General features: G+C 44.6%; 1 protein-coding gene across 1 annotated transcript; it reads left to right on the top strand.

Annotated features, from left to right (window-relative positions):
• Nucleotides 1-25,492: 25,492 nt before the first annotated feature.
• Nucleotides 25,493-51,538, top strand: LGI2 (leucine rich repeat LGI family member 2). Its single transcript, XM_053402720.1, has 8 exons — nucleotides 25,493-25,912; nucleotides 26,946-27,017; nucleotides 31,740-31,811; nucleotides 35,346-35,417; nucleotides 37,271-37,342; nucleotides 41,203-41,372; nucleotides 43,618-43,782; nucleotides 49,375-51,538. The coding sequence occupies exons 1-8, from the start codon at nucleotides 25,737-25,739 to the stop codon at nucleotides 50,190-50,192; spliced, it is 1,617 nt and encodes a 538-aa protein (XP_053258695.1). The 5' UTR covers nucleotides 25,493-25,736; the 3' UTR covers nucleotides 50,193-51,538.
• The last annotated feature ends 20,551 nt before the right edge of the window (nucleotides 51,539-72,089 follow it).

Raw genomic sequence — 72,089 nt, 5'->3', positions numbered from 1 at the left:
CTAACACCTCTAAACCATAATTTGGGAGCAGGATAGGAGCATGATTTAAGACCACCTGCTTCCACATTATCCTTTTCTTCTAGGATAGGTGTAGAAAACCATTGGGCCGCTAAATGTTGCTAAACTACAACTCCCATCCACCCCAGCCAACTTGGATAAAGGCCAGTGATGTCATTCTGTAGCATCTGAAGGTCCAAGATTCCCTACAGCTGCCCATGTGAGATCTGCCAGGGAGGTTGTGCTCAGTATTCCAGAACCATCTAAACCAGGGGTCAGCAAACTTTTTCAGCAGGGGGCTGGTCCACTGTCCCTCAGACATTGGGGCGGGGGGTCGGACTATATTTTTTTTGGTGGGGGAAACGAATTCCTATGCCCCACAAATAACCCAGAGATGCATTTTAAATAAAAGGACACATTCTACGCATGTAAAAACACGCTGATTCCTGGACCATCCACGGGCCTGATTTAGAAGGTGATAGGGCTGGATCCGGCCCCTGGGCCTTAGTTTGCCTACCCATGATCTAAACTCTGGGTGGCAAGTAAGTGGGGCAGGGCTTTGCTGTTGTGACCCTTAGATTCTGGAAATAGATCCCTTGAGAGGCAGGTCTAACCTCTTTGCCACTAACCTTTTCAAGACTGGTGGGCCTCTAGTCTAAATCAGTGCTTTTTTCCTTAAAAAATATGTTTAGGGGTACTCTCATTTTCCTACTCATATTGAAATACCGCCCCTCAATGAGGCCAAACTTAGATTCACAAAATGTTTAGGGGTATGCATACCCCTGCATTCCCCCAGAAAAAAAGCACTGCTCTAAATTAATTTGTTTTCTCTGCATGGTTACGTGTCATGTGGCTTTTCTGCAGATTGCACTTCAATTGTGCTGATCCTTTTAATTATGTTGCGCTTGTTCCATTTTTTAAATATAATTGTATACTGCTTTATGGGGCCTGAAGGTTCCATAAAGTGGCATACATTTTAATATATAGTAAGTTTCTGGAGCAGTGCTGTTTGGCCTATGCTTGATTTGTGTGAATGGAAGTTCCCAAAGCCCTAGACATGTGAGGTTTTCTTTTTCTTTCATCTGCAATCATTCACTTGAGCTTAATAGTGGACATGGTTATACATCAAATTCTATGGAAATGAGCGAAACAACTACCTGGATGGAAAGCAGGTACAGTCGTCGTGATCAATCCTGAGCAAAATTTTCAGAAAAGCAATTACAGGACACATGGATTTATAGGACAGCAACAGAGAAGATCAGCCTTGTGAAGCAAATTTGATTTCATGTTTTTATTTTAGTCGATAAACAATAAATTGCAAAACGCCAGGACCTCAGCCTGCAGACTGCTTAACAAAGTAGAAGTCGATAAGGAGTTTAGTAGATTCAGAACTAGTTATGCTGGGGATGGCTAACTTCTTCTGCTTGGGGTGCCACAGACTCCCAGGGTCAGTAGGAGAAAAATGATGCCAGATGGAGACATAGCTGTCAAGCGTCCCTTATTTGGCGGGACAATCCCTTATCCCAGCACCATGTCCCGCTGCTGTCCCTTATTGATGATGTCCCTTAAATAAGCTACTGAAGGTTATGGGGCCCTTTCTATGTTCAGCTGTCCTTTGTCAACAACAAATTGTTGCTATTTTTTTGTGTTGAATATATGCTATATGGTAATTTATGGACCTAATAGATATCTAAAGCCATTTGCACGCAACAAAATAAGTATTTTATCAAAGTAATTGTTGAGCCCTTATTTTGGCTGCTGATCCCTTATTTTCGAGGCTGCTGGTCCCTTATTTTAAAATCTGTAAGTTGACAGCTATGGATGGAGATCAAATGCCTTTCCACAATCTGTTCTGACACACCCCTTTCTGTTCCCTACCAGTGATGGCGCACCAATGGGCCTTGGAGCCATCTTTCTCAGAGCTGATGGTTTGCCCCTTAAGCAGTGGAAGGCATTTTCAACCTGGGTGACAGCATTTCTGGCTAATGTCTCAGAGGCTGCCACACTGACACTTCCAGGACATGCTTTGGGAAGAATTCTGGAATTCCAAAAAGCGGTGCTCTTACATTAAAGATTTCAGCTAACAGCCCAAACCCAGAAAATTGTGGTTGGGGGGCTTAAGGGCAGTCAGTAAGGATGAGGAAGTTGGGGTGGGAATAAATGCATGTAGTCCAACCTGCTTGAAGCTTCTTAACTCTGCCTTAATAATAATAATAATAATAAATAATAATAATAATAATAATAATAATAATAATAAAAATTTATTTATATCCCGCCTCCCCAGCCAAAGCCGGTCTCAGGGTGCCTAACAACAATAAAATAATACAACATTCTAAAATCTTTTCATTATAAAATTAATTAAGGTATCTCAGTGTATTGAATTATTTAAGAAATGTGTGTATACATTTAAATCTCATCCTGGGATATTTGTGCTCGATAGTCCGAATGCTGGATGGAAATAACGGGTTTGTTTCTTGCAAAGCAGTTGGACAGAGCACGGAGTGTACAGTGGTACCTCGGGTTACATACGCTTCAGGTTACAGACTCCGCTAACTCAGAAATAGTACCTCGGGTTAAGAACTTTGCTTCAGGGTGAGAACAGAAATCACGTGGCAGCAGCGCGGCAGCAGCAGGAGGCCCCATTGGCTAAAGTGGTGCTTCGGGTTAAGAACAGTTTCAGGTTAAGAACAGACCTCCAGAACGAATTAAGTACTTAACCAGAGGTACCACTGTACATGGACCTTTATCTCTGCTAGGCAGCAGACTTGTGTTTTTAAAGCAAATACTGAGAATTCAGGGAAGGGGCCTGGAACATCCCCAAAGGCACCAAGACTCCAGAGAGGCAGCTAGTCCCGCAAAATGCTTCAAGAAAAGGAGAAAACACCCCAAATTAGGTCAAGGCATGTTGCACATGTGGAGCTCTATTCTCTCCAGAGTTCTTGTCATCCAATGTAAAGGTAAAGGGACCCCTGACCATTAGGTCCAGTCATGACCGACTCTGGGGTTGCGGTGCTCATCTCGCTTTATTGGCCGAGGGAGCCGGCGTACAGCTTTCCGGGTCATGTGGCCAGCATGACTAAGCCGCTTCTGGTGAACCAGAGCAGCACACGGAAACGCCGTTTACCTTCCTGCTGGAGCAGTACCTATTTATCTACTTGCACTTTGACGTGCTTTTGAACTGCTAGGTTGGCAGGAGCAGGGACTGAGCAACGGGAGCTCACCCCGTCGCAGGGATTCGAACCGCCGACCTTCTGATCGGCAAGTCCTAGGCTCTGTGGTTTAACCCACAGCGCCACCCACGTCCCTCTGTCATCCAAGGTATCACTGCACAATTAGGAATGATTATCCTCTTCTTCCAGCAGCTCTTGAACAACAGCCCACACTGTTTATGAGAGTCCCATCACGAGTGGGAGAGACTTTGTCCGGTTCACAGTGGATCCGGCACCATGGGAGTGATGTGTGCCTTACCATTTGGTGTAAGCCACCCTAGAAGTTCTACTGAAGGGAAGCGTGCAACTATTATAAATAAATAAACCACAACCAACCAAGAAATACCAAGAGTTAAGCTTGAAAGTGTTTGGTGATGGCGTGCACTCCAATGGGTGCTATATTTCTTTTGTTTTTGACATTTCTGGGTTGCAAGTTAATTTGAGTCACTGAACCCATAGGTGTTTTCTACTTAATATATTCATTTCGTAGGAAGAATGCGCCACTGGTCTTAATGCCTTCTGACAGAAGCTAGAATAGAAGCACACTTGTGGAGACAGCAAAATGTGGAGACAGCAGCTGTTGTGCACACCAACTTTGGAGCCAGTCTCGCCCAATTCATTCTGGTTTATTTCCAGTTTAACTGGCACAGGATAGGCCAAGAGATGCTCTAGAAAATGCCTCTTCTCAAGTCAGATACTTCTAAGCACTGCTGCTTTCCAACAACTCTAGTTGTGCCGATTGCATACTGACTTCAACAACTTCCTCCTTGGAGTTTGAGTGCCAGGAAAGCTATTACTGTTCCTGAGAAGCTAGGCAGATAAGCCATAAGTAAAGAACAAAATGTGCACTCAGATTATGAAGAGTTGCTTCCTAGAAGCTGTGCTTAAAAATCCAGACAATAGATGTAGCAGCCTGGTGGAGATGGTATTATTTTACTGTTATTCCTGTTATTTATATATAATAATCTGCATGCATGGTGTTTTGCAGTCGAAAAGGGCAGGCGCAAGTCACAATGAGCTTAATCTTCTGTTTCAACCATTTTTCATTGTCTATAATTTTGTCCAATTATAAGCCATTTGTGGCACTTTCTAGCTGACGTTTTCCGAAGACACTTTTCAATTCCATGCTTGTTTGACAGTAAGAAGTGCAGAACAGCATTGTGGTCTACAATATGCAGAGCGAAAAGATGAAATATTGCTCAAGACTCCTTCTACAGTGGTACCTCAGGTTACGTACGCTTCAGGTTACAGCCTCTGCTAACCCAGAAATAGTGCTTCAGGTTAAGAACTTTGCTTCAGGATGAGAACAGAAATCGTGCTGCAGCGGCAGAGCGGCAGCAGAAGGCCCCATTAGCTAAAGTGGTGCTTCAGGTTAAGAACAGCTTCAGGTTAAGAACAGACCTCCGGAACGAATTACGTACTTAACCTGAGGTACCACTGTATTGTTCTGCCTGGACACTGAGGTCCAGTGCCGAGGGCCTTCTGGCGGTTTCCTCGCTGCGAGAAGCAAAGGCACAGGGAACCAGGCAGAGGGCCTTCTCGGTAGTGGCGCCCGCCCTGTAGAATGCGCTCCTACCAGATGTCAAAGAGAAAAACAACTACCAGATTTTTAGAAGACATCTGAAGGCAGCCCTTTTAGGGAAGCTTTTAATGTTTAACAGACTATTGTATTTTAATATTTTGTTGGAAGCTGCCCAGTTCTTCTTCTTCTTCTTCTTCTTCTTCTTCTTCTTCTTCTTCTTCTTCTTCTTCTTCTTCTAGAGCAGGGCACACAGGAACTGTGACCCACCAAGCAGAGTCTACCCAGTGGCTCCTGTTTACTATGTTTTGTGGGTCACAAATTCTTCAAATCTTCCTTGGAATAACTAAGAGTGCAATCCTGTACATTTCTACTCCAAAGTCATTCCTCTTAACAGGAAGGGTGCAAGAATCATGAATCTTGGATAGGCACAGTTGCACCTGCAACATCATCCACGATTGAAGTCAAGGACAGGTGAGTCGGGTATGCACTATGCCATCCTGGAGCTGCTGTAACAGTAAAGGTAAAGGGACCCCTGACCATTAGGTCCAGTCGTGGCCGATTCTGGGGTTGCGGCGCTCATCTCGCTTTACTGGCCGAGGGAGCCAGCGTACAGCTTCCAGGTCATGTGGCCAGCATGACTAAGCCGCTTCTGGCGAACCAGAGCAGCGCACAGAAACGTCATTTACCTTCCCGCCAGAGCGGTATCTATTTATCTACTTGCACTTTGTTGTGCTTTCGAACTGCTAGGTTGGCAGGAGAAGGGACCGAGCTTACCCCGTCGTGGGGATTTGAACCGCTGACCTTCTGATCGGCAAGCCCTAGGCTCTGTGGTTTAACCCACAGTGCCACCCAATGTGTGAACCACTGATTAAAAACCCAGCCTTGGAAATGAAATGAGTGCACAGCAAACGGGAGTGTGAACATAGGTTCAGTTTGCATTCATCTGCTTTGAGGATTTCCATGAGCTGCATGTGTTCCTTGAATCTTTTGCCAAGTCTCGCTTTCCCCCAGTCTACGGCTTATGAAGTAATCAAATACCTAATTCCCTGCCGTCCTCTGCAAACTAGTTTTGCCCCACCTTAATAAACAGGCAGCCAACAGGGATGTTTTACTAAATGCAAGAGCCAATCAGAGGGCAAGCAGGCACTTCCGCGCATTCTACTGCCAAGTGACAGACAGGGAAGCCTACATCGGAGCCAGAGTTGTGAGAATGAGTCTATCAGCCAAGCCGCCTAGGAGACTTGGGTGAAGTATGTGTACGTGATGCCAAATGTTAAAAGAAATGCAAATGGAAAAGCATGCAACAGGCTGCTTTAAAATATCTTGATTCAAATTCACAGGTGTCATTGGGAATATGCAATCAGGAAATTATAGCTAGGGCAAGAATAAGCAAAACAAATAAGAATCTGCCAGGCAAAATACGTTGAGGATTTGGAGGCATATTATGGGATGCACACAGTTTATGTGACACTCTGACCTGGACTTGTTGGATCTCACTGTCACCTCCCTGTGAACAAAGAGTAGGTCTCCTGTGGCTGGGTTATGACAGGAAAGACTGGTAGCAATGGGCAATATATATATAGAGAGAGAGAGAGAGAGAGAGAGAGAGAGAGAGAGAGAGAGAGTGTAGTACCTCGGGTTACATACGCTTCGGGTTACATACGCTTCAGGTTACAGACTCTGCTAACCCAGAAATAGTGCTTCAGGTTAAGAACTTTTCTTCAGGATGAGAACAGAAATTGTGTTTCGGCGGCGCAGCAGCAGCAGGAGGCCCCATTAGCTAAAGTGGTGCTTCAGGTTAAGAACAGTTTCAGATTAAGTATGGACCTCCGGAACAAATTAAGTACTTAAACTGAGGTACTACTGTACACACACACACACACAGAGAGAGAGAGAGAGAGAGAGAGAGAGAGAGAGAGAGAGAGTCATACCTCGGGTTACAGACGCTTCAGGTTGCGTTTTTTTGGGTTACGGATGCGCCGAAACCCGGAAGTACCAGAACAAGTTACTTCCAGGTTTCAGCGGCCGCGTATGCACAGAAGCACTACGTTGTACTTTGCACATGCGCAGAAGCGCCGAGTCGCAACCGGCACATGCGCAGATGCACCGCTGCGAGTTACGAGCGTGCATCCCACAAGGATCAAGTTCGCAACCTGAATGTCCACTGTATATATATTTTGTGGGTGCTCTTATCAGTTACTTATGCTCTCTGTTACGTTTCTGAGAGACACGAGAGTCCTCTGGATCTCATTTTGGAAACCACTGGCTTATGTAATTGAAGCAGAGGCCCAAGGAAAGCCACAACTGATCTCTGCACCATCAGATGCAGATGCTTTCTGCTCTCTATGCTCTGCCTTTCAAAGTAAACCCATTTCCTAGCGAGTGCTTCATCATTTCACCCCTGTAACCCTGTTTATTGTCTGAAAGAGGGCATTTTTATTACAAAGGCATCTTAGGAGTGAAAATATGGCAGCCTCTTGTAATGTGCTGCCATTGATCTTTAATCTGCAGTGGCCATTCCTTGAGCGTTCTTCCACAATGGGGCCTCTCCGGCAGAAATGTGTGGCTACAGGGGGAAGCAAGGGAGCCGAGTGCCAGCACTGCTCTTTTCTCCTCACGAAAAGCCTGAAATTGCTTTGTGTAAGTGTGTGGAAAATGCTGATATTTTGTTTCTATAAATATCTTGCCTCCCGCGTGCCATATTTCATTTGTGCGGTTTCCTAGGAGTATTTGGCTTCTTATCATCGGGGCTCAGGGTGTGGAATACAAATGAGATTCCCCTGCTAAGAGTTTACCCGGCAACCAGCTCTTGGAACATTGAGGAAGGCTGTGTGTTCGCTGAGTGAAATGAACTATTGACTGAATCAAATTTCACTGAAACACAGGAGATTAGAAAACATACAGTTCTGGTATCAACAGCCAAGAATATATTCAAGCCCCTTTTCCTCAGCACGCCAAGAAACAGGTTTTTGCTCCTATCCAATTACTGCTCTTCTTACCCTTTTACTTTTGCCGTAAATTCCTCCTCATGTGAAGGTTCGTGAAGGAGCCCAATCTAGTACTTTTCAAACCAAATCCCTGCGAATTCCTCAGCAGCTTATCAGGGATTTCCCTGATGAGAAGATCAGTCGCAGCAAGCAAGCGCTGTACTGTTGTTAACACTTGATTGGGAGCCACCCAGAGTGGCTGGGGAAACTCAGCCAGATGGGCGGGGTATAAATAATAAATTATTTTTTATTATTATTATTATTATTATTATTATTATTATTATTATTATTATTAACTGTCCTGAAAGACAACTGGCCTGCTGCTACCAATCTTTCTGCTCCAGGCAAGAATGCTGAATCTTTGAAACCTGATCTGCAGAACTGTGTCCCAAATGCCCATACCATATTTCAGGCTCGTAACTCAAGGTTCAATTGAGATAGTATATAACAAGCAAACATACGCCCCAGTGCTGAATAATGAGAAATATTATCTGGTTGGAAATGGAGATATCAGAATGAAAGTTGATGTGTAGGCTTCAGTCACAATTATGCATTTGATGTTCAAACACCGGCTCAGTCGACACGCCTGTTTTCAAGAGGCCCGGGAAAGATGATATAAAACACAATGCAATGTGATATTTCCTTGCAGCACTGAGAGATCGGAATTAAAGCCGCCACATACTTGGGCAATGTGGGTCTTCGTTTTAAGCTTTAACACCAACTAGAAGCCCACCCCTCACCAGACATATTCATTTTCAAAAGGTGGCAGGAAAAAGATGCAAAATAAATATGAAGTAAAGCAGCTCAAAAGAACCTTTTATTGAGGGTGAAAGAGGAGAGCGCAAAATATGGTCTGAAGCTCAACATCAAAAAAACACACAAAGATCATGGCCACTGGTCCCATCACCTCCTGGCAAATAGAAGGGGAAGAAATGGAGGCAGTGAGAGATTTTACTTTCTTGGGCTCCATGATCACTGCAGATGGTGACAGCAGTCACGAAATTAAAAGACGCCTGCTCCTTGGGAGAAAGGTGATGGCAAACCTAGACAGCATCTTAAAAAGCAGAGACATCACCTTGCCAACAAAGGTCTGTGTAGTTAAAGCTATGGTTTTCCCAGTAGTGATGTATGGAAATGAAAGCTGGACCATAAAGAAGGCTGATCGCCGAAGAATTGATGCTTTTGAATTATGGTGCTGGAGGAGACTCTTGAGAGTCCCATGGACTGCAAGAATATCAAACCTCTCCATTCTGAAGGAAATCAGTCCTGAGTGCTCACTGGAAGGACAGATCGTGAAGCTGAGGCTCCAATACTTTGGCCACCTGATGAGAAGAAAAGACTCCCTGGAAAAGACCCTGATGTTGGGAAAGATGGAGGGCACAAGGAGAAGGGGACAACAGAGGATGAGATGGTGGGACAGTGTTCTCGAAGCCACCAGCATGAGTTTGACCAAACTGTGGGAGGCGGCGGAAGACAGGAGTGCCTGGCGTGCTCTGGTCCATGGCGTCACGAAGAGTCGGACACGACTAAACGACTAAGCAACAACAACAACAAAGCAGCTCAAAGATTCTGCATTACTAGCATTGAGCCATGCAGACTGACAACCACCATCACATCTTGTAGAGGAGAATTCCACCGGCTAATTATGAATTCTGCGAAAGACTTCCTTCTCTCTGCCCACTATAGTGACAGAACGTATGGCCTTGGTTAACCTTGTAGAAAATGCTCTCTTTTCTGTGCAAAATTGGGAACCACGTGAAGTGCTCTTTCATAACTTGGATTCCTCCAATAATTATTATTTTTCCGCAGTGACAAATCTTTTGACAGACTAAGTGAAAACGCTTACATGCACATTTTTTAAAGTTTTAAGGCAGATATCTTTTCTTGAACAAGGATTGCCTGTGCTATGTACACAAATCTTCCGAGTATTTGTGCTGCTAAATCCATATTATTCCTTACCACTGCTTAGTGCTGCATCATAGAGCTTAAACTGCCCCCCCGTCCCAAGCCAATTGATCTAAGCAAGCATTAACCTTCAAATAAGTTAGAAGAAAAGACATAATGTAAATCAATTTTCATGCCAAACTGAGGCTGCAACCTAGCTCTGTTGGAATGGGTGTTCAACATTTCAACAGGATACATTGCTCCTTTCTAAATACAGTGGTACCTCGGGTTAAGTACTTAATTCGTTCCAGAGGTCCGTTCTTAACCTGAAACTGTTCTTAACCTGAGGTACCACTTTAGCTAATGGGGCCTCCTGCTGCCGCTGCACCGCCAGAACACGATTTCTATTCTCATCCTGAAGCAAAGTTCTTAACCTGAAGCACTATTTCTGGGTTAGCGGAGTCTGTAACCTGAAGCGTCTGTAACATGAAGCGTATGTAACCCGGGGTACCACTGTAGCCTTAATTGTTCCTTCCAGCATTGCCTTCTGGAGGTCACTGGTCACAGTATCTGCCTCCCAATTCAATTCTTGAGTAGCTTGTGCATGCAAGAGAAGATTCAACTCCTAGGGGCTGGAGTCCCTTCACCACCCCTCCAATAAAATATTTGAGGGGCCTTGCACATGGGTTTTGCATAAGTAGATTTTTAAAAGAAATTCACTAGAGTTTTATTTGTAATGATAGGGGAAATGGGATGGGTGGGGTTAAATATAAGGTTCAACTTTGCAGCCCAATAGATCCAACAGAATTTCATTGCACAAAATGGCATCTCATGAGTGTGGGGCCAGATTTAGCTACTGAAGGTAATAGGGATCTTTATATGTCCAGCTGTCCTTTGTCAACAACAATTTGTCACTGTTTTTTGTGTTGAATATATGCTATATGGTAGTTTATGGACCTAATAGGTCCATACGCAACACAAAACACTGTTGCTGTATGTAGGTTTTATTTGTTTTTTCTTATATTTTGGAAATGTACATCGAGGTTTTTTTCTTTAGTTTTTTTGGGGGCCCCCAAGAGAGTGGGGCCCTAAGCTATAGCTTGTTTAGCTTATATGTAAATCTGGCACTGCATGTGTGAAAATGTACTTCTATACTGTTTGTATTTTTGTTAAAGAAAAAAATGAGTGACAGACATTATTTTATTGTTTCAAGCTGCCCAGGGAACATTGTTATATGTGACGTGCAAACACTTTAAGCAAGCAAACAAACAAATCCTTCGAATGGCCATCCTGAGGGAACTGAACTCTGGAGAGCGGCAGAGGAACTCCTGTGTCATCTTTCAAGGCTACTTCAGCTAGAAAAAACAGCTGACTTTAGGGAGAAATGCTCTTTTAGCTTTAGTAGCAGAAATGGTACACAACACAGATCATTAAAAATAATAGGATTGCTCCCTGTTGGGACACAGCATGTGTCTGTTTGTCTGGGTGGTAAAGACCAAAGGAACACAGCTAAGATTAAAACATTCTTGTTCTCTCCCAGATCTAAATAAAGAATACAATTGCAAGAGTAAATGTACTTGCCCCTCACAGCGCCTCAATCCTATGAGCCACAAGATGCTGTCAAAGGGAAGAAACTACTGAACAGTTGAAGTATCTTTGCATATCTCTCTAGTCTAGATGAAAGCTGTGGGCAAATACTCTTGCGTGTCGAGACCCCGCAGCCACCCCCTCGTTGGAAATAATTCACACAAGGACACAGATATTAGGTTTATGTTATTGGGCAAATTTTGGCCACAACTTCATTGAAATTACAGAATGTGAGCGGTATTGGCTTAGGCATTGATTGGACCTGACTATATCTGACTCCTGCCCATTGTGCAGGAAGTCCAATAAGAGTAAGCCACCGGTAGGGGGAGCCCTGTCGATGCGAACCAACTCAAGCTCCTCCTGGTGTTCCCGTCGGGGTTGTGTCAAGGCCCTAGCCCCCAGCTGGGCTTCAGACTAGATCAACACCCCCGGATTCCTTTAACGGAATACCCTTAAGCTTGGAGGGGCAGAAAACCAAGTGGCCAGTGCCAATTTGCCAAGTGGAAAAATTCCTACCAGGCCCCTCGGACAACCAAGGCGACCAACCGAAGTCCATAGCAATGCCATTGCCTAACCTGCAAAATAGGGAGGGAGGGTCGGTGATTGAGGAAGCGAGCCAAAGAGGAAGTCCTCTGGCTCGCTCCTCCGTTTAAACGGCCCCGGCCACGCCCCCCTCCAGCCAGCAGATTGGCTGGCTGGGCTCTGTCATGGCCGGATCCCCCAGGCAACGGCGGACAAAGTCCCCCGCCCCCGGTGGGGAGTGGGTGGCCACGCGGTCCACCGCAATGCCTCCCCACTGGGAAGTGGAACGGATTTGTCAGAATTCACCACCCTATTTGTGGGGAGAGAAAATGGGGGATAATTTCACCCAATTTCTCCAACTGTTTCTCAGGGGTGGGGAGACCAGGGCTGACCCCAGACATTTTGGCACCTGAGGCGAATCTTCCTCCCTGCCAAGGAAGATGGGGTGAGTGAAGATCTACATGAGGAACAAGGAGGGAATAAAGATCTACATCTGGATCTGCTGCCCTGTGGATCCTGCCACCTGAGGTGGTTGCCTCACCTTGTCTCATGCGTGGGCCAGCCCTGGCAGTGACTATAGCACAGCACTTTCCTTATTCAGATGTGGTATTGTGCTGTTGTGGTTTTTGCTGTCACTACAAGCGACAACAGTAGCAGCCTGACCACCATTTTGCCTTTTCCATGATGGCTTGATCCGAGCATCGTTCCAACGCTGAAATATACTCAGAGTCGCAAAGTGATTTCATGCTCTTTATTCAGCTCATAGTGGTGAGGAGGAATGAATGAAAGTCCCCTCAAAGTATCTGCTTTATATACATTATTTACACAATGGGCTGCACATGATTGGCTAATTCCGGAATTCTACTGTAAGCCAATCAGGTTGTGGATTCACTTCTATCTGGAGCATGATTGGGTAGTTCCTGCCAACCAATCATACTGCTGCATTGTTCTAGGACCAATCAGACTGCTGCATTCTGAATCCTATTGTTCTAGGACCAATCAGACTGCTGCCTTTTGGATCCTATTGTTCTAGGACCAATCAGACTGCTGCAGTTTGGATCCTATTCAACTCAGTACATAACAAATGCAGTGTGTGTTTGTGTGTTGGTGGGGTCGGGTGTTTAAATGGCAGCTGTCGCCCCCCCAAAAAAATGCTCCAATGATTCCAAAAATTGTTGGAAATGCAGTGTGAAAGAGGGCAGTTTCTTTCACATGTGGTGACTATGTGACAAGGTGAAAATTTTTTGGGGAAACATATACAACGAATTATAGGGATGCGGGTGGCGCTGTGGGTTAAACCACAGAGCCTAGGCCTTGCCGATCAGAAGGTTGGCGGTTTGAATCCCCGTGACGAGATGAGCTCCCATTGCTTGGTCCCTGCTTCTGCCAACCTAGCAGTTCGGAAGCACGTCAAAGTGCAAGTAGATAAATAGGTACCGCTCCGGCGGGAAGGTAAACAGCGTTTCCGTGCACTGCTCTGGTTCTCCAGAAGTGGCTTAGTCATGCTGGCCACATGACCCGGAAGCTGTACGCCGGCTCCCTCGGCCAATAAAGCGAGATGAGCGCCGCAACCCCAGAGTCAGTCAAGACTGGACCTAACGGTCAGAGGTCCCTTTACCTTTACCTTTACACAACGAATTAAAGAAAGATCTTTAGATATACATTCCAGAAAAAAAGGGAAGCATTCTCGTTGGGAATGGTTGGGGAAGATATTGCAAAGAATGATCAGAAATTGTTTCTATACACAACAACAGCAGCGAGGTTATTGTTAGCACAGGTCTGGAAACAACAGCGATTACCAACAGTGGAAGATTGGCAACAGAAGGTAATGGAGTATGCGGAAATAGCCAAATTAACGGGGAAAATTCAACAGGGCGATGAAACATCTCAAAAAGAATGGAAGACATTTATGCTGTACATAGGAAAGCTATATGTGAAATAGAGAAATCAATAGAATCGAATTAAACCTGTGTAATATAAATATCTTTACTGAAAAAGAATAACAACAATAAGAAGTATAATGTATATTGTAATCAAAGTAACCAATGGTAGATGCAAATAATATATAGATAGACAAAAAGAGTTGTATGTATAGAAGGATTTATTTACATGCAGATAATTTTTGGACAACGAATAAGCAGAACAACAATATATAGAATGGATAAAAGACATTGCGAAAAATTTAGATGTGACAAAAAGAAGTCAGAAGAGGGAAGGAGCAAATTGCAAATGTAAAATGTAACATAATGTACATTTGAAGTGTGAAATTTGGAAAATTAATAAAAGATCATATTGGGGGATGACGACAAAATGGCCTTTGCTCCAATGTGGGCTCAGAAAAAAGAACCTAGAAAGATTCTCAGAAAAAGTTTCTTCTAAGAAATATCAGCTCTGCTCTACTTTAGAAGCCAGCCAAGTATGCTTGGTCTCCATCAAAACAATAAATAGGTGGAATTTAAAAAAAAAATGTTACACATTTGGCATGGGAAACAATAATATGTGGTGAACAGGTGTGTGCAGTAATGAGCATTGCTGATGCCTCTGCCCTTTGCAGATGATGGAGATGCCATTATAACAATGTGTTTTGGCAGCATACACTCCCATTAATCCATTTTTCTGGAACAGAATACTTAACCCAAAATATACTTTCTGTTCATAGTCTGAAGAAGTGCAAAGGAGGACACAGCTATTGCTTCGCAGTTGTGCAGTAGAGGGATCCCATATAGGGTGGGGCAATGTGTTTCCCTATATTTTAAACCATATGTAAATAAAGAAATAGATAACATTTTGCAATGACACTTTTTTTTAACAAAAAAAATTATCATTGCATTTAAAGAAATTAAAATCCATTACATTTATTCTTGACGAGATTTTTCAGCTCTGTGAAGGACTGATCTGTAATTTGTTTTAAACAGTTTTTAATATTATTGAATATTGAACTGTAAATTGCTGTAACTCACCCTGGAACACTGTGGTGAAGGTAAAAAATCAGTACCACTGCCACAACATTAATGACAATATTCCTGAGAAATGCCTATATTTCTAGTCAAAACATGTTACTAATAATGGGAACATCTATATCCTATACACCATATGCCCTTTTAAAATGTGGTTTTTAATGGAGGGGCTATTGGGTTGTTGTTTTTGTTTTTATTATGTATTTTGTGGTTTTATATCTTGATTTTATTCTGTTAACCGCCCTGAAACCCCAGAGTATAAAAAGGTAAAGGTTTAAGGGACCCCTGTAGGGTGGTATAATAATAATAATAATAGGATAGCATGCCAAAAGCACACATTTCTATTCTAAAAGCTCAAAAAAAATGACTTGTGTGCTGTGCGTTTTAAGAGCATCTGCGGTAGTTTGTTATACTGAATAATAGCTCATATTAGTTCCCATTAGGTTCAAATCCCCACAATGGGGTGAGCTCCCGTTGCTCGGTCCCTGCTCCTGCCAACCTAGCAGTTCAAAAGCAAGTCAAAGTGCAAGTAGATAAATAGGTACCGCTCCGGCGGGAAGGTAAACGGAGTTTCTGTGCGCTGCTCTGGTTCGCCAGAAGTGGCTTAGTCATGCTGGCCACATGTATGCCGGCTCCCTCGGCCAATAAAGCAAGATGAGCGCCGCAACCCCAGAGTTGGTCATGACTGGACCTAATGGTCAGGGGTCCCTTTACTTTTACCTTTACTAGTTCCCATTCATTTCCTTGTCCTTGAGAAAGAATTACAGTATTGAGGATTACAATGTGAAGACACTCTGCTTCTGTTGAAATGCACTATATCTGAGAAGGAAAAAGCATACCAACAAAAAACAAAACCCCAAAACAGCAATTTAAAAAGAACAGACATGGTTACGTCTGGAAACATCACCAAAGTCTACCCATCGAACACTTTGCCAGTGATGTTGCCCACATGCAACCACACACACAGAGAGGAAACTAATCCATGAAGGACAAGTCAGAGGGATGTCTCTCACCCAACACCGAATAAATGCATATAACCCTGCAGCCAAGAAGACTCTCAGGTGCTGTGCACTAAAGCAGGCAGAGGCCACCAAACTCCCAGGACTGCTGATTCAGTCCCTGTTAGAACAGAACTTTTGCCTCCCAGCTCAGCGTCGGTGGAACAAATACATACGACTAGGCAATAACAGCAGGGACGCAGGTGGCGCTGTGGTCTAAACCACTGAGCCTAGGGCTTGCTGATCAGAAGGTCGGCGGTTCAAATCCCGTTGCTCAGTCCCAACTCCTGCCAACCTAACAGTTTGAAAGCACGTTAAAGTGCAAGTAGATAAATAGGTACCGCTCTGGCGGGAAGGTAAATGGCGTTTCTGTGCGCTGCTCTGGTTTCGCCAGAAGCGGCTTAGTCATGCTGGCCACATGACCCGGAAGCTGTCTGCAGACAAACACCGGCTCCCTTGGCCAGTAAAGCGAGATGAGCGCCGCAACCCCAGAGTCATTCGCAACTGGATTTAACTGTCAGGGGTCCTTTACCTTTAGGCAGTAACAACAAAGGGTACAGCATGTGAAGCAAACACAAACATTCTTGTTCAAATCTATGCAGGTGATCTCCCTTCATTACTGGTAGCCATCGATTATTTTTCGAGCAATATCGTTCCTTTAAGATACAGTACAGTATTCACAAACACACATGGGAGAGTGTTAAGACAGATCTGCTTTGTAACTTCAACATCTGCAGTGAGGTATCACTATGCAGCTGCGTGTCCATCATAGATCCTCCAGATGTTTCAGAATCTTTCCCTTTCAGCAACTAGAGGTGAAAATATAATCCAGATCAAGGAACCCTGTTCTCTTTCTGCATCCCATCACCCTACATGTCTAACCCTGAAAATATGGGCCGCTTCAGAAAATACGGGCTACATATAGGCTATTTTCCTACATCTCTCAAAGAGATTCACGTTCCATTCAACTGAAAAGAAGTGGTTTTGAATGACACCTCCCCTCACCCCTTGTTTTTTCCTCCGCTCAGCACTCACAGGTGTATCTGGAGGCCAGAAAAGGCTTCTACTTATTTGCAGGTGAATAAAGAACGAGACATACAATATTCTTTACGTGCCTCTCAGTGCGCAGGCAAGCTGATGGCATCACATTCAGAACGGAGTCATATTACTTTGCTCTCCTGCGTGTGAGAAAAGTTGTTTGAAAAAGTCGTTTGTTTACCGCGGGAGGAAAGGCAGAAAGTAGTTATGTACGTTAAAACGAAACGGAACAAAACCTCACCACCATGAATGTGTAAAATGCTCCAGAAGAAAGCAAAACAACACAACACATGGCTCCTGAAAACTGCACTGTCATGCTCCAGTTGCTGCTTCTCTTTTTTGAATTGTATTGCATTATTAAGTATTTATTATTCATATAGCACCACCACCACATAATGCATTTATGCTGCACCTGCCTGGAGAGTTCTAGGCCCTGGTCTTTAAGCATAGATCTGACCAGCACCACAATAGAATGACAAAAGCAAAGAACACTGGAGCACTTGAGATGAGCACTTGAATTAGTGGTCACATTTTTGTGCTCTCCCCACACCACCCACAAAAGCAAGTTTAAAAGCTCATAATGATCCTGCCACCCTGGATGTGAACTGCCCTCCCAAGGGAAGCTGCCCTGGTGCCCGCACCCTAATATTTTCAGCACCAAGAGAGTGTTTCGGAATAAGATCAATGTGTAAAATAACGGCACAGAACTCTGCGTAATCCAATGTATGACTCAATTCATTGTACTCAAGTTATTGTTTGATTCTGTTCTGTTCTGAAAATTGAGTAATAACATACTTACATAAATGGCATTTGCAGTAACAAATTTTTTAAAGTCTAAAAATACAGATGGGGAGTAATTTAAAAACTGAAGCATGAGCATCATAATAGAAGCAATAAAAAATGTTGATCACTGACTCCTACATACAAAGTATTTGCTAGACAGGCATTAACATTGCCTGTTAGACAGACACCCTCCTTGCATGGCAGAAGGAAGGAAGGAAGGGCCTAACTAAGCACGATGTTTTTCCCAAAGCCATAGTTTTCCCAGTAGTGATGTATGGAAGTGAGAGCTGGACCATAACGAAGGCTGATCACCGAAGAATTGAAGCTTTTGAATTATGGTGCTGGAGGAGACTCTTGAGAGTCCCATGGACTGCAAGAAGATCAAACCTCTCCATTCTGAAGGAAATCAGCCCTGAGTGCTCACTGGAAGGACAGATCGTGAAGCTGAGGCTCCAGTACTTTGGCCACCTCATGAGAAGAGAAGACTCCCTGGAAAAGACCCTGATGTTGGGAAAGATGGATGGCACAAGGAGAAGGGGACGACAGAGGATGAGATGGTTGGACAGTGTTCTTGAAGCCACCAGCATGAGTTTGACCAAACTGTGGGAGGCGGCGGAAGACAGGAGTGCCTGGCGTGCTCTGGTCCATGGGGTCACGAAGAGTCGGACACGACTAAACGACTAAGCAACAACAACAACAAAGCAGCTCAAAGATTCTGCATTACTAGCAATGAGCCATGCAGACTGACAACCACCATCACATCTTGTGGAGGAGAATTCCACCGGCTAATTATGAATTCTGCGAAAGACTTCCTTCTCTCTGCCCACTATAGTGACAGAACTTATGGCCTTGGTTAAGGCGGCGGAAGACAGGAGTGCCTGGCATGCTCTGGTCCATGGGGTTACGAAGAGTCAGACATGACTAAACGACTAAACAACAAGCATGATGTGAGAGAGTTGTGTTTGGGATCTCCTGCGACTTTTGTGTAAGCAAGGGGCTGCTTTGAAGATCATTGTACTGTACTGGTGCTCAGTGAGAGGGTGTTTAACCCTTTCCCCAACCTAAACTCTCCCGGAAGCTGATTTTTGCTCTGCAGCAATGCATTTGCAGCAGGGTGCCGTGAAACTGATACATCACAGACTTACTTTATCCCGGAAGTGACAGGCAACATACGTCAGAATCTGTTGTGAGCCATCGTAGCTCAAATCAGCCCCTCCAGATGTTTCAAACCCTTTCACATTTAACAGCTCCTTGGGAGAGATCGAAATTAAACCACTAGCCAAATGGAAGACTCAGACCATTTCTCATATTTGAGAAACAGAAATAACCCTACAATTCTATGGATCTTGAGGAGAGGGAAATGAGTAGAAATGACAAGTGGCAGGAACAAAGAAGATTGTTGAGATGATCTCCATAACATGCATAGTAGAAAGTTCCCTGAAAATGTCAATGTGCTGGTCCGGGGGGGGGGGTGTTACCGTGCGGCGTGGTCAGAGTCCGGTCCTGGGTCGAGGGTATGGAGGCTGTCCATCAGGGGCGAAGCGGTGTCCAAGGCAAGGAGCCGGGCGTGGTCAGGAACTCTGGAAGAGCAGGACAGGGTGCTGGCAGGAACAGGTTTCCAACGTCGTTGCTCCCGCAACCTGGGACTGGGCTGGCTGGCCTTTATCTCCTCTGAGGCATAAGGCGGTCCCAAGCCCACAGGTGACTCGCCTCTCCTGGCCTGGAGGCGAGCACTCCTCCTGTGAGAACTTAGTTCCCTCTGCCTCTCTGCCCTGAGCCTCTGCAGCTCCGGAGAGGCTGGAGGGTCACTGGACCCAGAGGCAACCTCAGCTTCCCCTGACAGGGCTGGGAGAGGAGCACCTGCAGGCAATGGGTCCTCGATCACCTCCGGAGCCAGAGCGGATTCAGCTGGTGTCTGCTCCTGAGGATCTGGCACAGGTGAGGGCCCTTCAGGTTCAAGCCCCTGCCCCAGCTCAGCTGGTTCTGGAGGCGGGGACTCCTGTGCAGGCTGGGATTCCTCAGGTTCAGCCTCTGAATCAGATTCCCAGGCCATCACAGTCAAGCTTGAGCCAAATAGGATGTGATGATAAAAATGCATGAATGCATCACTACATATTTTGCCTTTTGCGGTTAGCAGCCACAGGACTCCTTGATTTAGATCAGGACTTTAGCATGGAGAAGGAAGGCCTTCTCCACTGCAGGACCTTTCTTCCAGTGAACACTATCCTGGTAGAAATACAGACCCATGTAGGTGTCTTCTCCTACTGGCTTAATCAGCAGCTTTGGGATCAATTTCGACTGGGAAAACAGCATAGAAGGAAAGGTTAAACCTATGCAGAATGTTTCCTCACCAGAATTCAAAGACGTGAGGCAGCTGTGGCTGCTATATTGTTAAGCTCCAGTCTGAATGGTTTCATGTGGTTTTTAACTGCAATCATTTTATCTGTATATACTGTATTTTCTGGAGTATAAGACTACTTTTTAACCCAGGGAAATCTTCTCAAAAGTCGGGGGTCGTCGACAGCGGCAGCTCCTGCAGCAACTCCCCACCAAAGGATAAAACGACAGCAAATTAAATCAGAGGACACCAAGCTCTCTAGATGAAGCAGAAATACGCTTGAAAATTGACCCCAGAAGCCCCCGGCCACTGGGAAGTGGAGCGGATTTCTGAGCCGGACTGGAGACTGGTTTTTTTAATTTTTATTTGGTGTGCGTTGGAAGAGGGGTAGTCTTATACGGCGAGTATATCCCAAACTCTATATTTTAACTGGAAAAGTTGGGGGGGTCGTCTTATATGCCCAGTCATCTTATATGCAGGAAAATACGGTAATTATGTATGCTATTGTGGTAACCTGCCCTGGGACCCTAAGGTGGGCAGGTAAGAAATACTGTAAATAAATAAATACATGGCAGAATGAAAATAAAAAAGATGGGTATGCGCTCAATGCTTCTGTCATGTCTAGTCTGGCCTTCACTTTTGTTACAGAACCGAAAAGACAAAATAGATGAAAGGACTGACATTGAAATGGAAAATATGATAGCGCCATCATATAAATGCATGGTGCAGCCATATTTAAAGCATTTTGGTTGCACCCTCAAAAAATGTATCTAAAACTTCCCAAGGTCCAAAAAGTGCAGCAAAAGATTATAATAAAGGATCACCAACAGGACAACCGATAAAGAATATGAAGAAGAGTTAGATCATTTGTGGCTTCTTGGTCTAAAAAAGAGAACAATAAACCAGGCACATGATGAAAGAGGTCTGCAAAATGATGAATAAATAGAGAGGAATCATTCCCATTCACAATATTAGAACTTGACGTCATCTAGAGAAATTGATTGACAGTAAAGTACCCAGCAGATGACAGTTAAGTACTTTTTTGTGTGATACATGATTAGCTTATGAATTAATTGCCACAAGATGTCATTATGACTGCCGCTAAAAAGGCTCTTATATAAACCAGATAAATGCACTAATTATTATAGTTTAAAATGACAGCTCCATATTTACAGTGACCTCCACCCTGTCCTTTGGCTGGGCACTTTTGGAAACAATGCACGTAACCTGAAAGAACTTGATATAGTCCAGAGAGGTAATTTCTACATTTCCTATAAATTTTCAGTAACTGTGAAGAAATCAACAGAAGTATTTTAAAGCACCATTAAGGTATTACGGCTGCTTAGCTCCTGGTTGTGGGATGAACTGCCTTGTGACAGTTTAAAGATGAACAATATATCATGAGCTACGGCCTAGTCCTGGGATTCTTGGCATAGGGAAACCTTGGTAGCATGCGCACACAACAGACATTACAGCACCGTTAGCTGTGGTGCAGAGGTGCATGCCAGGATAGTTTTGGCTCGCCAGGAAGTCCATCCTAGCCTGCAAGGTCATTTCACCCCCAAACCTCAATTTCCAGTATTGATGGCAGTGTGCCTTTGAAGACCAGTTGCTGGGAATCATGAATGGGGAGAGTGCTTTTGCACACAAGGTCAACATGCAAGCTTCATTCTCCATAGCTGTCAACTTACAGATTTGAAAATAAGGGACCAGCAGCCTCGGAAATAAGGGATCAGCAGCCAAAATAAGGGATTTTCAGAGCACAGGTATCTTCGACTTCTGAGCCCCTCCGAGCCAAAGGCAGAAAGCCCAGCCAGCAGCCAAACGAAGCCTCAAGTGGTGGTTCCCACAGCGCAGCAATCCGGCAAAGGGGATGCAGCAAGGAAAACCACCGTCACCTCTCCGCTGGGAAGCGCTGAGCAAAGGCGAGTCCCCAGGCAATGTGGCCGATTTGATTGGCACAAGGCATGCAAGCTCCACCCCCCAGTCGTTCTTAGACACCTTATTGGGTGAGCAACGCATTCAAGCAACACAGCTGGAGCCTCCCTCCTCCCTTGCCAGCAGGGAGGGAGAGGAGCTGCTTCCTTTGAAACCCAGGAAATTTAAGGGACACCATCAATAAGGGATAGCAGCGGGACCCGGCGCTGGGATAAGGGACTTTCCTGCCAAATAAGGGACGGTTGACAGCTATGTCATTCTCATAGACATCTAGTTGGTCACTGTGAGAACAGGATGCTGGACTAGATCTGGTCTGATCCAGCAGGGCTCTTTGTATGTTCAGACTGTGTGAGTCAGTTGCTCATCAAATACATAATGACCCTGATGTGTGGAGTGGACTGCACTGGGGAAATTGTGATTGTAACCCTAGACTCACTCACCTAGGAGCAAATCCCAATGAACTCAATGGGATTAACTGCAGAATAAGAGATGTCTGGGGTTGCTGTTTGCAGAAAACCGCAGGGCATGAAGATCAAGTCATGTGCTGTTCCTCCACCTGGATAGATCTGCTCAGGAAGGTGGGACCTGAACCAACTGAATTTCAAGTTATAAGAAATGAGATTCCAACTAAATATATCAGGAAGAAATTTCTGACAGCAAGAACTGTTTGATAGTGGAACAGTCTCCCTCAGGAGGTGGTGAACTCTTGTTTCCTTGGAAGTTTTTAAGCAGAGGTTGGATGGCCATCTGTCATGGATGCTTTGATTGCATTGCAGGGGGTTTACTTACTAGATAAACCTCAGGGTCTCATCTAACTCTGCAATTGTATGATTCTATAACATGTTTCTCAACATGTCATTTGAAATGAACATTCCCCGATAAAGTCTTTAAGAGGACTCACCATCATTTACACGCAAGTCCCCCTTTGAACTTGCACCTCTTCCAGCTCAGGCAAAGAAATAATGATTATGGATTTGTCATAATTTGAGATATCTGTCTGTAACAAGCAAAGATTTGCTTTGGTTTATAATTTTCTCTGAAATTAGCAGGGCTCCCCCCCCCAACTGGAACTCGGTTCCGGCAACTCTTTGGTGGGTGTTATTGGAGGTGTTCATGGTGAGTTCCGGCACCTCTTTTTATAGAAAAATAGCACTGGAAATTAGATTTGTCTGTCTGAACAAACTTGAATCAAAGATATGTACAGTGGTACCTCAGGTTAAATACTTAATTTGTTCCGGAGGTCCGTTCTTAACCTGAAACTGTTCTTAACCTGAAGCACCACTTTAGCTAATGGGGCCTCCCACTGCCGCCACACCACCGGAGCACGATTTCTGTTCTCACCCTGAAGGAAAGTTCTTAACCTGAGGTAGTATTTCTGGGTTAGCGGAGTCTGTAACTTGAAGCGTATGTAACCTGAAGTGTATGTAACCCGAGGTACCACTGTAGTAGTGAGAAAGGCTTTTGCAGCCAAAATAAAGAATAGCAACAAGCATACTCAAGAGGGAGAATGAACGAGTAAGGCTTTGCATTGATATAATGAACAATGTTTGTCAAGACTAATCTGAAATCTGATATTGCTGCGTAAGATTATTATCTATTCAATTATTATTATTATTAATACCCCGCCCATCTGGCTGGGTTTCCCCAGCCACTCTGGGCGGCTTCCAGCAGAATATTAAAATACAATCTATCATGTCATTTACATCCCATCCTTCTTCCAAGAAACTCAAGGTGTTGTACATGGCATCCCCAATCCAATTGTATCCTCACAACAGACCTGTAAGGTAGGTTTGACCAAGTGGGACTGACTGGGCCAATATCACACAGTGAGCTTTGTTGCTGAGGAGGAATTTGAACCCGTGTTTCCCAGATCCGAATCTGACACTTTTCCTCACCCAAATCCCTATAATAAGAGCCTGCAATACATACCGGGCATTAATGGATATTTGCCTGCTGTAATAAATATCGGCCTGGTCCTCTGCTTCATGTCCAGTAATAAAACCACACCTGGAGTACCACAATTTAAAAAGGATATTGACAAGCTGGAATATGTGCAGAGAAGGGTGACCAAGATGATTGAGCAACCAAGATGGAAACCAAGCCATAAGGGTATGTTTAGCCCAGAAAAGAAGAGACTGAGAGGTGTTATGATAGCCTTTTTGGAGTATCTAAGTATCCTGGTTTGCCAGAAGTGGCTTAGTCATGCTGGCCACATGACCCGGAAGCTGTACACCGGCTTCCTCGGCCAATAAAGCGAGATGAGCGCCGCAACCCCAGAGTCGGTCATGACTGGACCTAATGGTCAGGAGTCCCTTTACCTAAAGGGCTGTCACGTGGAGGATGGAGGAAGCGTGTTTTCTCCTGCTTCGGAGCCTATAACCCAAACCAATGGATTCAAATTAAAAGAAAGGAGATTCCGACCAGGAAGAACTTTCTGACCATAAGAGCTGTTTGACAGTGAAATGGACTCCATTGGAAGGTGGTGGACTCTCATTCATTGGAGGTTTTTAAGCAGAGGCTAGATGGCCATTTGTCATGTAATTGAGATTCCTACATTGCAGGGGTTGGACTAAATGACCCTAGATGCCCCTTCCAACACTGCAATGCTATGATCGTTACAAGTCGCCCTGAATTATGCTCAGTGCATACAGACATCACATCCTTGATGCCATCCTTGCACAAGACTTTGGTAATACGGCGCCCAGGGCGAGGACATAATGTACTGCCCATCCCTTAATGATTCTTATTTGCACAGTAATATTTGGTACAGTGGTATCTCAGGTTAAGAACTTAATTCGTTCTGGTGGTCAGTTCTTAACCTGAAGTACCACTTTAGCTAATGGGGCTTCCTGCTGCCGCTGTGCCACCGCTGCACGATTTCTGTTCTCATCCTGAAGCAAAGTTCTTAACCCAAAGTACTATTTCTGGGTTAGTGGAGTCTGTAACCTGAAGCATCTGTAACCTGAAGCGTATGTAACCCAAGGTAAAGGTAAAGGTAAAGGGACCCCTGACCATTAGGTCCAGTTGTGACCGACTCTGCGGCCCTCATCTCGCTTTATTGGCCGAGGGAGCCGGCGTACAGCTTCCGGGTCATGTGGCCAGCATGACTAAGCCGCTTCTGGCGAAACCAGAGCATCGCACAGAAACGCCATTTACCTTCCCGCCGGAGCGGTACCTATTTATCTACTTGCACTTTGACGTGCTTTCGAACTGCTAAGTTGGCAGGAGCAGGGACCAAATAATGGGAGCTCACCCCGTCATGGGGATTCGAACCGCCGACCTTCTGATCGGCAAGCCCTAGGCTCAGTGGTTTAACTCACAGTGCCACCCGCGTCCCTGTAACCTGAGGTACCACTGTATAACTATAGGTATCATCATCCCCCACCGTTTGGGCAGCCCTCACAGCGCTATGGGAAGCCGCCCAGAATTCCCCCCATGACCCTTTGCTATGGGAATTCGCCCCATAACTCCACCAATGAGATGGACCTTCTTTCAGAACTATTGACTGGGCTGGGTGAGGTTGTAGGGCGGGGGTTGAGGGGGGGCGGATATGGGAAACTCCGATGGAGAGGATGGGCTCCTTGCCTCCGATTGCGCAGGGTCGGTGGGTAGCCGGCGATTTCTTAAAACTCTCCTTCGGATGTATTATTCATGAGACCAAAAAAGAAAGAAAGAAAAGCAGAAGAAGGGGGGGGAGAAGGATGAGGAGCTGTGGGGGGGGGGCAGCGGGAGGCCTCGGCGCTGATGTCAGTCCGGAGGAAGGAGCCTGAGCGCACAGCAGGATCCTGGGCGCTGCTTCCAGTGCTGCAGAGAGGGAGAGAGAGGGGGCAGCTTCAGGGTGCAGCATGCTGCCTGGCTCCCGTTCCAGCCTCTCCAGTAGCAGCGGCGGCGGCGGCGGCGGCTGCATTGCTCGGGCCACGAGCGCAGCAGGGCCAAAGGGGGACCACGCGGCGGAGGCGGCGGCCGAGGGCGCACGATGGCTGGCTGGCTGGGCAGCGGCTGTCTCTGGCTCCTGGCACTGGCGTGCCTTCTGCAGCGCGCCCAGGTGAGGAAGCCGGTGCGGTGTCCCGCCATCTGCAGCTGCACCAAAGAGTCCATCATTTGCGTCGGAGCGGCGGCGGTGCCGCGGAGCCCCGGAGACATCAGCTCCTTGTAAGTCGAGCCAAGAAGGGTGATGGGTGGGTGGCTGGCGCGCAACGCACGGATGGCACCAGACCTTCCCTTCTGGGGCGGCGCGTGTGCATGCTTTACTTGAGATTCCTGCATTGCAGTGGGTTGGGCTGGATGACCCTCGGGGGTCTCCCCCCACCTTCCGACACTCACTCCGCGATTCTAGGATTCTGACGTTCAGAAGGTGTTAGAAAAAGCGCAGCACCAAACTTGCCCCCTCCGGCTGCTCCGTGCAAACAGTGCGCATGGGAAGGGAGGCGCCCGCCTGGCGTTTCCGGAGATGCCTGCGCGGTCGCGCATTGCTGGCTCAGCCGGAGATGTTGTTTTAGGGCGAGCAGAAGATGCTGCAGCAGCAGGCAGTTCCACAGATGACAAAAGACTGGAGAGGGGCGGGTGATGCGGGAGAAAAGGCCCAGCCTATGAAACTCAAAGAATTGGGGAGATGCAGCGAGTAAGTGGCCATGTTCTCACTAGAGGGAAAGAAATGATTTTCAGCTGGTCTGAACTATCTTGGAACAAACAGGATTCAGGGTCCTGGAAGTTGAGAGTGAGTTCACTGCCTTTGGTAATGTAGGACTTTTCAACTTGCCTCGCTTTAAAATCTGCTGGGCTTCAAAACCCTCCAGTCAGTCTTCAATTCTGTTTCACTCACTGATTGCTTCTGTTCAGTCATATGTCATCTGTATCTACAGCTATAGCACAAAGACACACAGATATTACAATGCATATATATAATAGGTAGGAAAATAAATCCATAATATAAGGGGATGAAGAAAGCAGATCCCGATTCACTTTTCAGACAGAGGCAGTCAAATGCACACAATATTTCAGATTAATTGATAAATACGGTGAAAGGAGACCATAGAAAACTTCCAGAGGAGCAGGTTAAGAACTGTAAGGAAGGTCATGGAAAAACTGTTAAGAAAGAGAGTCATAATGATGATGGTAATAATCAAATAAGAAAAAAGTGTTGTAATTAGTTCCTATGGATTTCCCCTTTTATTTTTCCCCTCAGGAGCCTGGTAAATGGAACATTTTCTGAAATAAAAGAGAGAATGTTTTCACATTTGCCTTCCCTGCAGTTGCTGTAAGTATTAAATTTTTATATTTTATAAAAAGAGATGATCAAAGCTCTTGCCTGCGAAGAGGCATCCTGGGACTTTGAAATAACTGTTTCCAAATCACAGACTGAGACTCACGATTGGTGAACGTTAATTCCTAAAACCACGTAAAGAGCTGAGGAGTCATAGCTTTGAAAGGAAAGGAAAGGTTAGTGCAGAATCCAAAATAAATTGACATGCGATTGTAAAGCTTATTCTCAAATCCAGTTTCTTCTTCTTCTTTTTTTTAGAGGAGCACATTACAAACACTTCTCTTGTTTGACATTTGTTTGAAGGATTATGCTAAAATAATGGAAGGAAATTCTGCTCCAACAGCAATGTTACATTATTGAGAGGCACCAAAAGAAACTGGATTCTTAAACACCACCACCACAAGCAACACCTTTTTAGTATTCCTACTTAACAGCTTCCTTCTTATATCTCTGCCATAACAGTATAATTCCCTATTTGGTTCCTTCCATATCCAAGTTGGCATGAGTATGCTTAGTTCCCACCATGCTTTTGAATCGCAATTCGCATTGTTGTCTCAAACTCCTTGGGCCTTCCTTTCTTCTGAGAAAGAGAAGGTGCCTCCCAGGCTCTCAGTCGTGGGTGAAAAGGAGTCAAGAGTTTGCTTGATGGCTTGGCAGCTGCCAAAATCTACACCCCACACTGTAATTTTATCTTGGTTTGGGAATTGTTGGTGAAGTTGACTAAACAGCAGCCGTGCTGTCTCTCCTGCCCACCTAGCAACCAATGCAGATGACCTGGTGAACCAGCCACAAAACTTGCATGGCCCACAGACTGGAAAACAGGTCATGTATATGCTTCCAGTTCTCTAGATGACTCTCTTGGGAGCAATGCGGTGAACTGCCAAGCCATGCAATCAATGCACTGTGTTACACAACAGTTAACAAAGGGATAGGCTGAGATTATTGTTGCGAACTGTGAAGATCAGCATCTTAACCTTCCTGTACGATACTATCCAATGCCCTTCAGTTGTAAGTAATTGTGGTTGACTTTCGTCCGACTTTACTGAAACTTTTGCAATCCTTAACCATTTTATGATTTGCGGTTGCCATAATATTTGCACTCCTGTTTTGTGATAACTGTATTTTTGTGCGTGTTTAACTAATAAAATGTAGAATTTTGCAAAAAGAATCAGCACAGCGCAGGCTGCAAGCACCAGCACATGCTCGTGACGTCATCAATTTGTGCTGACGTCAGTCGGCTTCTAGACAGACCTAGAAAGGTCTGTAAACACCTGCTGTAATCTGCTAGAGCCTTCTTATGAATTATAGTCCATCTTCCTGTATATAGTGCCCAGTTCTACCCAAATTGGAACTAGGAAATCCGGTCAAAATTTCAACTCTGGAAAGACTTCAATGGTCAGAGTAGAAATTAATGGTAACTGTGGAAAAGTGACAACAATATACCCTTAAAGTTTGTTGGTTCCACAGGCACCTCTGTCCTAGCCTGTCCCTCTGTGGACTTTTGGTCTACAATTGCTTTACACCAGGAAGAGAGCTGGATTATACCCATCTGAGGATAAGGATGGCACCACCCAACTTTGCTTCCCTTTCCCTTTAGGGGGGAGAGAAGCCCCAAGAAATGTGTTTATGGCCTGAAAGGTGGGAGAGTCCCTGTAGATTTGCAGTGTAGGGACGCGGGTGGTGCTGTGGGTTAAACCACAGAGCCTAGGACTTGCTGATCAGAAGGTCGGTGGTTCGAATCCCCGCGACGAGGTGAGCTCCTGTTGCTCGGTCCCTGCTCCTGCCAACCTAGCAGTTCGAAAGCACGTCAAAGTGCAAGTAGATAAATAGGTACCGCTCTGGCAGGAAGGTAAATGGCGTTTCCATGCGCTGCTCTGGTTCGCCAGAAGCGGCTTAGTCATGCTGGCCACATGATCCGGAAGCTGTACGCTGGCTCCCTCGGCCAATAAAACGAGATGAGCGCCACAACCCCAGAGTCGGCCACGACTGGACCTACCTAATGGTCAGGGGTCCTATTACCTTTACCTTACAGAGTTGTAGTGCAATTATGTTCTTTTATGCATTTCTGCTGCACTGGGCTCACTAGGATGAGCTACTCTTTTCTAGTAGACATAGATTCTGTTCCTCTTATTCTGCTATCCAGTGTGGCAAGACCAACCCCCTTTTTTAATCCAATAGTGTCGTGTCTTGCCACTCTGCTCTTCCAAGGTGGTCCTGGCTTGTTCTATCGAGGTTCTGAGAGCATTTTCCATACAAATCATTATATCAACATTCATATTAATATTTTCTATGGTTATTAAACGATGACTGTATTTTGGCATTGATTTTTGTTGTTGTAATGTTTTACTCAGCTCTCTGTCTTTTTAAACTATAAAACATTAAACGACACTATAGGAATCCAAGTCAGCAGAAATGCTAAATGAATGTTTGACAGTGATGTAGAACTGTGACTAATCTATCAATCAACCAACCCGTTCAATGCATTCCATCGTGGCTTCCCAACACTCTGCCACACCCCAGTGTGGTAAAGAAACAGAACCCAGGGTACAGCTGTGCAGGCAGAAGGGGGAGGCAGAACACCCAGTGAGGTGGCCATAATCCATCATTCAGCTGAGTTGACCTCTCCCTCCTCCAGCTGCCACCACAAGGCTACCTAAGGACCATCTTGCCCTGAAAGGGGGTGGGGGTGGGTGGGAAGACAGAACAGCCTGGTGAGTTGCCCAAATTTTATCTCTTGGTGTTCCAGCTAAAGTGGTCTCTCCCCAAACCGCCAGCCCATGGCTACACAAAAAACATCTTGCCCTAGGAGAGGAGAGATCTAACTATATCCTAAATAAATAAAATAAAATCCTATATTTAAAATTCAGTCATACTTCGGGTTGAAGTAGCTTCGTGTTGAGTGTTTTCAGGTTGCGCTCCGTGGCGACCCGGAAGTAATGGAACGTGTTACTTCCAGGTTTCGCCGCATGCACAGACGCTCAAAATGACATCACGCGCATGTGCGGAAGTGGTGAATTGCAACCTGCACAGATGCGGGTTGCGTTCGCTTCAGGATGCGAACGGGGCTCTGGAACGGATCCTGTTCGCATCCAGAGGTACCACTGTAAATGGCTACCACTCATTCCTATGGGGGGAAGTAAATCACTGCACTTGACGACAACATTCTGGTGGGCCACCAACATCCCCAGTCCCTCTAAAATTGAGGTGACCTAGCTATCACATACAAGGCACATCCTGGAAGGGAGCAAGGTTCCACTTTCTCCACTTCCTGCCATTCACAAAGTTGAAAGATTAAGGACAGGAGAAAGGAAGTATTTCTTCATGGAGCACAGAAGGCAGTGGTGGCCACCAAATCCTATGGTTTTAGAAGGGAATTGGACAAATTCATGGAGGATAACGCTAGCGGTGGCTACTAGCCAGAATGGCTGTGCTCTGCCTACACTGTGAGAGGCAGTATGCTTCTGAATACTAGTTGCTGGAAACCACAGAAGGGGAGACTTTACTTTGAAAAAATTAGAGTGTTCAAAGCAGGCCGGTCACCGGAATACTCCAGCTAGGAATAATGGAATAGGACTCTGGTTCTATTTTGTTGGTTTTCGGAACTGGGGCCATGATTAAGAGGGACGGCCGGGGGCATTCGTATTGTGCCGATAGAGGTGAAATTCTTGGACGAACCAGAGCAAAAGCATTTGCCAAGAATGTTTTCATTAATCAAGAACGAGAGTCAGAGGTTCGAAGACGATCAGATACCGTCGTAGTTCCGACCATAAACGATGCCGACTAGCGATCCGGTGGCGTTATTCCCATAACTTACCTTTGTTGATATCTACAGGAGCCTGGCTAAAGGAACTTTAAAGACTGAATCTTCCTTTTGGACACAATTTGATTGAGTTTTCTGTTTGTGGCTTCTGTAGCAGATCTTGTACATAGCTCTCTCAATTTTTGGATCATTAATATAAGATTTAGAACGTAGAATGGTTTGGTAGCATTTTGTGTGCTGCTTATGTGCTGCTTACTTTATACTGGCCTTCCTACTCATGGGCTTCCACAGGTAGCTGGCTGGTTGCTGTGTGCTGGACTAGATGAAACATTGGCCTGGATCCAGCAGGCTCTTAGTTCTTATGTCCTACTACCTACAGAGTCGGGACGCGGGTGGCACTGCGGGTTAAACCACAGAGCCTAGGACTTGCCAATCAGAATCCCCACCACGGGGTGAGCTCCCATTGCTCGGTCCCTGCTCCTGCCAACCTAGCAGTTCAAAAGCACATCAAAGTGCAAGTAGATAAATAGGTACCGCTCTGGCGGGAAGGTAAATGGCATTTCCGTGGGCTGCTCTGGTTCGCCAGAAGCGGCTTAGTCATGCTGGCCACATGACCCGGAAGCTGTACGCTGGGTCCCTCGGCCAATAAAGCGAGATGAGTGCCACAACCCCAGAGTCGGTCACGACTGGACCTAATGGTCAGGGGTCCCTTTACCTTTTACTACCTACAGAGTCATTTTTGATAACAAAGCAATGCATGCTTAGTTGCACCAAAGCAGGGTGAGAGAGTATTAAACGCTCACTGATGACTTGTTAATGGTTCTTTTTATGCATTCTGAAGAAACTGACTAAGGGAAATTCAGCTTTGTCTAGCATTTCTTCACAGTGCTTTAAATTGTATGGTGGCCTTTTAAAAACATTCCCCCTCCCCTTAATGTTTGCATTCCATTTTTTAGACTGCTGAATTCTAACTCATTTACTATCATACGGGACGATGCCTTTGGTGGTCTGTTCCATCTCGAGTACTTGTAAGTTTCTTCTTTTGTTTAATGTAGTAAACTAAGATTTCTTAAATGGATGAAGCTACTCTGATGATTTACCAGTACACTGTCCCTGAAGGAAATGTTCTTTGCTCTAGATGACATTACGTGTTGTGACTCAGGCGGGGCAAGCGAATGCGTGTGAACACTCTCATATTTCTGCTTTCCACTGCAAGATATAATGTGCATATGAGGAACTAATACAATTCCCCAACTGGAGCTGCCTGAGCTCCAGAAACAGGGAGCTCTTGTGCATTTCTCCTCAGGAAATGTACATGAATTCCCATTTAGCACATTGCAACTTGCAGTGGAAAGCTGACGTGCAGTATTGCTTGCCTTTCTCTTTCTTCAGCACTTAACGTCTAATTATTTCCAGAGGGCTAGCTATGCTTGTCTGTTTCAGCAAAACCAACAGTCTTGCGGCACCTTCAAGTTTGCTAGTTTTTAAGGTGCCACACAGCTCTTTGTCGTTAAGCACCGTATAAGGTTTTGCACAAAACTGGAGAAGTTACAGATTACTTTGAACATGTATTTTGTGTTACGTTTCATGTGTTAAGGGTCAGGACTCCACGCACTGCAAAGAGGCTTTTCACAAACAACAGGCCCCCTACCACCAAGGCCACATTGGAAACTGCTTTTAGAACTGAAGGGACTTTCAAAAGCAGATTGTGGGTAGGCATGGGGTGGGGTGTCTGCTGTTGTTTTAAAAAAATCCCACTGATCATGTTCAAGCCCTTTGGTGTGCCTGAAGTAGCTCTTTGGATCCCAGCCAATGTGATAATGATTAAGAGCTGGTGATAAATTGGGCACCTCATTCCAGCTGAGACGTATTGTGTGTGGACTCAATAGGAGAGCATTTAAAGCTCACGAAATGTGCCGAATTACTGTGAGTTGAATGAGGGAGTTTCACAGAAAAATGGGGAATTTGACCCAAACAAATATATGTTTTCTAAGCGCAGTCATAAAGGGACGTGGGTGGCGCTGTGGACTAAACCACTGAGCCTCTTGGGCTTGCCGATCAGAAGGCTGGTGGTTCGAATCCCTGCGATGGGGTGAGCTCCCGTTGCTCGGTCCCTGCTCCTGCCAACCTAGCAGTTCAAAAGCACGTCAAAGTGCAAGTAGATAAATAGGTACCTCTCCAGTGGGAAGGTAAACGGCATTTCCGTGCGCCGCTCTGGTTCGCCAGAAGCAGCTTAGTCATGCTGGCCACATGACCCGGAAGTTGTCTGCGGTCAAACGCCGGCTCCCTCGGCCTATAGAGCGAGATGAGCTCCGCAACCCCAGAGTCGGTCATGACTGGACCTAACGGTCAGGGGTCCCTTTAGCTTTACCTAAGTGCAATCATGTGCTCTGTTGCATCCCAATTGATGCATTTCCCCCTCTGTGCCATAGAATTAATGTCAAAAATAACAAATAAGGATGACAGAAATAGCTACAGCCCTTAATATTACCACTGTATGGTACTGTTGCTGTTTACATTAAAAAAATGGAAACACAGCCTCAGCTATGGTGTGTCATCAGCCAATACAGTGGTGCCTTGGGTTACAGATGCTTCAGGTTACATACGCTTCAGGTTACAGACTCTGCTAACCCAGAAATAGTGCTTCAGGTTAAGAACTTTGCTTCAGGATAAGAACAGAAATCTTGCTCCAGCAGCGCGGCAGCAGCAGGAGGCCCCATTTGCTAAAGTGGTGCTTCAGGTTAAGAACAGTTTCAGGTTAAGAACGGACATCCGGAATGAATTAAGTACTTAACCTGAGGTACCACTGTACTTACTTCAGTAGCCTCTTAGAAACAGGTGCCTTCTGATTAAACAAAAAAGATGACTCCCCACCTTCTCACTGACCTCCTTTTCATTCTATATCCTAACCACAAAATCAAAATGCTCACATGCATATATCTCATGCTGCTTCAGAAGGCCAATCCATATTACATATGGTTTGGATTAAGTTAATGCCACGATGACAGGGTAGGGTTACAGATTGGGTGCAAAAAGCAAATGTATTCCCTCTGCCCAAACTTGATTTATACTGTTCCTCCATAACAAAGATCCAACCCAATTCATATTTTAAATGTGACAAACCCTTGGTTTTATGCCAAATAGTCTTAATTTGTTGCTGGGTTGTTGTTTTTTTATAAGAAATCGATTTTAGTGACGTAGCCTACTTTAGCTGTGCTTTACACATTTTATGAGCGTCTTTGTATGGTGCTTTGAGTTGTTTATGTAATAATAAAAAGTAAGGTATAAATGTTGAAATCAGTAAGTCCTTTTCAGTCCTACTGATTTCAGTAGGAGAGATAATCACATGGTTTAATATCTCCCATTGGAACCATTGGGACTTAAAAGTTCTGGGTCATGAATTTCCTTTTATATTGGTTCTAGAATTTTGCAGCTTCAACTCAGGAGAGTGGGGTTACAAATGTGTGAAGAACTATAACAGCACAAGCCTATGCATGCTTACTCAGAAGTATGTCCCATTATATTCACTGGGGCTTGCTCTCAAGGTGTCCACAGGAGTACAGCTGGGAAGGCAATGTATTCATTATGCTGCGAGCTCCTGGTTGCCTTTATTTCTTTTGCACCTAGTGCCTCTTAAAAAATTATGTTTACAGTTTTCTTCCAAAAACAAAAATGTGGCCAAATGCTTGTGCATTGAAATAAAACCAGTCCAACATGGTGATGTTATGAACGTAGGCCAAGTGGCAAAGAGTTAGCCACTGTCTAGTTGGGGCTATTTAAGCAGTATATATGTGTGGGACGAGGGTGGTGCTGTGGGTTAAACCGCAGAGCCTAGGACTTGCCGATCAGAAGGTCGGCGGTTCGAATCCCTGCGACGGGGTGAGCTCCCGTTGCTCGGTCCCTGCTCCTGCCAACCTAGCAGTTCGAAAGCACGTCAAAGTGCAAGTAGATAAATAGGTACCACTCAGGCGGGAAGGTAAACGGTGTTCCGTGCGCTGCTCTGGTTCGCCAGAAGCAGCTTAGTCATGCTGGCCACATGACCCGGAAGCTGTACGCCGGCTCCCTCGGCCAGTAAAGCGAGATGAGTAAAGCGAGCAACCCCAGAGTCGGCCACGACTGGACCTAATGGTCAGGAGTCCCTTTACCTTTACGTCTGACTCACAGGGGCAGTTGTTACATGACAAGCAATAAAAGCATACTGAAGCCTGACCCAAAGTCTAGCAAGAGCCCTGCTCCTCACACAAACCTCCTGAGGGCGACTCTCGTGTGTGCACTGAAATGAGCAGTTTGGTTAATGGAGGCTTTTGTTAATCAGACCACATCAGACACTTAAGCCAAGAAAAGGGGAATAATTGGTGCTATTTTTATAGAAAAAGAGGTGCCAGAACTCATGACACCCACATGAGAGGTGCCAGAATAGACTTCCAGCGAGTTCTGTCTGGGGAGAAAGTCCTGGGAATAATGCTGTTCACGTTTTATTCAGTATTTGCTTTTGTTCTTCTACCAGACGAACTGAAACATTCTCTTTAATGTGTGTCTTTCAATCAAATCTTTCTGCATAGATTTATTGAAGGAAACAAGGTGGAAACCATTTCAAGAAACGCATTTCGTGGCCTTCGAGATTTGACACACCTGTAAGTCTTTTAATGCTACTTTGAATTATTTATATCTTGCCCCAAACTAGATTTTCCAGTACCTGCACTGTAGGTACAGCTATGGTATATTTCTCACTTCACTGCATAAGCCGCAGTGGGCTATGCAAAAATGTGAAACAAGAAATGTTCTAGCCCTCATTGTTGGATAAAGTCATTTTTTTTTGTTAAGACTAAAGAATCAAATGAACCTAGAATAGGTGATAGGAGGCAATGTATTCTGTGTTCTTCATGTGTTCTACAAAACACTTAGATTGCAATCACCTCATGGTTTACATATGAAGAGAAACCATAGCTGTCAACATTTCCCATTTTTTAAGGGAAATTCCCTTATTCCGAATAGGATTCCTCACAAGAAAAGGGAAAAGTTGACAGTTATGAAGAGAAACACATTGTGTGGAGTCAATTTTAGGGTTGTTTCTTTCATGGTTAATGATTATTAGTGTCATAAGACAATGTCTGAATATTTCACGGCTAGTTCAAAATATAAACTATTTTGTAATGTGGGGAGTAAACTTGTCAGATTTTGCCTGGCATTTAGCAACATCATTAGGCATCAGCTGGGGGCTCTGCACTGGTCAAGGGGGTCAGGGTTGGGGGTGGGTTCAGGGGTCTCCGACTCACCAACCCAGAGCACCAGAAATTGCAAATCAACATGATAATTTTACATAGCCTTATCTGCATGTTCCAACATATGCACAAGGCAACATGTACCGTATTTTTCGCTCCATAAGATGCACCTGACCATAGGATGCACCTAGTTTTTAGAGGGGGAATGCAAGAGAGAAAAAAATTCTTTAAAGGGAGCGCTGAGCAGAGCCTGTATGCATCCCAGGCTCAGCACTCCCTTTCACAAGAGCATGTGTGCGGCTCTTGCAGGCTTTTCCCCAAGGAGGAAGAAGGGCAGCCCCGCCACGCAGCTCTTTAAGGGGAGCGCGGCTCTTGCGGGCTTTTCCGAGAGGTGGGGGAAGGGACTGAGGAGCTGCCCTCTGTCCCTTCCCCCACCTCCCGCAAAAGCCAGCAAGAGCCGCACACGCTTTAAAGGGAGCAGGGCTCTTGTGGACGTTTCCGGGAGATGGGGGAAGGGACAGAGGGCAGCCCCTCTGTCCCTTCCCCCACCCCCCGCAAAAGCCAGGGATAGCCGTGTGAAGCCTCTTCAGGGCTGCGGGATGAAGGCTCCCTGTGCCCTGAAGAGGCTTCGCTCCATAAGACGCACACACATTTCCCCCTACTTTTTAGGAGGGAAAAAGTGCGTCTTATAGAGCGAAAAATACGGTATGTCTAATTACTTGCCCTCCTCTTCATTTCTGGAACCAATGAGAAGCAGGAAGAGCCATAATGGCTGCTCAGGTTTCTTAATGAGGCAGCCAATGAGCATTTATTGTTGAAAGCAGGAAGAACTTGTTCCTAAAGTTGATTGTGAGAGGGAGGCTGGGCATGTGGCCTAGAAGGAGTGAATGCAAATTCAGCGGGATCATTACTGTACTTAAAATACGTAATTCTATATGCAACCTTTGTAGGTGTACTTTCTTCATCCAAAGCCACAAAAACAGAATGAAATCTGTTTGATGGCACCTTGAGACTAGTTTTTGCAAAGCTTGTTTTTACAAACTTATAAACAAGAGCGGCGACTTTCTATTCTCATGAATTAAGTCAGGAGTGTTTAGGATTTCCATTAACGTTCAAGGGTTTTACGTAATTCATTCATAATCCTATTAGTCATTGTCAACATTGGGAATTGGGCATCATCCAATGGTTAACATTAGCTAAGTGCTGCTCTATTTAGTGATTATCATCTCTTCAACTATTTTAACACCTAACTTTACTTTTTCCAGTTCTTTGGCCAATAACCAGATTAAAGCTTTGCCAAGGGATGTCTTCAGTGATTTAGATTCTCTGATTGAACTGTAAGTAAAGCCAACCAAACCATTTGTGTTGTTGTTATTGCATGCCTGTCCTTGTGTGGGTTTCTAAACTCTGAGTTTGGAATTTGGAATATTGTTTCTAGTCTGAACTGATTCTGAAAACAAATACATCAAGTGGCACTTGCTTTCTGGTAGCCTGATTCCAGATTGCCAAGTGAAATATTTTTCATTACCTTTTTGCTAATGATCTCATGATAGCAATAGTCTTGGTAATTAATCTTCTGCATGGGTGCTTTATCTAACATTTGGGTGCATGCGACCATCCACTTTTAAATTATATATTGCTAAGTAAATATATATATTCTCAAGTAACATGTACATCACCTGAGTGGCCATCTCTCAATTATTCAACACTTGGTGACTGAAAGCTGAATATATGAAATGACCCCACAAAAGAATGTGCCCTTATCCGACACAAAGAAACGTTTGCAAACTAGGGGCATTTGCATATTTTATCAAACTTTTTTCAGATCTCACTTAGAATTACAGCCCATTGACAGCATTTCCAGTGTACATCTGGGCCAAATTTGATGTTAAATTGAATTACTTTGTTACTTTCCTCCATATTTCTTTTAAACCAAAAGCAGTACAGTGGTACCTCGGGTTAAGTACTTAATTCATTCCGGAGGTCAGTACTTAACCTGAAACTGTTCTTAACCTGAAGCACCACTTTGGCTAATGGGGCCTCCTACTGCCACCGCACCGCCGGAGCACGATTTCTGTTCTCATCCTGAAGCAAAGTTCTTAACCCGAGGTACTATTTATGGGTTAGCGGAGTCTGTAACCTGAAGCGTCTGTAACCTGAAGCGTATGTAACCCGAGGTACCACTGTATTGACAAGCTGCCACTCAGGACTGAAGAAGGGCATGTAGAGATAGGCTGCTTAACTCTTGCCTTCATGCTATCTTTCAACTCAAAATTGCCCACCTTGCAAGGGGAAAGATATGGGGATCCTTCATCTTTTCACCCAAGCATGGGAAAGTAGCTGGGCGGGTATGTGGACAAAATGCAGGAATGGAAAGGGTTTAGCAGCCCCCTTCCCCTTCCCCCTCCAGCTGATCTTCGGTTCTCCATTCCAGTCTCTGGGGAAAACAAATAAGGAAGGAGGGTTGGAAAAGAGAACCGCAAGGTCTAGTACAGTGGTACCTCGGGTTACATACGCTTCAGGTTACATACACTTCAGGTTACAGACTCCACTAACCCAGAAATATTACCTCGGGTTAAGAACTTTGCTTCAGGATGAGAACAGAAATTGTGCGGTGGCAGCAGGAGGCCCCATTAGCTAAAGTGGTGCTTCAGGTTAAGAACAGTATCAGGTTAAGAACAGACCTCCAGAACGAATTAAGTTTTTAACCTGAGGTACCACTGTATAGTTGACTGACTGGTTTCGAAAAAGTGTAAGTGAATCAGGGATGCAATCCTCACAGCCATACTCTATTTCCAGTGTCACACCAGTCACAATGCCCTAGTTTAAGCGCTTATTCAACAGTGCATTTTTGTAAAAGTGCAGATATACCAAAAGCTGCATTCAGCAGTAACCTTTTAGAGATCTACTTGGGAAGAGGCTCTGTTCCAAAATTCTAAATGTACTCAAAGGTTTCTTTGCATGGTCTGGGTTGTTTTTTTAAAATGTTGCTAGAAACTGTACTTGGGCAAAAAAAATGAGAGGCACAAATACAAGATGGGTGACACCTGGCTTGAGAGCAGTACATGTGAAAAGGATCTAGGAGTCTTGGTTGACCACAAACTTGACATGAGCCAACAGTGTGACGCGGCAGCTAAAAAAGCCAATGCAATTCTGGGCTGCATCAATAGGAGTATAGCATCTAGATCAAGGGAAGTAATAGTGCCACTGTATTCTGCTCTGGTCAGACCTCACCTGGAGTACTGTGTCCAGTTCTGGGCACCACAGTTCAAGAAGGACACTGAGAAACTGGAACGTGTCCAGAGGAGGGCAACCAAAATGGTCAAAGGCCTGGAAACGATGCCTTATGAGGAACGGCTAAGGGAGCTGGGCATGTTTAGCCTGGAGAAGAGGAGGTTAAGGGGTGATATGATAGCCATGTTCAAATATATAAAAGGATGTCACATAGAGGAGGGAGAAAGGTTGTTTTCTGCTGCTCCAGAGAAGCGGACACGGAGCAATGGATCCAAACTACAAGAAAGAAGATTCCACCTAAACATTAGGAAGAACTTCCTGACAGTAAGAGCTGTTTGACAGTGGAATTTGCTGCCAAGGAGTGTGGTGGAGTCTCCTTCTTTGGAGGTCTTTAAGCAGAGGCTTGACAACCATATGTCAGGAGTGCTCTGATGGTGTTTCCTGCTTGGCAGGGGGTTGGACTCAATGGCCCTTGTGGTCTCTTCCAACTCTATGATTCTATGATTCTATGAGAAATGCTTGTGATATTTCGTAGTTTATGCAAGAATAGCTGGCATGATGGGGCAGGGAAGAGCAATGGTGGAGGCTGGGGCTATGCAGGTGCCCCAGCCTGATAAGCAGCAGTGATGCTGGTGTCAGGAGAGCAACACTGTCCCACTACACCAGCTGCTTCTGGGTTTCTGCCACCTAATACAGTGGTGCTTCAGGTTACATGCGTGTCAGGTTACAGACTCTGCTAACCCAGAAATAGTGCTTCAGGTTAAGAACTTTGCTTCAGGATGAGAACAGAAATTGTGCTCCAGCGGCGCAGCGGCAGCAGGAGGCCCCATTAGCTAAAGTGGTGCTTCAGGTTAAGAACAGTTTCAGGTTAAGTACGGAGTTAAGTACTTAACCCAAGGTACCACTGTATTACCAAAAATCATAACACAGGAGGAAATAAATAAATGACTCTCCCATACAGGAAATCTATATTGCATTTAAAGTGGCACCTCGGGTTACATACGTGTCAGGTTACAGACGCTTCAGGTTACAGACTCCGCTAACCCAGAAATAGTACCTCGGGTTAAGAACTTTGCTTTAGGATGAGAACAGAAATCGTTCTCCGGCGGCGCAGTGGCAGCAGGAGGCCCCATTAGCTAAAGTGGTGCTTCAGGTTAAGAACAGTTTCAGGTTAAGAACGGACCTCCAGAATGAATTAAGTTCTTAACCCAAGGTACCACTGTACAGTGCTGCCGCGCCGCCAAAGCACGATTTCTGTTCTCATCCTGAAGCAAAGTTCTTAACCTGAAGCACTATTTCTGGGTTAGCAGAGTCTGTAACCTGAAGTGTATGTAACCCGAGGTACCACTGTACTATTTAGATAGATAGATAGATGGATAGCTAGATAGAGTGCCTTTTCCGCAGGGCAACATGCATGCTGTCAATCATCCCACCCACATTTTACATTTGCCACAACCCTGTGAGGTAGCTGACGCTGAGAGAGAAAGTCCAAGGTTACCCATATAAGAGTTCATTGGAGGAAGTGGGTAATAAAAATATGGTTAACCTTCAGCTACCAGTATAATAATCCTTGGAAAGTATTATATTAGATCTCATAAATAATGGGAAACGATTGTTCCAACAAATTAATAAGTGTGTTCTTTAGGTTATGCACAATATACTTTGTGACAGCTTGTATTCACAGATATATTTACAGCATAGAGTTATCTCAACAATTTTGCGGCATGTTACCATCTAATATGTATTTCTCCTGTACAACCTCCATTCATTTCAACATCACCACCTCCCCACCCCATGTAGAAAGCAGGGTTTGTGGGCTGTCAACTTTTTGCCCAGAATCAGTTTTGAACTATTCTAATGTTCTTTGAATTAAATATTACAAGTAACTTGAAGAAATATTTGACTGTTGGCTCAATAACAACATTTTCAAAGCTGTTTATTTTTTTTTTATGTGTCCTTTTAGAGATTTAAGGGGAAATAAGTTTGAATGTGACTGCAAAGCCAAGTGGTTGTTTTTGTGGTTAAAGATGACAAATTCCACTGTTTCTGATGTCCTGTGTGTTGGTCCAGCAGAATTTCAGGACAAGAAGTTAAATGATGTCTCAAGTTTTGATGATGAATGCACCACTACAGGTATATTTTATAGCAAATGAATAATGAGAAGTCTGAGCTATGCAAGTCCACAAACCAAGAACGCTGATAAGGTGTTTTCCCAGACCGTTGTTCTGTTAGCATTGACATAAATGTCCTATTTTTAATTGTCCCATTTTATTATTTACATGGAAAGTGATGACAGATTAGTTAAAAAGCTAATCCTTATTTCTCAAAAATCCACTCCTTTGTGTATAAAATGCTCTCCTTCTTCCTAATTCTTAATCTTCTCCTACATCCCTGATTGCTGACACCTTCTGTTCCGTTGTTTTTCTGAAACACTTACTAGTAAGGCCTAGTAAGCCTTACTTCTGATTAAACATACGTGGTATTGTTAGAATGGATTTGTCTTCCTGGATCTGCTCAGACAAAGGAAGGTAAGACAAGACTAATGGTAGAATTAAAGGTTATGGACAACATAGCTCTGTTGGCAAAAACCATGATCTAGTGTCTCATTCCCAGCAGCATGTAGTGACACAATTACTCTGTGTCATCACTTCACCACAACTGTATATTTTCCCTCTCTTGCTAGTGGCGGCTAATGTAGAGAAGCGGAGTGGGGAAACAGTTTAGGGACTGCATGCTGTGTGATGCGTCTCGCTCAGGGCACAGGGGAGAACTAAATATAGACAGTGATGTCTTCAACACCGGCCCTGTGTCCTTCTGTCGCATCTAGTTCAACTTTAAGTTCTCCGTTTTGCTAGTATGAACCTGGATTCAAAGAATGGGCAGCTTTTTCTCCCTGCATGTCGAAGCTTCAAGTGCCATTTAATACTTAATAATAGTAATAATAATAAAGGGACACGGGTGGCGCTGTGGGTTAAACCACAGAGCCTAGGACTTGTTGATCAGAAGGTCAGCGGTTCGATTCCCATCGACGGGGTGAGCTCCCATTGCTCGGTCCCTGCTCCTGCCAACCTAGCAGTTCGAAAGCACTAAGTGCAAGTAGATAAATAGGTACCGCTCCAGCGGGAAGGTAAACAGCGTTTCCGTGCACTGCTCTGGTTCGCCAGAAGCAGCTTTGTCATGCTGGCCACATGACCTGGAAGCTGTATGCCGGCTCCCTCGGCCAATAAAGCGAGATGAGTGCCATAACCCCAGAGTTGGTCACGACTGGACCTAATGGTCAGGGGTCCCTTTACCTTTACTACTAGTAATGATAATAATTTATTTGTACCCCGCCAATCTGGCTGGGTTTCCCCAGCCACTCTGGGCGGCTTCCAACAAAAGATTAAAAATACATTGAAACTTCAGTGATTAAAAACTTCCCTAAACAGGGCTACCTTCAGATGTCTTCTAAATGTCAGGTAGTTGTTTAACTCTTTGATTGTGTGCAGCAGGCACACAAACCCACAAGAGCTCCTGAGGGTTGGGATCCTCCTCTCTTTCACATGCATGCATGTCTCTTTTAATATTCTGATATCAGCAATAGTAGAATAGCAGAGACATCACCTAGCCAACAAAGGTCCGTATAATTAAAGCTATGGTTTTTCCCAGTAGTGATGTATGGAAGTGAGAGCTGGACCATAAAGAAGGCTGATCACCGAAGAATTGATGCTTTTGAATTATGGTGCTGGAGGAGACTCTTGAGAGTCCCATGGGCTGCAAGAAGATCAAACCTATCCATTCTGAAGGAAATCAGCCCGGAGTGCTCACTGGAAGGACAGATTGTGAAGCTGAGGCTCCAATACTTTGGCCACCTCATGAGTCCAGTCGTGGCCGACTCTGGGGTTGTGCCGCTCATCTCGCTTTATTAGCCGAGGAAGCCAGCATACAGCTTCCGGGTCATGTGGCCAGCATGACTAAGCTGCTTCTGGTGAACCAGAGCAGCGCACAGAAACGCCGTTTACGTTCCCGCCAGAGCGGTACCTATTTATCTACTTGCACTTTGACATGCTTTTGAACTGCTAGGTGGGCAGGAGCAGGGACCGAGCAATGGGAGCTCACCCCGTCGCGGGGATTCGAACCGCCGACCTTCTGATCAGCAAGTCCTAGGCTCTGTGGTTTAACCCACAGCGCCACCCGCGTCTGTTCTCCCCGCAAGGAGTACATGGGTTTAAATTCATACTTCATTCTGCTGTCCCCCCCCCGAAGACTGTTCCCCAAAGTAATTTTTCCAAGCCAGGGTTTTCCAGAGAGAAATCAGCACAACATGTCTGTTTTATGTTTTCTGCCATGTTCAGTTGTAACATTTTTGTTGTTTTTAATTACAAACATTTCTTTTCAGATTTTGTGGTTCATCAGATTTTACCCTACCAGTCAGTTTCAGTGGACACATACCACTCAAACAATGACGTGTATGTCGCCATTGCCCAGCCCAGCATGGAAAATTGCATGGTGCTAGAATGGGATCACATTGAGAAGAACTTCAGGAGTTATGACAACATTACTGGTAAAAATGAACACATAATTCTTATTTGTTATATTACTTAATTGATTATTAGTGTCTTTTTTAAAAAAGTATCCAAGTATCAGGAAAATATGCATATTGAAAAGAATATCTCTTGCTGGTCTCTGCTGAATTTAGGTTGGGTCCATTGAAAAATAAAAAATAGTTTAGTCTAGTTCACTAACAAAATGGTTATCATTATGATGGATAGAATATGAGTTCATATATTGCAGGATCCTCAGAGGATCACAAGATGCCACACTCTAGTTTGACCAAGAAATGGAATGCAAAGCAGAGCTATGCAGCAATAAGTAAACTTGATTCTTCAGTATGGAGTACAGTAACACTATAGACCAAAGCAGATGAAATGTTAGAGATCAAATCTCTTTTAACTCTTAAAAAAACAAAAAGCAACCCGCAGCATCAGAGGTGGGGGAATTAAATTCAAACCTTGGAACTTAGATAGGGGGTATTAACCTTGCCATACTTTTTCCTCAATATAGGGGGACAGGGCTTCTAGACTATCACTATTTTGGGGTGGAATTCAATCATATACTGGCAAATTCAGGGTATGCATTTAAAGTTGATGGGCATTTTTATGCAACAACCCAGCTTGACCCAAATACTGGATATATATTTTTGCTCTAATGGAAGCGATACAAAGATACACTGGACAGTGTGCTTGATTTGACACAATGTCATCTGACCTCCCATAAGCAAATTAGAATGAATGCTCATCAGATAGCCAATGTCATCTAATCTCCCTGCAATTAGAGGTGGTGCCATCATAGTCTTAGAGAGACAGCCCCAAATATTGTTGTTTGGCCCTGCCCAGATCAACCAAGCATTCTTTGCCCCCTCTTATCTTGAGTCCTCCTCCTGAAGGTTTGAGCTGGGTGTTTTTTGGTCTCCAACCAAATCTTCCATGTTCCCTCATACAAACACTTTGCTCGCACCTGTGAGGAGATGAGGCAAGAGCAGCAACAAAATTGTTGCTTAGAATTGTAGAGTTGGAAGGGACCTTGAGGATCTGTGCAGGTCCGGGGGGGGGGTACCGTGCAGCGTGGTCCGTGTCCAGTCCGAGGCTGAAGCGGGGTCCAAGGCAGGGAGTCGGGCGTGGTCAGGAACTCTGGCAGAAGAGCAGGTCAGGGTGCCGGCAGGAACAGGTAACCAACGATTTTGCTCCCGCAACCTGGGACTGGGCGGGTTGGCCTTTATCTCGTCTGAGGCATAGGGCAGCCCCGGTCCACAGGTGCCTTGCCTCTCCTGGCCTGGAGGCGAGCACTCCTCCTGTGAGAACTTAGCTTCCTCTGCCTCTCTGCCCTGAGCCTCTGCAGCTCAGGAGAGGCTGGAGGGTTACTGGACCCAGAGGCAACCTCAGCTTCCCCTGACAGGGCTGGGAGAGGAGCACCTGCAGGCAATGGGTCCTCGATCACCTCCGGAGCCAGAGCGGATTCAGCTGGTGTCTGCTTCTGAGGATCTGGCACAGGTGAGGGCCCTTCAGGTTCTAGCCCCTGCCCCAGCTCAGCTGGCCCTGGAGGCAGGGACTCCTGTGCAGGCTGGGATTCCTCAGGTTCAGCCTCTGAATCAGATTCCCAGGCCATCACAGGATCATCTAGTCGAACCACCTGCAATGCAGGAATATGCAGCTGTCCTATTTGGGGACTGAACCTGCAACCTTGGCATTATCAGCACCACGTTCTAACCAACTGAGCTATCCAGGCTGATGCGCTTGAGAAAAATGAATCACAAACCTTTGTAATGAAAGATGCGCCATTGCATTTATTCATTGACTTCTTTCACTTCATAGGATTCTATTAATTTGGCAAGCAGGAATTCACAATGGCCAACTCAAAATGTTAGTCAATGACTTCCTGCCCCTTTCTTCCTCCCATTTCCACCTTACGACATGATGATGATGTTTTCTTCAAATCTTCTCCTTCCCTTCCCATTCTATTCTCCCTCTTTACACATGACAGCTCAAAACAAGCCCTGCTCCATGTTACTAGTTGCTAGATAATAAATGACAGTATGATGCTTATTGAACTGCATTAGGTCTGATTATGGTAAACAGGCCCATTAGCATGCAAGAAACTGTTCCAATTCACTGTCATTCCCCATGCTCCTGGGGACACCTCTGCCAAAAAATCTAGACTCTGAACTAAAGTAGGGAGGTCTGAACTGATCTATCCTTTTAACTAGACTTTAGGGCAGAGATGGGGGAAATCGTAACTCATGAGCAACCTTCTGGGAGCTTTACGCCAGTAGAGAGTGGGACCAGAGACAAAAGTAGATGGAGCAATGGGTGTGTACAGTACAGCAGGCAACACAAATGTCATGGGTTTACTTACACACACACACACACACACACACACACACCTCTTCATCCTCTATCCAAGGAAGCAATAAGTATTATTGCTGTTTAAGGACAGATTTCAGCCAAGCCAAATACTCAAAGATGGCTATAGTAAGGGGTGTAGCTTAGGGCTATATAGAGAGATTTGAGGGCTGCATTCAGCTCCCCATCCCTGCTTTAGGGGACTGTTGGGACACATCCCTCAGAAGGGTGGAGTAAGCATGGACCAATGGTACCAAATAGTATGGGAAACAGCCCTACTAGAAAAATTAACCAATAAACTGAAACTGACACGGGGACAAACAGAAGAAGACGCCTTTACCCCAGTATGGCTCCCCTTTATCACATACACAGCCCAACAAGACAATGACAATAATCCACCAACAGCATACAAATCAATATGGCTAACCTGATCCAAAACACCCACCCACCCCACTCTCACACGAAAACAAAGATCACCACAGCCAATCACAAACAAACAACCACACCCTAGGCCAACCCCAACCTCTCTCACCACCAAAGGAACACAAGCAACGCTGACACCAAACCCTACATACATTAAGCAAAATAGAAACATCACCACCCGACCCCACCCCCACCCATCTTCCCTCCCTCCACCCCCTTTTTTTCTTCTCCCCTAATGTCTCAACAAATGAAACGGATTTGTAAAAATGTTACATGGAAAAAATACGAGGCATTACACTTACTTCTGTAAAACAAGAAAATCTTTAATAAAATAAATAAATAAAAATAAATACATCACAGAAGGGGTGTAGCCCAAGACCACCTCTAGTACATCATACGTACATCAGAAGGGATGGTCTAAAACAAAATCCTGAGTGTGTTGTTTATCTCCTGTCTGCCAGGTTACCATCCTGGCCACTCTTTTGTTATGATAACTACCGGTACTCAATTCCTGAATCCAGGCCACAGGCTCACCCTATTCCAGGGGTCAGCAAGGCTTATCGGGCACACCAGATCACTCCCGCAGAGATCCTCCGTGGGCTGGACCAGCACAGCGCAATGGCAGAAATCGCATCTGCGCATGCCCAGACGGCGGAAAGCGCGCATGCGCAGAAGCGATTTCCAGAGCCGCAGAAGAGAGTCCCTGCGCTGCGCTAAGTCAAACTACTCTTAGCCTCTAACCAAGCATGCTACATCACTATGCACAAATGCAACGAAGATGTCCCAATTAAAAGGGACACTTTTTCCAGATGAGACCCCCTCCCCTCACTTGACCCCAGCTCTAGCTCTGAAAGAGAAGGCACAATAACCACAAGGCACTTCAGACAAACCATCCCGTAATAGAAGGAGACCCTTTTCTCACCAGGTTCCTGTATCCTGAACCAAAACTCACCCTCATGGAAAAACTCTGGTTCTAGACAGCACAGCACCAGAAGAGGCAAGATGGAGAAAACTTCTCCCCTGCCAAAGGTTCTCACTGAGATGTATTAGATGCTCTAACTCACCTCAGACCACAGAGAAGATCTGTGGTCTGAACCTGACAAATAGTTTTTAAGAGGTTGACACTGCATTCCTATGAATGTCTACTCAGAAGTAAAACCTGTTGAGTTCATGAGACTTTTTCACAGGTAAGTGTCCAGGATTGCAGCCAAGGAGTTGTTCAGCACTGCCTGTTTGGTGATTCTCAGCTCATATTTTCGCCGACCTTTCACTTGAAACTATTGCACCTGAAAAAAACAAATACAAAACATCATGTTTGTTGTTTGTTCAAGTTAGTCAATTTATGGTGTTGAGGTGAAACTTAAAAAAAATGTTGGTGTTATAGAAAGATGATATTCCCCTTAGCAAAGAACAGGAAGTAAGTTGCTGGACATTTTTAGGGTCGAATCAAGTCTATTTCAGCATGGCTGATACTTTCAAAGAGTAGTAAGGGCTTTCTTGTTGATCAGCAGCAAACACCCAAGGTTGTTAAGGCTGAAAGGCTACTATGCTGATTTTTGAATCTGTAAATGTAGCAGTCCTTTTGCTCAGTAGCTCTGCACCAGTCATGCATGCTCTTATGCTCTCCAAAAAGTGTTTCCAAGACTGCATTGGTGGATGCCTCCATTCACAACATTTACTGGAAGGACCAGCAACAGTTACTGTATTTTTTGCACCATAACACTCACTTTTTTCCTCCTAAAAAGTAAGGGGAAATGTCTGTGCGTGTTATGGAGGGAATGCCTACGGGTGGCATGCCTACGGATTTTCCTCCTCTAAAAACTACGTGCGTGTTATGGTCGGGTGCGTGTTATAGAGCGAAAAATACGGTATTTAAATGAGCTAACAACAGGAGGGGTCCATAAATATGACTGGCAGAGTTGACTCCAGTATTCCTTGTTTGGCACTTCAAGAATCACATGGGTTGGGATCTAGCCTGGTAAACTATCATCATCAGGCTACGGCTCCCTGTACAGCAGATGGGAAACTTGTGGTCCTTCAGTTTTCAGGCTACAATTCCAAGATCCCTGAACATTGGCCATGTTGGCTGGGAATGATAGAGGGCCACAGGTTCACCATCCTTCCTCTACAGGCACAGAAGTTACTCTTTTTTTGCTGTATTAGGAATCTGGCCTCTTGCCTTTACCTGATCAACAGAGGAATAATTTGACCTTCCTGCATTTCAGGCTCTGGCTACCAGCTCAAGCTAGAGAGTTTTCTAAGAACCTTAGCTTGATTGCCTAGATCAGAGATGAGGAGTCTGTAGCCCTCCAGATGTTGACAGACTCCAGTTCCCATCAGCGTTATGACTGATGGTCAGAGATTGTAAAGATCTATCTTTTTGCCCTGGCTTTCACTGACCCTTAAGATTGTTTTTGTTTTAATTCCCAGAACTGCTGTTTTAGATGCATTTATTCTACTGTTACACTGCTGATTTTATGTTGTATTCTTGTTTTAATGATGTACACCAAGTAGATATTAGTTTTAAAATATTAAGTGGTTTATAAATGCTTTTAAATAAATGAATAAATAAATAAAACAAATGGAGGGCCCGCTCTAGATTTCGATAACATACTTCATTGGGTCCTCTTTAATGTTGACAGTGGCACATTTCAGATCTTCAGAGGCAAGGTTAATATGATATTTTCAGTAGAAAGAAACATGGTCTCTTCATAACTATCTTGACTGCCTGGATTATGTTGGTTTCATTCAAAAACAATGATGAATTGGTCAATATATTGTTTAAAAGATTTAATTGTACTCTGCTGATATTGCTACTTTGTTTGAGCCAACAGGTCAGTCAATAGTGGGATGCAAAGCAATCTTGATTGATGATCAGGTTTTTGTGGTGGTGGCTCAGCTTTTCGGTGGCTCACACATTTATAAGTACGAGGAAGGCTGGACAAAGTTTGTCAAATTCCAGGACATAGAAGTTTCCCGCATTTCAAAGCCGAATGACATAGAACTCTTTCAGATAGAGAGTGAAACCTTCTTTGTCATCGCCGATAGCTCAAAAGCTGGTCTGACGACAATTTATAAATGGAACAACAAGGGATTTTACTCTTACCAGTCCTTGCACGAATGGTTCCGGGACACAGATGCTGAGTTTGTTGATATAGATGGAAAATCTCATCTAATCCTGTCAAGCCGCTCACAGATTCCCATTATCCTTCAATGGAACAAAAATTCCAGAAAGTTCCTCCCACACAGTGAGATACCCAACATGGAAGATGTGTTGGCTGTGAAAAGCTTTCGAATACAGGACAACCTCTACCTCTCACTCACAAGATTTATAGGCGACTCCAGAGTAATGATGTGGAATAGCAAACAATTTGTGGAAATCCAAGCTCTGCCTTCCCGGGGCGCCATGACCCTTCAGCCGTTCTCCTTTAAGAATCATCACTACCTAGCCCTGGGAAGTGACTACACCTTCTCCCAAATATTCCAGTGGGATAATGAGAAGCAGCTCTTCAAAATATTCAAGGAAATCTACGTGCAGGCACCTCGTTCGTTCACAGCTGTGTCAACCGATAGAAGAGATTTTTTCTTTGCTTCCAGCTTTAAAGGCCACACACAAATATTTGAACACATAATTGTTGACTTGAGTTTATGAAGGAGCTGTGGGAGGGAGGTGGGAGGGGGTAACTCATGTACAGTGACATTTTCACATCAAAACAAATCAAAAGGACAGATTACTCATTTTCTGAAGGTAGGATGTGCCTGTGGCATTAGTCAGGAGTTTTCTGAACTTTGTAGAAGTTTGCATATTTAATCAGGGATCGCATTAACTTGGTTAAGTGCATGCCATGCCCATTTTACCATTGGTAAAGACACTTTAAAGCCTATAATTACTCAGAAAAAGTGTGCAATGCATTAGAATTAATTCTAACACATCTACAACATTGATGTAAAATTGAGAATGGAGAAGGGAAACCAAAAGAGGCAGGATAGCCGTGCGTAGAAAGAAAAGAAGATGGAATAACTCCAGTGTGCCAATCCTCCTGTGAGCTGATCTTGGCAGAAACCGTATTTACGGACTAACTCAAAAAGCTTGTTTGGGATTTGTAAAAGTTAGCATCGAGATGAAAATGCTGTTGCATCGTCTTTGCTTCATGCTGGTCAAGGAAGGCAGCAAGAAAAGGAAGTCTGCTGGTTGGCCTCTGGAGCAACTGTGATAGGAGGAGACTCTAGAGAGCACTGTCTTTTCAATGCTCAGTCTGATTTAGGGGAGGAGGAAAGAGTGGACATGTGATCTGCTCCCTAAATCTCTCCCAGGCGGCTAGTTCACAGCAGCTCCACATTCAGGACTTCATCTGAACTAATCCAACCCACCTCTGCTAATATTTATGGCCTGGCCACTTGTTTTGGAAGGCATACAGCTGCTGCCAACCCACACCTCTAAGATGTTCAGTAAAAGAAGCAAGTGGTGTGATGCCATCACATCCAGCATTTCCTACTCCCCCTTTTTTTTAACGTTGGCTGTTCCCTCACATGGACCTGGATCTAGCCAAAGCTAAACTTTTCAAAGTTCAGTTGATATCACTGGGACAGAACAACACATGTGCTTCCTTCTCCCATTGAAAGACTTGCTGCTTATCTTTGGCAGGATCATGCCCTGTTAATTCTGCCTAATTCCTTTCATTTGCTTCCTGATTACTTTGGACAAGGCTCCCAAGATGCGACCACGAGAACTGGTGCTTTGGTAATTTTCATGCTATTGGCCAATTTATGCTTTCAGTTTGTTTAATGCATGCTTAAGAGAATCTCCCGTGCAAAGCTCACACAATCTGAACGGCCTTTTCATTCAAATGTGGACCGCCTGATCAGGTGACAGGGCCACAGAGGTGAAGACTGCGTGCAAGAATCAGCTCAGCTTTCAGCTGTTAAAACATTCCGAGATTTATTGTAAAAAGGTTTTGTTTGCATTTAGTTCCCCATATTAAAACAGTCAAATGCAAAGCTGTACTGAAATTGAGTGGTTTCAGGATGATGGGGTGGCAGTGGCACAATCCTATCATTCTTTTTGCTTGCAATTTTATTGATTTTCCCCCGAGAGAAAAAAAGTTTATCAACAAGGACATTTGTACTAATAATCACAATGACAGCGACAAATTTAACCCAGTCCCACTGCTCAAAGACTTACAAATATAAGAAAGTTCATCATCATACACTACCAAACTAAACGTCTTAATTCTATAACATAGAAGGGATCCCAGTTTTCATAAAATTTGACTCCTTTCTGAAGATTGTGAACCAGATTTTGTTATGCTTGTCTGTGCAGAGTCCATTATGGTTAGGTTTGTACTGCAATCTTGCATCTTGCAAGGATCTAGGAGTCTTGGTTGACCACAAACTTGACATGAGCCAACAGTGTGACGCGGCAGCTAAAAAAGCCAATGCAATTCTGGGCTGCATCAATAGGAGTATAGCATCTAGATCAAGGGAAGTAATAGTGCCACTGTATTCTGCTCTGGTCAGACCTCACCTGGAGTACTGTGTCCAGTTCTGGGCACCACAGTTCAAGAAGGACACTGAGAAACTGGAATGTGTCCAGAGGAGGGCAACCAAAATGGTCAAAGGCCTGGAAACGATGCCTTATGAGGAACGGCTAAGGGAGCTGGGCATGTTTAGCCTGGAGAAGAGGAGGTTAAGGGGTGATATGATAGCCATGTTCAAATATATAAAAGGATGTCACATAGAGGAGGGAGAAAGGTTGTTTTCTGCTGCTCCAGAGAAGCGGACACGGAGCAATGGATCCAAACTGCAGGAAAGAAGATTCCACCTAAACATTAGGAAGAACTTCCTGACAGTAAGAGCTGTTTGACAGTGGAATTTGCTGCCAAGGAGTGTGGTGGAGTCTCCTTCTTTGGAGGTCTTTAAGCAGAGGCTTGACAACCATATGTCAGGAGTGCTCTGATGGTGTTTCCTGCTTGGCAGGGGGTTGGGCTCGATGGCCCTTGTGGTCTCTTCCAACTCTATGATTCTATGATTCTATGTTTTCTAAACCAAAGAGCACCAGTGATAATGTTGGCAGCTTGCAAAGCAAGAGATCAGACCTTCACCTTTATAGACATTAACATACAGTGAGACAGATTGCTGTATTCCACTGCTCAGCACCATCTTCCATCTTCCTAAAGTAAATGGGTCTTCAGTTTTACCCCCTGGTAGCTGGGACGCAGGTGGTGCTGTGGGTTAAACCACAGAGCCTAGGACTTGCTGATCAGAAGGTCGGCGGTTCGAATCCCCGCAAAGGGGTAAGCTCCCGTTGTTCAGTCCCAGCTCCTTCCAACCTAGCAGTTCGAAAGCACATCAAAGTGCAAGTAGATAAATAGGTACCACTCCAGCGGGAAGGTAAACAGTGTTTCCGTGCACTGCTCTGGTTCACCAGAAGCGGCTTAGTCATGCTGGCCACATGACCCGGAAGCTGTACGCCGGCTCCCTCGGCCAATAAAGCGAGATGAGCGCCGCAACCCCAGAGTCGGTCACGACTGGACCTAATGGTCAGGGGTCTCTTTACCTTTACCTAGCAGGGGAAGTAGGGTGACAACGCAAGAAGAAATATAAATTACACAGCACAGTGCCAGCAGCCCTACTTTTTGGTACAGGCAAATTTGTAATTGATGATTTGAAACCTGGCAGCCTTTACTAAGGAACACAAATTATCAGGAATATGTGCACATCATTATATCACCTTAACATGGACTTTTTCAAAAACTGTATTGCGGCTCTGTATTCATTGCAAAGGTCTGCAACTGCATTGTTTAGAAACAGAGCTTTTCAAATACCCACCCCTCTTATTTTGAGCACTGTGCTTTACATAACATTTCTGCACCATGTGAGCCAAATCCTCTTTCTCCCTACCCGTTTTAGTCAAGCCAGTGAAGCGATGGCTGTTCGCATCGGTGTTAAATGAAGCACTGAAAATGTTAGCAGTAGGTCACTCCAGGCAATCCAGCTGTTAAAAAGCTATGAAGATGCCAAAAATGAAGCCGCTCCAGTGCATGACTCAAGAATCAAACTTTGTTCAGCGGCGTTTAAAAACAAATGCTACAGATGAGAGAATGCAGGTTGTGGCCTTCATTAATCACAATTAGAATGGACCTGCAGTGTGTGGCGGCTTTGTTGTAACTGGCTATGAGACCCTAACAAACAGGTTTCGTTTTTCACTCAGGTTATAAATCAAAGCCATCCTACATAGCAATACCAGTTATTTGGGGCTCCTCCACACTTACTTTCCCTCTGCTCTGTCCAGGCATAGATCGCAATTTAAAGTTCCATGCCTGAGCACTTTCTCCCCCTTCCCCCCCCTTTTTTTTTTGCTTTGGAGCTTTCTCCATGAAAACCCGCTCTTTAAATCTCAATTGGAGCAAATGTCAATCTGCAGAAAACCTAATTTGAGGTTTGGTCTGATCCAGCTTTTAAAAGCGGGTTCTTGCAGGGAAAGCGCAGGACAAAAAATAAAATAAAATGTTTGGACATGCAGTGGACCTCTGTCTGGAAAGAGTGGGGCAAAATAGAAGTGTGGATAAGTCCTTTATCTCAACACCAAAAAAGATTGTGATCAAAAATAGGCTTGGCCCAGATGATTTGACTTTTCCCCACCATAGTCTATGGGTCAGAAACCACTCTCAGGGGTTGGATACATCAATATCTGGCCTGTTACAGCAATAAATATTTTGATCAACATTTGGAGAAAACAGCAAAGAATCTTTTAACACTGTAAAGATGAGCAGATTTATTGGGAAATAAGATCTGTAGTAGTAGTAGTAGTAGTAGTAGTAGTAGTAGTAGTAGTAGTAATAATAATAATAATTATTATTATTATTATTATTATTATTATTTATTATTTGTACCCCACCCATCTGGCTGAGTTTCCCCAGCCACTCTGGGTGGCTCCCAATCAAGTGTTAAAAACAATACAACATTAAATATTAAATATTAAAAACTTCCCCAAACAGGGCTGCCTTCAGATGTCTTTTAAAGATAGGATAGCTGCCTATTTCCTTCAAATCTGAAGGGAAGGCGTTCCACAGGGCGGGCGCCACAACCGAGAAGGCCCTCTGTAGACTAGAGAACACTATTTTCAAATGCAGTTATGAAAACTTATGTCAACAGTCCTAGTAGTATTCAAGGTGCCATAAAGCTGTTGTTTTTTCTGCAACAGACTTGAGACAGCTTCCCCTCTGGAATCCAGAGAATATTTAACAGGTTTATATCCCACTGGAATCAAAGAGAACCAAGCAATTAATTCTTCTATTCTGTTTATTTCAATGAGCTATATATGTACCCAATTATCTCTGGATTGTTGCTGAAAATTCTCCCTCTGCGCCATTTCATTACAAATTAACTGTGAGACTTTCTGCAATACCCAGAAATCATCTTAGAACCCCCTCCCTCCACAATCAACCATGCTATTTAACAGTTGCTCTGGTTGACCTCAGTTTTCCTGTTCATGGAAAGGGGGTACATATGGTCCGCTCTAAAAATGGCTCTTGACTTCTGTGTTATGATACATGGCATGTGAACAAATAGGTCATGAATTACAGAATAGTATTAGATAATAATATGAAACCTGAATCCTTTTATTAAAATGGAGCCTGAATTGTTTTGTGTTTGTATTTTCCAATGCGCGTTGGGAGGGATCTAACTTGTAGGAGCTGTGATTTAGGACACCTTCCAGCTAAAGCTTTAGTTCTGGATTTCAGCTGGAGCAATTTCATCGTAAGCTCAAGACATAACATGCACATGGTCTGCCCGTTTTCTTTTCATAACAGCGCTGTGAGGTTAGGGTGAGAGCCACTAAACTTCCAAGGCTGAGTGAAGTCCTAAACCACTACGCAAACAACTACAATGGTACCTCAGGTTACATATGCTTCAGGTTACATACGCTTCAGGTTACAGACTCCGCTAACCCAGAAATATTACCTCAGGTTAAGAACTTTGCTTCAGGATGAGAACAGAACTCGTGCTGCAGCGGTGCAGCGGGAGGCCCCATTAGCTTAAGTGGTGCTTCAGGTTAAGAACAGTTTCAGGTTAAGAACAGACCACCAGAACGAATTAAGTACTTAACCCGAGGTACCACTGTAAACCACTGGCTTAGCTCTCACTGAAATCAATGGGAATTTAACTGCCTTTCTGTAACATAGTTTCTTATGTTGCTAACTACACTGGTACCTCTGGTTAAGTACTTAATTTGTTCCAGAGGTCCGTTCTTAACCTGAAACTGTTCTTAACCTGAAGCACCACTTTAGCTAATGGGGCCTCCCGCTGCTGCCGTGCAGCCGGAGCACGATTTCTGTTCTCATCCTGAAGCAAAGTTCTTAACCCGAGGTACTATTTCTGGGTTAGCAGAGTCTGTAACCTGAAGCGTATGTAACCTGAGGTACCACTGTATACTGGAGATAAGAAGTGTCATGTATGAGGTGTTCTCAATTCCAATAGATTTCTATAGATTTCAATAGATTTGCACAGCTGAGTCCTTCATTCAGAATACCAAATCTCCTGTAGTTGGCTGTCTTTAACAGGTCTCTCCTGATTCCTTGAATGAGAGATAACAGGCACATGGAAGCCAGCCAGCGGCCTCTTTTCCATTAGTATACTCCTGTTAGAAAGCCAAAGGTATTGAACATACATCATTGTAAATATATGAATGGCTACATTTTAAAGCTAGGAATTCTCAGTAAACATCTTTCATAAAGGTCTATGGCACTGTAATCTTAATCACTCTCTTGGAAAGAGGCTCCATAGATTTCGTCGAATTGATTTCCGTGTGTGCAAGCTGTCTAAGCAAGGATTTACAAAGTGAAAATGCATTGGCCCTGATCCAGTCCTAGTTACAGCAAACTAGATGTGCGTGTTAACTGTGGCCCCAGATTAGTGATAGACTAACCAGTTCATTTCTAGTCTGTGTCAGTTTTGCGTGTGTTAATCCACAAATCCATTTCAGCCCATTTCTGTATTAATCCATTAATAGTAAAAAAGAAAAGAAAAAGAAATTCACACTAAGATTCATATTTAAATACATATTTATATATTATCACAATTTATTTCTATATGTATTTTATCTCAAGGGACGTGGGTGGCGCTGTGGGTTAAACCACTGAGCCTAGGGCTTGCCGATCAGAAGGTCGGTGGTTCGAATCCCCGCGACGGGGTGAGCTCCCGTTGCTTGGTCCCTGCTCCTGCCAACCTAACAGTTTGAAAGCACGTCAAAGTGCAAGTAGATAAATAGGTACCGCTCCGGCGGGAAGGTAAATGGCGTTTCCATGCGCTGCTCTGGTTTGCCAGAAGCAGCTTAGTCATGCTGGCCACATGACCCGGAAGCTGTATGCCGGCTCGCTCGGCTTATAGAGCGAGATGAGCTCCGCAACCCCCGAGTCGGCCACGACAGGACCTAATTGTCAGGGGTCCCTTTACACATTTTTAATGCATTTTGGTACATTTGTTGCGCATAACACTAGCATAAGGTTCAGAGAAATACAAAATGCAAAATCCTCATATTAGTCCGTGTGTGTGTGTGAGAGAGAGAGAGAGAGAGAGAGAGAGGGAGAGAGAGAGATTGACCAAAATCAAGCTCTCCAAGCTTCCCTATCCCATTTGGGAATGTGCATTAGAAAATGCATCAGGACATATCAGATCAACGTTGTCCAGCTACAGGATGCCAATTCAAATCTTGCCTTTGTCCGAAACTCACTAGATGGCCATAGGCCTCAGCACTTTCACAACCTATGTGGGGTAATAGTCACCTACCCTCCAGGATTGCTGCAACAATTCAAGATAATATGTATCATGCACTTTGTGCTCTCCAAAGTGCTGTACAACTGATATTGTTAATTATCATCATAATCTATTATGGATTGACTAATAAATTCTGACAGATCTGATTATCTTCTTCGTCCAGCTGTGCATCTATATTGATTACATGCATGAAAAGCTGCTTCCATGTGTGTGACCTCTGTTGCTGGATTGGGCATAATCCAGAAAAAGTTAGTTGCCACAAAGGGCCACTGAAAACAAGGTTGTGGTTAACTGGGGTCTTTCAGCACAATCCTATATGCCTGCTCAGAAGCAAGTCTCATTGATTTCAACAGGGCTTGCTCCCAAGTAAGCGCGCATAGGATTGCAGCCTTTGTTCCTATTAAATTATTGTCAAGTTGTACCCACTGGTACAGTGCATACCTTTCCAAAACATTTACATATGAGTAAGCGTTACTAGAACATTCAAATGGCTTTGTCTCCAGTAACTTCAGAAAAGTAGTGAGTTACATCAAAATGCAATTAAAATATGTATAATGAGGCCAATTAGATGAAGAAACAAAGAGGAACACACACAGTAAAACAAGCCAAATTCAGTTTCAGTAATAATAGTTTCAGTAAACTAACGAAAAGGAGATGCTTTAATCCCCTTTGAAATCAACACCTGGCATCCCGTGAACCAACCACTGAAAATCCATCCATTCCAGTGGAATTTAGGAACAGCTAAATTATTATGTCTTGCACACAAAGAATCTGCATGGAATACCACATTTATAATAGTCATACCATCGTTGGGAAAGACATATATATATAAAACCAGGGGATACAATTGCCTAATCTCATGCAAAGATATGTGCTCCATAGTCAACTGAAATAAACAGGGACAGCTACTAGCTCGGTGTAGGACTGCCCTAGAAAACTTTAGTATTTGGAAGTGATTCCTAGTGAAAATAAATTACTTCCGAGTAAGCATGAGCTAATAATCTAGCCAAAGTGAAATGCACATGTGCCCCACTGACCTTAATGGGGGAGAGTTACAGAGAGAACTGCATGCTTAACTCTCTTGTGGAAAGCAGTGGAATTTAAAAGAACTTTGCTTTGGGTGATTATTCCCATGCTTAGGATATCCTGAGATACATTTATATCAAAGCAGGATTATTGGGAGATGGGGGGAAGAGGCTAGCTTTTCTTTTGCAATTCCCACCATTGCTAAATCAACAGTGATTTCGCTTGTGAAAGCTAAGCACACCAATAATTCTCTTATTTGGCTTGGACTTAATTCTTCCATTAGAATTAACACGATGCAAAAATGTTTAACTTTGGCACTCCCATGCCCTTGGTGTCTGGAAGGTAACAGAATAGTACTGGCTGATGCCTAGAAGGCATTGAAATCTCAGTGGACCAAAAGGGAAAGGGGCAGATACGATGACTTCAGGGAAGAGACATTTTGATTTCTGTGGCATCTTTTTTCTTAAAACACACACACACAAAAAACCTTTTGAATGTAAAAGAATATCCTTGTTGAATCATCCACTGTTTTTCAAGCGTGAAAAGTGGAAACTACAGAAAAGACAAAAGCCCAGGCTGCAAAATGTAATTTGGTGTTGTTTGTTTGTTTGTTTAAAGAGCTTGCCTATAGGTTAATCCAAACGCAACTATTGATGCAATCCTATTCATGTCTACTCAGACGTCAGTCCCACTGAATTCAATGGGACTTACTCCCAGGTAACTGTACTGGATTTCAACCGATGTTGTTACCATTGCCTAGGTTTGGTGAATGGACAATGGGCATGATCCGTGTCTAGTTAAGCACATTGAAGTCGCATTAATTTCACTGGCAAGAGTTCAGCATACACATTTCAATCACATCAAAATCGGTGGGTCAAAAGTGTCTAGCTTTGGCTGGATCACACCCTGTATTGTTTTAGTTTAATATCTATGCATATCTCATACTCACATTCATCTAAAACTTGTACAACTTGTGCAATGTGTACAAGGAGGAGTGGTAAAAGAACAATATGCCGTTTGGCACAGTTTTTAATGTATTATGTGTAAATGAGGTAGTTTATAAAAGTACAACACAGTTCTGTGGCAGCAATAAAAACATTTTAAGGCTGTACATACATATAGCTCTTTTATGGAAATGAGATTATTAACCTTAAATGCTACTAATGCATATGTGTACCCTGTTAGTATGTGAATAAAGTTAGCAAAACAATGGTCATGATGTCTTGTGTCTAAAAATGGCTCAAATACGCAAGGACAAGTAAATGGAAGTGGACCTCTATGGAGAATGATTTCCTTGTGATGTCAGATGTTCCTCACATTGAAGCTCTCCAGTCTGCCACATGAAATGAAGCTCTTCCTAGGGAAAGCGCCAGGGTAAGCGCAAGGCAAAAAGTATATTATAATAATAATAATAATAATAATAATAATAATAATAATAATAATTTATTATTTATACCCTGCCCATCTGGCTGGGCTTCCCCAGCCACTCTGGGCGACTTCCAAAAAAATATTAAAATACTGTAATACATCAAACATTAAAAGCTTCCCTAAACAGGGCTGCCTTCAGATGTCTTCTAAAAGTCTGGTAGTTGTTGTTCTCTTTGACATCTGGTGGGAGGGCGTTCCATAGGGAGGGCGCCACTACCGAGAAGGCCCTCTGCCTGGTTCCCTGTAACTTGGCTTCTCACAGTGAGGGAATCGCCAGAAGGCCCTCGGTGCTGGACCTCAGTGTCTGGGTAGAACGATGGGGGTGAGCGATATGGATGAGCCGTCAGCCACTCTCTTAGCCAGTTCACCCAGGCCTTTCTCTGAAGAGTGAGAAAAAAGCAGCTGGCCTTTTCTCAAAGTGAAGCAGTGAAGAGATGGGAGAAACCACCAGGGCTGCCACTGCTAGCAGAGCAGCAAAGAAAAAGAAAAACCTGTGAATATTAGAGAGGAGGAATTGGGAAGCATCATGGAGAAGAGGAAGGTGGTGCTGGCATCACTGGTGCCAGAAATAAAGGGATAGGGTGGGAGTGGTGGGGGGAGGAGCAGGGAGGTAGAGGTATAACATTTTGCAGTGGGGCTGGCAGACCGTAAAGTTCCTTCAACAAAGGTGTAATACTTGCATGGCTAGCACTGGTTTTAGGGCAGTACAAGTGGTCCGTCCCCCCATAGGGTGCTGAGCCAAGGAGGTGCAAAATACCATTACTATAATAATAATAATAATAATAATAATAATAATAATAATAATAATAATATATTATTTGTACCCCGCCCATCTGGCTGGGTTTCCCCAGCCACTCTGGGCGGCTTCCACAGAGACCGAAAATACACTAAAATGCCACACATTACAAACTTCCCTGAACAGGGCTGCCTTAAGATGTCTTCTGAATGTCAGGTCATTGTTCATCGCTTTGACATCTGATGGGAGGGTGTTCCACAGGGCAGGCGCCACTACTGAGAAGGCCCTCTGCCTGGTTCCCTGTAGCTTTGCTTCTCGCAATGAGGGAACCGCCAGAAGGCCCTCGGCGCTGGACCTCAGTGTCTGGGCAGAACGATGGGGGTGAAGACGCTCCTTCAGGTATACTGGGCTGAAGCTGTTTAGGGCTTTAAAGGTCAACACCAACACTTTGAATTGTGCTCGGAAACGTACTGGGAGCCAATGAGGGTCTTTCAAGACCGGTGTTATGTGGTCTCGGCGGCCGCCCCCAGTCACCAGTCTAGCTGCCGCATTCTGGATTAGTTGTAGTTTCCGGGTCACCTTCAAAGGTAGCCCCACGTAGAGCGCATTGCAGTAGTCCAAGCGGAAAATAACTAGAGCATGCACCACTCTGTGCCAAACGGCATATTTATATGCGTACCTACTGAGAAGATCCATAAAAGGCAACTGTAGCAAAAGGATTTATTGTGAAAATAAGAAATGCTGCCAAATTCTTTCCTTGTTCAGAATTACCATATTACCTGCCATATTACCAAAGCCTGCCTCCGACATGGTCAAATGCTCCAATCAGTACTCCAGCTGCTGAATTCTGCAACTTCCAAACCAATTGCAAGTGTAGAGCATTACAGCCATCCAATCATGAGGTTATTAATGCATGAATCAGAGTGGCTGAGCATAGTTGCATAGTTGTTGCAGCACCTGTGGTTGGTGCTCCTCACCATCAAGGTCATTTGACGTTCAGTTGACAGTGTTGCCGCCAGAGCATCCCCAAATGATGTAGCTGCTCTTTCAGGGGAAGTGGAAACAGATTCATGAGAAACTTCCTTGTTCCTGGACCTGGGAATCACTTACCCACAGAGTGAGTCTCCATTTTTTGGCAATCACTGCAGCCAGGCGCTGGTGTTCAGGTCGTGTACAGGCTCTCTTGATTCAGATGTTACAGAGAAACAGAGCAGAGTGTCATCAACATTCCTGCTGACACTTTGACTCACAGCTCTTAATGACAGCTTCCAAGAGCTTCATGCAGATGCTGAATAGCTTTGGGATCAAAATAGTACAAACATTTTCAACAGCCAATTTCACCGTGTTCCTTGCCCCTTGCAAGAAGGCAGAATTTCTGAAATCAAATGTTGGCAACCTTGCTTCACATGGCTACCAGTAATTGATTAAGATTATTTGACTTACAGCTGTGACCACACAGCTTATGCATTAGATGTTGTAGTTACAGAAAGAAGTGTGCATGCACACGAAAGCTCATACCAAGAACTAACTTAGTTGGTCTTTAAGGTGCTACTGGAAGGGGGAAAAATTATTAGATGTTGTAAATAGCCCTTTACCCAAACTTTAACCAAAAACAGGATCCATTAATTTACTAGGGAACATCTTAAAAGCTTCATTCTGGCAACAGCCCGCTCAAAATTCCGGACAGAAGCACTATACTGAAAAGCACATTAGTATCCCTTTCTGTTCAGTGAAAGAACAGAACTTCCAGGGTTTTCTGGCACTGATCTGTCCATCCATTGGCAGGTCTCCATGTACCTGCTTTCAATTATTTACAGTCTAGAAGAAAATAATAAAAAATAACATCAAAGAGCTGAGAAGCATATCCAGGCTGGGAAAGGGGTCACTCACCAGAGATATATGGCTGTCAAACAATGAACATTGGATCTCAAATGGCCTTCAGACAAATAAATGGTCAATATGGCTTCTTCTCCTTGCTTCCTGGGCTGCAAAGTTTTATTAGTAGAAAATAAAAACTGTACTAATTCCTTCTAAGTCCTGTTGATTTCAATGGGAGTTTCAAGCATTGCATAAAGGTTGTGATGCTAAACTTATTCAGAAGCAAATTCTGTTATAATCTAAATAAACAAGCTTATGGTTGTGTTGCAAATCTCTTCCATTGAAATCAATGGCTATGAAAGCCACAATCCTATGCACACTTTTCTGGGAGTAAGTCCCATTCCCACTGAACTTGGTGGGTCCTAGGCCAAAGTAAACAATACTATTGGGCTCAAAAGTACTTAACTTTGATTGGATTGTGCCTATAATGTTTCTCCCATGTAACTGCTTGCAGTAATGTGTTCCATACAGGAACGCCTGTATCTCATGACTGGTCTGTGCTAGCCAGAAATTTAACAGGTGCACTTGGGGGGTGGAAAGCTACACAATGAACATCTGCCTGCTGTGTGATTGTCAAAGATGCAAGAACCTTTCTTGACAAACAGCAGCAACTGTACATTTCTGAGAACTGTAGTGTTGTAGTTTAGTTGTGTCCGACTCTTCGTGACCCCATGGACCAGAGCATGCCAGGCACTCCTGTCTTCCACTGCCTCCCGCAGTTTAGTCAAATTCATGCTGGTAGCTTCGAGAACACTGTCCAACCATCTCGTCCTCTGTCGTTCCCTTCTCCTTGTGCCCTCCATCTTTCCCAACATCAGGGTCTTTTCCAGGGAGTCTTCTCTTCTCATGAGGTGGCCAAAGTATTGGAGCCTCAGCTTCAGGATCTGTCCTTTCAGTGAGCTGATTTCCTTAAGAATGAATAGGTTTGATCTTCTTGCAGTCCATGGGACTCTCAAGAGTCTCCTCCAGCACCATAATTCAAAAGCATCAATTCTTTGGCGATCAGCCTTCTTTATGGTCCAGCTCTCATTTCCATACATCACGACTGGGAAAGCCATGGCTTTTACTATGTGGACCTTTGTTGGCAAGGTGATGTCTCTACTTTTTAAGATGCTGTCTAGGATTTCTTAATTATGGATTTCTTAATTAACCTCTCAAATATAGTAAATATATTATGAAGATCCTGAATCCCTTCTTACTTTCACACCTATTAATTGGAGTCCATTTGGAGTTTCAAGGTCATGCAGAAAATGCAACCTGCACCATTTGCCAGAATCGCTCTAGTCGATGCTTGTGCAAGATCTGCTAGATTCAGCAAAACTCCTCTTTTTACTCTATTGTTCCCAGCGTGCATCTCTGAAGGTCATTTTGCAAAGGCTTACACTGCCACATTTAAATCTAGCTTGCATTATTTTCTCATTTGCATATGTGGGCTTATCTGTCAACACATTTATTTCTATTTACTGCTCGGACATTAGTACCGGATTGTGTGAAAAATGATCATTTTCTAACGACTGCGCCTGTTTCAGTTCTTGTAACTCAGCAGTCTGAATCATCACCCAGCTGCAGGTGCTCTCCTGTAATTTTCTCCGTTTCATTGTGGTGTGTATAAGGCCAGTGGTTAATAAAACACTTGCCATCTGCTATTATCAATAAGCTGCTGATTTTAAATGTCCATAGGATAACTGGTTAGCAGATGTGAGGAAGTTCAAAGTCCTCTGCATACTAATTGCGGTAACAACCAGCCTTATAATAGCTGCTCTTCAAATCCAACCTTTGCAATAGCATGTCATACACAGGGATTAGAGCAGAGCCACTGTGCTGGTCCCGGGGGCTAACCGAGAAGCGAGGTCCGAGTCCAGTCTGAGGTCGATGGTGCAGTATGGAGGCTGTCCGTCAAAGCTGTAGCTGGGTCCAAGGCGGGGAGTCGGGTGAGGTCAGGAACTCTGGCAGAAGAGCAGGACAGGGTGCAGGCAGGAACAGGCTACCAACAACATTGCTCCCACAACCTGGGACTGGAGCTGGCTGGCTTTTATCTGCCCCGAGGCATAGGGCGGCCCTGGTCCACAGGTGACTCGCCTCTCCTGGCCTGGAGGCGAGCATTCCTCCTGCAGGAACTTAGTTCCCTCTGCCTCTCTGCCCTGAGCCTCTGCAGCTCAGGAGAGGCTGGAGGGTTACCGGACCCAGAGGCAACCTCAGCTTCCCCTGACGGGGCTGAGAGTGGAGCACCTGCAGGCAATGGGTCCTCCATCACGTCAGGGGCCAGAGCAGACTCAGCTGGTGTCTGCACCTGAGGATCCAGCACAGGTGAGGACCCTTCAGGCTCAGCCCCCAGCCCCGGCTCAGCTGGTTCTGGAGGCAAGGACTCCTGTGCAGGCTGGGATTCCTCAGGCTCAGCCTCTGAGTCCGAATCCCAGGCCATCACACCCATAGTTAGCAGTTCTGTGCTATGTAGATGTCAGGTGCATTGACTCTAGGGGTTGGAGGTGTCTTCAGCCCCCTCAATATTTGTTTGAAGGGGGTTCAGCAACCCCCTCCCCATGTTGAGGGGGCCTGTTGTGATGTTGTGAAGGCTGAATCGACTTGCACAGTGTCGGGAGATGCCACAAGGACCAGCCCGGCCTGGTGCAAAGTCGCACGGGCCTGCACGGTGTTGGGAAATGTGACATCACACGATGCATGTGTGATGCCACACATGAGCAATGCAAGCTGTAGACCAGGGGTGGGCAACCTAAGGCCCGGGTGCCGAATGCGGCCCCATCGCCTTCTCAATCCGGCCCGTGGATGGTCCAGGAATCAGTGTGTTTTTACATGAGTAGAATGTGTCCTTTTATTTTAAATGCATCTCTGGGTTATTTAGGGAATAATCTCTGCCCTGTTTAAAGGTAAAGGTAAAGGGACCCCTGACCGTTAGGTCCAGTCGCAGACAACTCTGGGGTTGCGGCGCTCATCTCGCTTTATTGGCCAAGGGAGCCGGCGTACAGCTTTTGGGTCATGTGGCCAGCATGACTAAGCTGCTTCTGGCGAACCAGAGCAGCATGCGGAAACGCCGTTTACCTTCCCGCCGGAGCGGTACCTATTTCTCTACTTGTACTTTGATGTGCTTTCGAACTGCTAGGTTGGCAGGAGCAGGGACCGAGCAACGGGAGCTTACCCCGTCGCGGGGATTTGAGCCACCAACCTTCTGATCGGCAAGTCCTAGGCTCTGTGATTTAGAGCACAGCGCCACCCATGTCCCTGCCCTGTTTAGGAAAGCTTTTAATGTCTGACAGACTATTGTATTTTAATATTTTGCTGGAAGCCACCCAGAGTGGCTGGGGAAACCCAGCCAGATAGGCGGGGTATAAATAAATTATTATTATTATTATTATTATTATTATTATTATTATTATTATTTGTGGGGCATAGGAATTTATTCATTTTTTTTTTCAAAATATAGTCTGGCCCACCACATGTTCTGAGGGACGGTGGACCAGCCCACGGCTGAAACAGGTTGCTGACCCCTGCTGTAGACTAACACCTAAAATGCTCCCTTCACAATCTGGCAGCCATCAGCTTATCAGTATTACTCCAAGCTGTAACAGATGCCCCAGTCTTTGCCGAAGTTGTGTAGAAATTGAAGTTGTGTAGAAATAACAAAGCTGTACTACTCTCTGTTGTCATCAGAATACTGACTATTTGTTTTGTGTGTGAGGAGATTTGGCAATTGGCTTTAGCGAAAAATACATGGAAGAAATAATCTAACCAAGCACTGTGTGGCAACTAAAAAAATGAGAAGGTAGAATACCAAAAGGAAAATATCATCCCACTTCTTCTCTCCATCATACATAGCACACCTCTGTTTGTTTATTTTGTTTCCCCTGGTGAATTTTATTTGTAAGTTGCTTTAGGAACCATATTTACTGAAAAGTGTACACATTTATATACTTTTAAATATTTATACATGTTATTGTTGTTGTTTAGTCGTGTCCGACTCTTTGTGACCCCATGGACCACAGCACGCCAGGCACTCCTGTCTTCCACTGCCTCCCGCAGTTTGGTCAGACTCATGTTTGTAGCTTCGAGAACACTGTCCAACCATCTCGTCCTCTGCCGTTCCCTTCTCCTTGTGCCCTCCATCTTTCCCAACATCAGGGTCTTTTCCAGGGAGTCTTCTCTTCTCATGAGGTGGCCAAAGTATTGGAGCCTCAGCTTCACGACCTGTCCTTCCAGTGAGCACTCAGGGCTAATTTCCTTAAGAATGGATAGGTTTGATCTTCTTGCAGTCCATGGGACTCTCAAGAGTCTCCTCCAGCACCATAATTCAAAAGCATCAATTCTTCGGCGATGAGCCTTCTTTATGGTCCAGCTCTCACTTCCATACATCACTACTGGGAAAACCATGGCTTTAACTATACGGACCTTTGTTGGCAAGGTGATGTCTCTGCTTTTTAAGATGCTGTCCAGGTTTGCCATCGCCTTTCTCCCAAGGAGCAGGCGTCTTTTAATTTCGTGACTGCTGTCACCATCTGCAGTGATCATGGAGCCCAAGAAAGTAAAATCGCTCACTGCCTCCATTTCTTCCCCTTCTATTTGCCAGGAGGTGATGGGCCCAGCGGCCATGATCTTCATTTTTTTGATGTTGAGCTTCAGACCATATTTTGCACTCTCCTCTTTCACCCTCATTAAAAGGTTCTTTAATTCCTCCTCACTTTCTGCCATCAAGGTTGTGTCGTCTGCATATCTGAGGTTATTGATATTTATACATACAGTATATCATTTTTTTTAAGTAGAAGGAAGGTAAAGGTAAAGGTAAAGGTACCCCTGCCCGTACGGGCCAGTCTTGACAGACTCTGGGGTTGTGCGCCCATCTCACTTAAGAGGCCAGGGGCCAACGCTGTCCGGAGACACTTCCGGGTCACGTGGCCAGCGTGACAAAGCTGCATCTGGCGAGCCAGCGCAGCACACGGAAACGCCGTTTACCTTCCCGCCAGTAAGCGGTCCCTATTTATCTACTTGCACCCGGGGGTGCTTTCGAACTGCTAGGTTGGCAGGAGCTGGGACCGAACGACGGGAGCGCACCCCGCCACGGGGATTCGAAGGAAGGACTCAACAGTAAAGAGGTGTTTATAAAAGGAAAGGGATGTTTGTAAATGTTCAACACCCTGATAATTGTTAATAGTAAGATGATTAAGACTGCAATTCTATACACATTTATGTGGGAGTAAATCCTATGGAACTCACTGGGGCTTACTTCTGAGTAAACATGCCTGGATTGCACTGTAATGTTGCAGCCCTAGAGGATGCATACAAATAATTTAGCTCCAATTATACATATTTAAACCATAAGTGGTTTAGAACCTTGAAAGAGATTCAAAGATGTTCTACTCAAGAGTAGACCCACTGAAATTAATGAACCTAAATTAGTCATGTCCATTTACTTCAGCGGGTCTAGTCTGACAAGGACTAGCACTGAATACCATGCATAGACTGGAACAGATAAAGAAGATTGTGATCAATGTGATTATGATATTATAAATTTGTTAGATTTTAAGATGCCACAGGGCTCCTTGTTGTTTTCGCTTCAAAAGAGAACCACAAAACCCTTGCTGGAAATGGCTGTGTATGTTATTTGTACATATTTGAAACTCTTACAAAAATGTGAATAACAAAATATGAATACATTATAAATATTATTTTACTTCTTTTTTATGCAGCAAAATTACTTCTTTTGGAGACCAGGGCAAAATATATTTTGCAGACCCGTGGCATATTTCAGAATTGCTTAGACTAACATCCCTTAACACATTAGCCCCCTTACGGAAAGAACCATTCCTACTTTGTACAGCATATTGAGAATCCACAGTGTTTCTGTGACTAAGAGAGGGTGGCTGATGCCTAATGAACATCCTGCACAGTCCTATAATTAGGGGAGCAAAATAACTTGCACAGCTGCACAGGGCACAGCTGTGACATATTCTGCAAGATGGCTCCCTTGCTAACTCTGTCGCGCTGCTGTAATTTCTCCTCGCAATACTCTCTCCGCTACTCTTGTTGCTTCCTTTGGCCGACATTTCTTACATTTCACCAAACATTTTGGTGTAGTTTTTAAACCCAGGAATGAGAACACTGAAGCATTTTATGCAGGAAAAATATACATAAGTCCCTAAGAATATAATAAGAGCCCTGCAGGATCAAACCAAGTAAGTCTGCCTTAGAACTTATTTATCTATTAATATATTTACACACCATGGGATGCGGGTAGCGCTGTGGGTTAAACCACAGAGCCTAGGACTTGCCGATCAGAAGGTTGGCGGTTTGAATCCCCGCGACGGGGTGAGCTCCCGTTGCTCGATCCCAGCTCCTGTCAACCTAGCAGTTCGAAAGCACATCAACGTGCTGTTGGGATACTGCCAGGGAGATAAAGTCCATCTTGGCCCCCAAGCTCGGTGCCGGACGATCCATCGACCTCCCGTAGTCAGGCAATATCAGCAATTCAGCGACACTAAGCCTCAGGCTTAGTGCACACTATATCAGCAGAATTCACACAGCAGGAAGTTGCACAAGCAGAGAGCAGAACATGCATATTTACAGTTTATTAGGCATTGGTCAGAACAAAGAAATCATGACCGTCTCCTCCGACTGCTCAGGCAAAACAGGCAAAAACGAAACGAACTTACAACATAAACATCCTGTGAGACAGGAACTTACGCAGGCTGTCATACAAACATCCTGCTCCCTTTTAAGGTGGAACGGAAATATCCTAACATCCTCCCCCTTTCCGTGTAACCTGTAGTACCTGTGGTTCAACCCAATTGCAACCTTTGTGCGTAAACCTTCAGTTGTTCTCTGTTAACAACCTTAGACAACAGATCAGCAGGAATTTCATTTCCTGGCATGTAGGACACCTGAATGAGTCCTTTCTGAATACACTCTCTTGCACGATGTAGCTTAATCTGCAAGTACTTGGTCCTTTGCTTGCAACTCTCTGAGTTCAGCAAAGCCAAACAAGATCTATTGTCTTGATACACATGTATAGGACATTTCACAGAAACCCCAATGTCCTTAAACAGTTGCATCAACCATTCACAATCCATGAGTGAAAATGACAGAGCATTGAGTTCTGCTTCACAGGAACTTAGGCTAACTGTTGTCTGCTTTTTGCACAACCAGTCAAACAGGCAGTGGTTGTACATGTAGCATACTCCAGAAGTGCTTGTACCATCCGTGGTGTCACTTCCAAAACTTGCATCTGCAAAGATTTCAAGACCTCCAGTCTTCTGACTGGTGAACCTCAGCCTGTAGTGCATAGTCCCTTTCAAATACCGGGCTATGCGCTTCAGAGCTTTCCAATCCTGAACAGTAGGATTGTTAGCATGTCTGCTAAGCAGGTTAGTGCTTACAGCAATGTCAGGTCTTGAACATCTAGCAATGAAATTCAACTTGCCTAGAATGCATCTGTACAGCGTTGTGTCAGAAAACGCTTCAGCAGTACTGTCTACCTGGTAACCTGTCACCATCGGTGTGTCTGCTGGATTTGCATCAACCAAATTCAACCTGGTTAATACATCAGCAATTTTCTGTGTTTGGTGTACCAGAAAATTACCTGCTTGGTCCCTCTCCACCTGCAGAGAAAGATAGTTGGATACCTCACCAAGATCCTTCATGTCAAAGTGCTCCTTCAGCTGAGCTAGGGTGCTTTGGTAGAAAGCCTGATTCTTCCAAAACATCAGAAGATCATCAACAAAACATAAACAATACAGTTTGTTTTGCCCCTCCTCCTTGACAAACACACACGGATCAGCTTTGCCCTGGTGAAAACCTAGAGAAAGCAACGTTTCAGTGAGTTTTGTGTTCCAACACCTGGCACTCTGCTTGAGACCATATAAGGATTTCCGCAGTTTACAGACCATTCCCTTCTGTATCTGCATCCCGTCAGGTGGAAGCATGTACAGCTCCTCCCCCAAAATCCCGTACAAAAAAGCTGTATTAATGTCATGATGGGAAACATGCAGTTTCTCCTCCGCAGCGATCTTGAGCATCAGCCGAATGCTCTCATATTTGACCGTGGGTGAGTAGGTCTCGTGGTAATCCTGCCCTGGTACCTGTGAAAAACCTCTGGCAACCAATCTGGCTTTGTGTCTGACAACCTTGCCATTCTGGTCTGTCTTGGCCTTGAAGACCCATTTGCTGCCAACCAGTCTCATTCCTGGGACTACCGGTACCAGCTCCCAAGTTTGATTCTTGTTCAAGGAATCAACTTCAGCCTTCATGGCATTAAGCCAAGGCTCAGCATCTTTAGAGGTTAACTCCTGGACCTCTTTGAAGCTTGAAGGTTCCCACACCTTCTCTGAGCTACTAAGAACAGCAGTTGCCATCTTAGCAAACTCATCAGCAAATCTCTTTGGAGGTTTGCCTTTGGTCGCCCTTTCAGACCTGCGAACCAGACGCAAGTCTTCTGGACTCATCTCCTCCTTCTTAGGAGAAAAGTGACCAATGGTGAACAGTGGTTCTTCCAGTTCATTGTCAGACTCATCAGATGGTCTGACTGAGGCCTTTGCGCTCTTGTAGTCTGCTGTGTCATCACTGTCACTGACAGCAGCAGCAGCGCCGCCCACTGAACTGGAATCCGAACTCTGATCATCATCATCATCATCATCATCATCATCATCCTCAGTTTCCTCAGCTTTCTCAGCATGATCTGCTTTCTTCACATCACCTTCATCCTCCTCTGGGTAACTCTGGAAAATTCCCACATTTTCCCCCCACTTAGGATTGTACTCAACACTCCTTGTGAACTTTATGGATTTAGAGTTAGTCATCCATACCCTGTATGCACCTTTTTCGTACCCCATGAACAAACCATGTGCCCCACGCTTCCCAAGCTTGTTGCTTTGTGGGGTGTGCACCCACATGTCAGAACCAAAGATTCTCAAGTGCTTGGTGTTAGGTTTCTTACCAAACATCTTCTCATAGGGAGTGCAACCAATAGGTGATGACAGTCTGCGATTAAAAGTGTAAACCAAATTCGAGAGAGCTTCCCCCCAAAACTTCTCAGGGAGGTTGGCATCATGCAACAAGGTTTTTATTCCTTGCAGCAACGTTTGATTTGCTCTCTCCGCAAGCCCATTCATCCATGGCGATCTAGGCGTTGACAAGTCATGCTGGATTCCCTTCTCAGTCAGGAAAGCTTCAAACTGCTGAGAAGTGAACTCCCCGCCCCGATCAGTAAACAGACAGCCAATACGTTTACCATGAGCATTCTCCAACCAAGCACAGAATGCCTTGAACTTAGGAAATGCTTGCGATTTCTGCTCGAGCATAAACACATGAATGTACCTGGAAAAAGAATCAATTAGAACCATGAAGTACCTTGCTCTACCCAAAGAGGGCGCTAGAGGACCTACCAGGTCTGCGTGAACTAGCTGGTAGGGTTTGGAAGCCTGCCTGCTAGACTCCTTGCCTTTTGGAGCAACCTTCACCTTGTTCTCTGCACAAGATACACATTTCATGTGATATTTACAAGGTTTGATGTCCAAACCTTCAACCAACTCAGGCATCTTGGCTAGCGCTTGCCAAGAGAGGTGACAAAATCTGCGATGTGCATCGTGAATGCAACCTGCATGAAGAACCTTGTTAGTTTGTGCAACACAACAAGAATCAGCATTAGACATAACAACATCATCATAAGTTAGACTGAACAAACCATCCACCAACTTTGCATGC

This window comes from Podarcis raffonei, chromosome 9 (genome assembly GCF_027172205.1).
Source record: "Podarcis raffonei isolate rPodRaf1 chromosome 9, rPodRaf1.pri, whole genome shotgun sequence".
Taxonomy (NCBI): Eukaryota; Metazoa; Chordata; class Lepidosauria; order Squamata; family Lacertidae; genus Podarcis; species Podarcis raffonei.
Note: the sequence above shows the minus strand (reverse complement) of the source record. Positions and strands in the feature narration are given on the sequence as shown.

Coding starts and splice junctions, on each gene's coding strand:
- LGI2 (XM_053402720.1), top strand. CDS start 25,737: ATGGCTGGCTGGCTGGGCAGCGGCTGTCTCTGGCTCCTGGCACTGGCG. Junction 35,418..37,270: donor CTTCGAGATTTGACACACCT/GTAAGTCTTTTA, acceptor TACTTTTTCCAG/TTCTTTGGCCAATAACCAGA. Junction 41,373..43,617: donor TGATGAATGCACCACTACAG/GTATATTTTATA, acceptor ATTTCTTTTCAG/ATTTTGTGGTTCATCAGATT.